General features: G+C 39.5%; 3 non-coding genes across 3 annotated transcripts; 2 read left to right on the top strand and 1 right to left on the bottom strand.

Moving 5' to 3' along the window:
- Positions 1–11,538: 11,538 nt before the first annotated feature.
- Positions 11,539–11,646, bottom strand: LOC148548610 (small nucleolar RNA R71). The gene has a single exon (XR_015898984.1). It is a non-coding gene; the product is annotated as a small nucleolar RNA R71 (small nucleolar RNA).
- An 8,235-nt stretch (positions 11,647–19,881) lies between these two features.
- LOC148548609 (small nucleolar RNA R71) lies at positions 19,882–19,989 on the top strand. Its single transcript, XR_015897765.1, has one exon. It is a non-coding gene; the product is annotated as a small nucleolar RNA R71 (small nucleolar RNA).
- An 18,464-nt stretch (positions 19,990–38,453) lies between these two features.
- LOC148548608 (small nucleolar RNA R71) lies at positions 38,454–38,561 on the top strand. Its single transcript, XR_015898129.1, has one exon. It is a non-coding gene; the product is annotated as a small nucleolar RNA R71 (small nucleolar RNA).
- The last annotated feature ends 33,528 nt before the right edge of the window (positions 38,562–72,089 follow it).

Raw genomic sequence — 72,089 nt, 5'->3', positions numbered from 1 at the left:
TTATTCTTTGAGGAACAGCAGAGCTCCACACCTTAATCTATGATGTGTAGAAACTCTACTGTTGAAAAATACATAAGTGAAAGGTTCAGGCATGGCCGAATGGCTAGGCCCCATGATCTAAGAACTAAACGTCCAAAAGATGTAAATACAATAGTAACTAGGGTTTACAGAAATAAGTAAATGATGCAGAAATCCACTTCCGAGGCCCACTTGGTGTGTGCTTGGGCAGATCATTGAGCTTTACATGTGTAGAGGCTTCTTTTGGAGTTGAACGCCAGTTTGTAGCCTGTTTCTGGCGTTGAACTCCACTTTGCAACCTGTTTCTGGCGTTTGACTCCAGAATGCAGCATGGAACTGACGTTGAACGCCAGTTTACGTCATCAATCCTTATTTAAAGTATGAACTATTATATATTTTTGGAAAGCTCTGGATGTCTACTTTCCAACGCAATTAGGAGCGCGCCATTTGGAATTTTGTAGCTCAAGAAAATCCACTTTGAATGCAGGGAGGTCAGAATCTAACAGCATCTGCAGTCCTTCTTCAACCTCTGAATCTGATTTTTGCTCAAGTCCCTCAATTACAGCCAGAAATTACCTGAAATCACAGAAAAACACAAAAACTCATAGTAAAGTCCAGAAATGTGAATTTTAATTAAAAACTAATAAAAATATACTAAAAACTAACCAAATCATACTGAAAACTATGTAAAAACAATGCCAAAAAGCGTATAAATTATCCGCTCATCACAACACCAAACTTAAATTGTTGCTTGTCCCCAAGCAAATGAAAATCAAATAGGATAAAAAGAAGAGAATATACTATAAATTCTAAAATATCAATGAAACTTAGCTCCAATTAGATGAGCGGGACTTGTAGCTTTTTTGCCACTTAAATAGTTTTGGCATCTCACTGTATCCATTGAAGTTCAGAATGATTGGCATCTATAGGAACTCAGAGTTCAGATAGTGTTATTGATTCTCCAAGTTCAGTATGTTGATTCTTGAACACAGCTACTTTGTGAGTCTTAGTCGTGACCCTAAGCACTTTGTTTTGCAGTATTACCACCGGATACATAAATGCCACAAACACATAATTGGGTGAACCTTTTCAGATTGTAACTCAACTTTGCTAAAGTCCCCAATTAGAGGTGTCCAGGGTTCTTAAGCACACTCTTCTTTTTCTTTGGACCTTGACTTTAACCCTCAGTCTCGAGTTTTCACTTGACACCTTCACGCCACAAGCACATGGTTAGGGACAGCTTGGTTTAGCCGCTTAGGCCAGGATTTTATTCCTTTAGGCCCTCCTATCCACTGATGCTCAAAGCCTTGGGATCCTTTTTATTACCCTTGCCTTTTGGTTTTAAGAGCTTTTGGCTTTTTCTGCTTGCTTTTTCTTTTTCTTTCTTTTTTTTTGTATTTTTTTCGCAAGCTTTCTGTATTCACTGCTTTTTATTGCTTCAAGAATCAATTTTTTTTATTTTTCAGATTAACAAATAACATTTCTCCTTATCATCCTTCTTTCAAGAGCCAACAAATTTAACATTCGTAAACAACAACTTCAAAAGACATATGCACTGTTCAAGCATTCATTCAGAAAACAAAAAGTATTGTCAACACATCAAGATAATTAAACTAGTTTCAAGGATGAATTCGAAACCATGTACTTCTTGTTCTTTTGTAATTAAAACATTTTTCATTTAAAAGAGGTGATGGATTCATAGGACATTCATAACTTTAAGGCATAAATATTTAAATACTAATGATCATGAAGACACAAACATAAAGCATAATAAACGAAAAATAGTAAAATAAATAGACAAGGAGATTAAGGAATGAGTCCATCTTAGTGAGGGTGGCGTCTTCCTCTTCTTGAAGAACCAATGGTGCTTTTGAGCTCCTCTATGTCTCTTTCTTGTCTTTGTTGTTCCTCCCTCATAGCTCTTTGATCTTCTCTAATTTCATGGAGGATGATGGAATGCTCTTGGTGCTCCATCCTTAGTTGTCCCATGTTGGAACTTAATTCACCTAAGGAAGTGTTGATTTGTTCCCAATAGTTTTGTGGAGGAAAGTGCATCCCTTGAGGCATCTCAGGGATTTCATGGTGAGGAATCTCCTCATGCTCATGTTGAGGTCCATGCTCTCTTGTTTGCTCCATCCTTTTCTTAGTGATGGGCTTGTCCTCTTCAATGAGGATGTCTCCCTCTATGTCAATCCCAGTCGAATTGCAGAGGTGGCAAATGAGGTGAGGAAAGGCTAACCTTGCCAAGTTGGATGACTTGTCAGCCACCTTGTAGAGTTCTTGAGGTATAATCTCATGAACTTCCACTTCCTCCCCAATCATGATGCTATGGATCATGATGGCCCGGTCTATAGTAACTTCAGACCGGTTGCTAGTAGGAATGATTGAGCGTTGAATGAACTCCAACCATCCTCTAGCTACTGGTTTGAGGTCAAGTCTTCTTAGTTGAACCGGCTTACATTTTGAGTCAATTTTTCATTGAGCTCCTTCTACACATATGTCCATGAGGACTTGGTCTAACCTTTGATCAAAGTTGACTCTTCTAGTGTAGGGGCGTGCGTTCTCTTCCATCGTTGGTAGGTTGAACGCCAACCTTACATTTTCCGGACTGAAATCTAAGTATTTCCCTCGAACCATGGTGAGCAAATTCTTTGGGTTCGGGTTCACACTTTGATCATGGTTTCTAGTGACCCATGCGTTTGCATAGAACTCTTGAACCATTAAGATCCCGACTTGTTGAATGGGTTTGGTGAGGACTTCCCAACCTCTTCTTTGGATCTCAAGTCGGATCTCCGGATACTCATTCTTTTTGAGTTTGAAAGGAACCTCAGGGATCACTTTCTTCTTGGCCACAACTTCATAGAAGTGGTCTTGATGGACCTTAGAGATGAATCTCTCCATCTCCCATGACTCAGAGGTGGAAGTAATTGCCTTCCCTGTCCTCTTTCTAGAGGTTTTTCTGGCCTTTGGTGCCATGAATGGTTATGGAAAAATAAAAAGCAATGCTTTTTACCACACCAAACTTAAAATGTTTGCTCATCCCCGAGCAAAAGAAGAGAGAAAGAAGTAGAAGAAGAAGAGGAATGGAGGAGAGGGAGAGAGAGTTGGTTTCGGCCAAGGAGTGAAGAGAAGGTTGTGTTGTGTGAAAATAAAGAGGGAATGAGGGGTTTATATAGGAGTGGGGAGGGGTTAGGGTTCGGCCATTTAGGGTTGGGTTTGGGAGGGAAATTGTTTTGAATTTAAAGGTAGGTGGGGTTTTTAGGGAAGAGAGAATGGATGTGAGTGGTGAAGAGGTGGTGGGATAGAGTGATTGAGTTGATTGGTGAGGGGTATTTGGGGAAGAGTGATATGAAAAGGTGTGAAGAGGAGAGAAGAAAGGTAAGTAGGGATCCTGTGGGGTCCGCAGATCCTGAGGGAATCCTGTGGGGTCCACAGATCCTGAGGTGTTTGAGGATTTCTCATCCCTTCACCTTTGAGGCGTGTAAAACGCCCTATGTATGCAATCCTGGTGTTTAACCCCAGATTGCAGCATGTTTTTGGCGTTAAACGCCACTTCCATGCTTGATTTGGGCGTTCAACGCCAGTCTGCAGCATGTTTCTGGCGTTGAACGCCAGTATGGTGCATGTTTCTGGCGTTAAATGCCAGTCTAATGCTTGTGTCTGGTGTTTAATGCCAGCTTTCCTCTGGGTGTAATCCTGGCGTTTAAACACCAGACTGCTGCTTGTTTCTAGCGTTAAACGCCAGCCAGATGCTCCTTACTTGTGTTTAAATGCCAGTGAGCCCTTCCTCCACGGTGTTCTGTTTTCAATGCTATTTTTCATTCTGTTTTTGATTTTTCAGTAGTTTTTGTGACTCCACATGATCATCAACCTAATAAAACATGAAATAGCAAAGAGAAAATAAAATAAAAATGATTAAATAACATTGGGTTGCCTCCCAACAAGTGCTTCTTTAATGTCAATAGCTTGACAGTGAGCTCTCATGGAGCCTCACAGATAATCAGAGCAAGGTTGGGACCTCCCAACACCAAACTTAGAGTTTGGTTGTGGGGGCTCAACACCAAACTTAGAGCTTGGTTGTGGCCTCCCAACACCAAACTTAGAGTTTGACTGTGGGGGCTTTGGTTGACTCTGCAGTGAGAGAAGCTTTTCATGCTTCTTCTCCATGGTTATAGAAGGAGATCCTTGAGTTTTAAACACAAGGTTAACCTCATTTAGTTGAAGGATCAATTCTCCTCTGTCTACATCAATCACAGCTCTTGCTGTGGCTAGGAAGGGTCTTCCAAGGACGATGGATTCATTCTCCTCCTTCCCAGTATCCAGGATTATGAAATCAGCAGGGATGTAAAGGTCTTCAACCTTTACTAACATGTCCTCTACTAGTCCATAAGCCTGCTTTCTTGAGTTGTCTGCCATTTCTAGTGAGATTCTGGTAGCTTGTACCTCAAAGATTCCCAATTTCTCCATTACAGAGAGGGGCATGAGGTTTATCCCTGACCCAAGTTCACATAGAGCCTTCTCAAAGGTCATGGTGCCTATGGTACAAGGTATTAAGAACTTTCTAGGATCCTGTTTCTTCCAAGGCAATGTCAGTTGATCCAGATAACGTAGTTCATTGGTGAGCAAGGGAGGTTCTTCTTCCCAAGTCTCATCACCAAATAATTTGGCATTCAGCTTCATGATTGCACCAAGGTACTTGGTAACTTGCTCTTCAGTAACATCTTCATTCTCTTCAGAGGAAGAATACTCATTAGAGCTCATGAATGGCCAAAGGAGGTTCAATGGAATCTCTATGGTCTATAGAAGAGTCTCAGATTCCTTTGGTTCCTCAGAGAAAAACTACTTATTGATCATTGGACATCCCAGGAGGTCTTCCTCACTGGGATTCACGTCCTCCTCCTCTCTTGTGGGTTCGGCCATGATGGTCAATTCAATGGCCTTGCACTCTCCTTTTGGATTTTCTTCTGTATTGCTTGGGAGAGTACTAGGAGGGATTTCAGTGACCCTTTTACTTAGCTGGCCCACTTGTGCCTCCAAATTTCTAATGGAGGACCTTGTTTCATTCATGAAACTTAAAGTGGCCTTAGATAGAGCAGAGACTATATTTGCTAAGCTAGATGGCTTCTGCTCAAAATTCTCTGTCTGTTGCTGAGTGGATGATGGAAAAGGCTTGCTATTGTTAAACCTATTTCTTCCACCATTATTAAAGCCTTGTTGAGGCTTTTGTTGATCCTTCCATGAGAGATTTGGGTGATTTCTCCATGAGGGATTATAGGTGTTTCTATATGGTTCACCCATGTAATTCACCTATGCTATTGCAGGGTTTTCAATATCATAAGCTTCTTCTTCAGAAGATGCCTCTTGAGTACTGTTGGATGCAGCTTGCATTCCATTCAGACTCTGAGAAATCATATTGACTTGCTGAGTCAATATTTTATTCTGAGCCAATATAGCATTTAGAGTGTCAATTTCAAGGACTCCCTGCTTCATAGGCGTCCCATTATTCACAGGATTCCTTTCAGAAGTGTACATGAACTGGTTATTAGCAACCATGTCAATGAGTTCTTGAGCTTCTGTAGGCGTTTTCTTTAGGTGAATGGATCCACCTGCAGAGTGGTCCAGTGACATCTTTGATAACTCAGACAAACCATCATAGAATATATCCAGAATGGTCCATTCTGAAAGCATGTCAGAACAACACTTTTTGGTCAGTTGCTTGTACCTCTCCCAAGCTTCATAGAGGGATTCTCCTTCTTTCTGTCTGAAGGTTTGAACATCCACTCTAAGCTTACTAAGCTTTTGAGGAGGGAAGAACTTGGCTAAGAAAGCCGTGACCAGCTTATCCTAGGAGTTCAGGCTATCCTTAGGTTGAGAGTCCAACCATACTCTAGCTCTGTCTCTTACAGCAAATGGGAAAAGCATAAGCCTGTAGACCTCGGGATCAACCCCATTGGTCTTAACAGTATCATAGATCTGCAAGAATTCAGTTAAGAACTGAAAAGAATTTTCAGATGGAAGTCCATGAAACTTGTAGTTCTGCTGCATCAGAGAAACTAATTGAGGTTTCAGCTCAAAGTTGTTTTCTCCAATGGCAGGAATTGAGATGCTTCTTCAATGTAAATTGGAATTAGGTGCAGTGAAGTCACCAAGCATCCTCCTTGCATTATTATTGTTAGGTGCGTCTGCCATCTCCTTTTCTTGTTCGAAAATTTCAATAAGGTTGTCTCTGGATTGTTGTATTTTAGCTTCTCTTAGTTTTCTCTTCAGAGTCCTTTCAGGTTCTGGATCAGCTTCAACAAGAATGCCCTTTTCCTTGTCCCTGCTCATATGAAAGAAAAGAGTACAAGAAAAGAAGAAGAATCCTCTATGTTACAGTAAAGAGGTTCCTTATTGTTAGTAGAAGAAGAAAAGAATGTAGTGTAAAGAAGAGAAGAGAAAAAAAACTCAAACACAGAGAGGGAGGTGGTGTTCGAATTTTTGGGTGAAAGAGAAGTGTTAGTAGATGAATAAATAAATAGAAGGAGATGAGAGGTGAGAGAATTCGAAAAATAAAAATTTAAAATTTAAAGTTAAATTTTGAAAATAGGAATAAATAAAAAAAAAATTAAAATTAAACTTAGAATTCGAAAATTAAAAATTGAAATTAAATTAAAATTAAAACAATTAAGTTAATTAAAAAGGAGTTTAAAAAAGGAGAGAGGGAATTTTCGAAAATAAGAGAGAGAGAGAGGATTAGTTATGTAGTTTTGAAAAAGATATGATTGAAACAAAAAGATAAGATTGATTGAAAAAGTTTTGAAATTTGTTTTTGAAAAAGATATGATTGAAATTTAAAAAGATATGATTGAAACAAAAAGATAAGATTTGAAAATCAATTTTAAAAAGATAAGAAGTTAGAAAAGATTTTGAAATTGAATTTGAAAAAGATATGATTGAAATTTTAATTTGAAAAAGATTTGAAAAGAAAATTAAAAAGATTTGATTTTGAAAACTAAAGTTGATTACTTGACTAACAAGAAACTAAAAAGATATGATTCTAGAGTCTAAAGATTGAATCTTTCTTAATAAGCAAGTAACAACTTGAAATTTTTCAATCAATCATATTAAATGTTAGTAAAGATTTTGAAAATTAAGAAATAAAATAAGAAAAAGATTTTTTTAAAATCAAATTTAAAAAGTTTTCGAAAATATGAAGGTAAAATGAAAAAGATTTGATTTTTGAAAAAGATTTGAAAAGATAAGATTTTTAAATTGAAAATTTGATTTGATTCATAAGAAACAATTAAATTTAAAAATTTGAAAAGATAAGATTTTTAAATTGAAAATTTGATTTGATTCATAAGAAACAATTAAATTTAAAAACTTTTTGACTAAATCAAATCATATTTTCGAAAATTTTGAGTAAAATAAGGAAAAGATATATATATATATATATATATATATATTGATTTTTGAATTTTTAATGAAGAAAGAGAAAAACATGAAAAAGACTCATAGCATAAAAATTATGAATCAAACCACACAATGCATGCAAGAATACTATGAATGTCAAGATGAACACCAAGAACACTTTGAAGATCAAGATGAACATCAAGACTTATTTTTGAAAATTTTTAATGAAGGAAAAACATGAAAGACACCAAACTTAGAGATTTTCAATAATTAGACACTAACAAGTTAAAAATGCATATGAAAAACAAGAAAAGACACAAAACAAGAAAATATGAAGATCAAACAAGAAGACTGGCCAGGAACAACTTGAAGATCATGAAGAACATATGATGAATTTTCGAAAATTCTTTGAGAAAAAGGAAACACATGCAGAAATCCACTTCCGGGGCCCACTTGGTGTGTGCTTGGGCTGAGCATTAAGCTTTACATGTGTAGAGGCTTCTTTTGGAGTTGAACGCCAGTTTGTAGCCTGTTTCTGGCGTTGAACTCCACTTTGCAACCTGTTTCTGGCGTTTGACTCCAAAATGCAGCATGGAACTGGCGTTGAACACCAGTTTACGTCGTCAATATTTATTCAAAGTATGGACTATTATATATTGCGGGAAAGCCCTGGATGTCTACTTTCCAACACAATTGGGAGCGTGCCATTTGGAGTTCTGTAACTCAAGAAAATCCACTTTGAGTGCAGGGAGGTCAGAATCCAACAGCATCTGCAGTCCTTCTTCAACCTCTGAATCTGATTTTTGCTCAAGTCCCTCAATTTCAGCCAGAAATTACCTGAAATCATAGAAAAACACAAAAACTCATAGTAAAGTCCAGAAATGTGAATTTTAATTAAAACTAATAAAAATATACTAAAAACTAACCAAATCATACTGAAAACTATGTAAAAACAATGCCAAAAAGCGTATATATTATCCGCTCATCACAACACCAAACTTAAATTGTTGCCTGTCCCCAAGCAACTGAAAATCAAATAGGATAAAAAGAAGAGAATATACTATAAATTCCAAAATATCAATGAAACTTAGCTCCAATCAGATGAGCTGGACTTGTAGTTTTTTTGCCTCTTGAATAGTTTTGGCATCTCACTCTATCCATTGAAGTTCAGAATGATTGGCATCTATAGGAACTCAGAGTTCAGATAGTGTTATTGATTCTCCTAGTTCAGTATGTTGATTCTTGAACACAGCTACTTTATGAGTCTTGGCCGTGGCCCTAAGCACTTTGTTTTCCAGTATTACCACCGGATACATAAATGCCACAGACACATAATTGGGTGAACCTTTTCAGATTGTGACTCAGCTTTGCTAAAGTCCCCAATTAGAGGTGTCCAGGGTTCTTAAGCACACTCTTCTTTTCCTTTGGACCTTGACTTTAACCGCTCAGTCTCAAGTTTTCACTTGACACCTTCACGCCACAAGCACATGGTTAGGGACAGCTTGGTTTAGCCGCTTAGGCCAGGATTTTATTCCTTTAGGCCCTCATATCCACTGATGCTCAAAGCCTTGGGATCCTTTTTATTACCCTTGCCTTTTGGTTTTAAGGGCTATTGGCTTTTTGCTCTTGCCTTTTGGTTTTAAGAGCTTTTGGCTTTTTCTGCTTGCTTTTTCTTTTTTTTCGATTTTTTTTTGTATTTTTTTCGCAAGCTTTCTGTATTCACTGCTTTTTCTTGCTTCAAGAATCAATTTTTTGATTTTTCAGATTATCAAATAACATTTCTCCTTATCATCATTCTTTCAAGAGCAAACATATTTAACATTCTTAAACAACAACTTCAAAAGACATATGCACTGTTCAGGCATTCATTCAGAAAACAAAAAGTATTGTCACCACATCAAGATAATTAAACTATGAAAGTGGATCAAGCATTGGTAACGGCGCCAAAAACTTGGTGTGCAAAATCGTGATCTTTACTTCCATTGGTAACGACGCTAAAAACTTCATACGCACGTTCATATTCTTAATTTTTGTTTCACAACTTCGTACAACTAACCAGCAAGTGCACTGGGTTGTCCTAGTAATAAACCTTACGTGAGTAAGGGTCGAATCCCACGGAGATTGTTGGTATGAAGCAAGCTATGGTCATCTTGTAAATCTCAGTCAGGCGGATTAAATTGTTTTAAGAAATTATAGTGGATGAAAATAAATAAAATATAAAATAGGATAGTGGTACTTATGTAATTCATTGGTGAAAATTTCAGACAAGCGTGTAGAGATGCTTTCGTCCCTCTGAACCTCTGCTTTCCTGCTGTCTTCATCCAATCAATCCTATTCCTTTCCATGGCAAGCTATATATTGGGCATCACCGTTGTCAGTGGCTATATCCCGTCCTCTCTGTGAAAATGGTCCGATGCGCTGTCGCTGCATGGCTAATCATCTAAAGGTTGTGTAATTTTTCCGGGCATCATCTAAAATACGGCTAGCATAATAAATGACATGCAGAAGCTTGTCATGCCTCTGCCCCAGTACTGTACCAATGGCATGGTCACTGGCATCACACATTAGTTCAAATGGTAATGTCCAGTCTGGTGCAGAAATAACTGGTGCTGTGACCAGCTTAGCTTTCAGAGTTTCAAACGCCTGCAGACACTCTGTGTCAAACACAAATGGCGTGTCAGCAGCTAGCAGATTGCTCAGAGGTTTTGCGATTTTTGAAAAATCCTTTATAAACCTCCTATAGAATCCTGCATGCCCCAGAAAGCTTCTGATTGCCTTAACATTGGCAGGTGGTGGTAATTTTTAAATTACCTCTACCTTAGCTTGATCCACCTCTATTCCCTTGTTCGAAATCTTGTGCCCAAGGACAATCCCTTCAGTCACCATAAAGTGACATTTTTCCCAGTTTAAAACCAGGTTAGTCTCTTGGCATCTTTTCAGAACCAGTGTCAGGTGATCAAGACAGGAGCTGAATGATTCTCCATATACTGAGAAGTCATCCATGAAGACTTCCAAAAATTTTTCCACCTTATCAGAGAAAATAGAGAGCATGTATCTCTGAAAGGTTGCAGGTGCATTACACAGCCCAAATGGCATCCTTCTGTAGGCAAATACTCTAGATGGACATGTGAATGCTGTTTTCTCTTGATCATAGGCATCCAAAAAGCAGTAATAATCATGACCTGCTAGTCTTTCTAGCATCTGGTCTATGAATGGTAAAGGAAAATGATCCTTTCTGGTGGCTGTATTGAGCCTTCTATAGTCAATATACATGCGCAACCCTGTAACTGTTCTTGTAGGAACCAGTTCATTTTTTTCATTATGAACCACTGTCATGCCTCCCTTTTTGGGGACAACTTGGACAGGGCTCACCCATGGGCTATCGAAATTTAACTTTAAATTTTAAATTTTTATTTTTCAAATTCTCTCACCTCTCATCTCCTTCTATTTATTTATTCATCTACTAACACTTCTCTTTCACCCAAAAATTCGAACACCACCTCCCTCTCTGTGTTTGAGTTTTTTTTCTCTTCTCTTCTTTAAATTACATTCTTTTCTTCTTCTACTAACAATAAGGAACCTCTTTACTGTAACATAGAGGATTCCTCTTCTTTTTTTGTTCTCTTTTCTTTCATATAAGCAGGGACAAAGAAAAGGGCATTCTTGTTGAAGCTAATCCAGAACCTGAAAGGACTCTGAAGAGAAAACTAAGAGAAGCTAAAATACAACAATCCAGAGACAACCTTACTGAAATTTTCAAACAAGAAAAGGAGATGGCAGACGTACCTAACAACAATAATGCAAGGAGGATGCTTGGTGACTTCACTGCACCTAATTCCAATTTACATGGAAGAAGCATCTCAATTCCTGCCATTGGAGCAAACAACATTGAGCTGAAACTTCAATTAGTTTCTCTGATGCAGCAGAACTGCAAGTTTCATGGACTTCCATCTGAAGATCCTTTTCAGTTCTTAACTGAATTCTTGCATATCTGTGATACTGTTAAGACCAATGGGGTTGATCCCGAGGTCTACAGGCTTATGCTTTTCCCGTTTACTGTAAGAGACAGAGCTAGACTATGGTTGGACTCTCAACCTAAGGATAGCCTGAACTCCTCAAAAGCTTAGTAAGCTTAGAGTGGATGTTCCAACCTTCAGACAGAAAGAAGGAGAATCCCTCTATGAAGCTTGGGAGAGGTACAAGCAACTAACTAAAAAGTGTCCTTCTGACATGCTTTCAGAATGGACCATTCTGGATATATTCTATGATGGTCTGTCTGAGTTATCAAAGATGTCACTGGACCACTCTACAGGTGGATCCATTCACCTAAAGAAAATGCCTGCAGAAGCTCAAGAACTCATGGACATGGTTGCTAATAACCAGTTCATGTACACTTCTGAAAGGAATCCTGTGAATAATGGGACGCCTATGAAGCAGGGAGTCCTTGAAATTAACACTCTGAATGCTATATTGGCTCAGAATAAAATATTAACTCAGTAATTCAATATGATTTCTCAGAGTCTAAAAGGAATGCAAGCTGCATCCAACAGTACTCAAGAGGCATCTTCTGAAGAAGAAGCTTATGATATTGAGAACCCTGCAATAACAGAGGTGAATTACATGGGTGAACCATATGGAAACACCTATAATCCCTCATGGAGAAATCACCCAAACCTCTCATGGAAGGATCAACAAAAGCCTCAACAAGGCTTTAATAATGGTGGAAGAAATAGGTTTAACAATAGCAAGCCTTTTCCATCATCCACTCAGCAACAGACAGAGAATTCTGAGCAGTAGCCATCTAGCTTAGCAAATATAGTCTCTGATCTATCTAAGGCCACTTTAAGTTTCATGAATTAAACAAGGTCCTCCATTAGAAATTTGGAGGCACAAGTAGGCCAGCTAAGTAAAAGGGTCACTGAAATCCCTCCTAGTACTCTCCCAAGCAATACAGAAGAGAATCCAAAGAGAGAGTGCAAGGCCATTAAAATAACAATCATGGCCGAACCTACAGGGGAGGAAGAGGACGTGAATCCCAGTGAGGAAGACCTCTTGGGACGTCCAGTGATCAACAAGGAGTTTCCCTTTGAGGAACCAAAGGACTCTGAACCTCCCTTGCTCACCAATGAACTACGTGATCTAGATCAACTGACATTGCCTCAGAAGAAATAGGATCCTGGAAAGTTCTTAATACCTTGTACCATAGGCACCATGACCTTTAAGAAGGCTCTATGTGACCTTGGATTAGGGATAAACCTCATGCCCCTCTCTGTAATGGAAAAACTGGGAATCTTTGAGATACAAGCTGCCAGAATATCACTAGAGATGGCAGACAACTCAAGAAAGCAGGCTTTTGGACAAGTAGAGTACATGTTAGTAAAGGTTCAATACCTTTACATCCCTGCTAATTTCATAATCCAGGATACTTGGAAGGAGGAGGATGAATCCATCATCCTTGGAAGACCCTTCCTAGCCACAGTAAGAGTTGTGATTGATGTAGACAGAGGAGAATTGATCCTTCAACTAAATGAGGATAACCTTGTGTTTAAAACTCAAGGATCTCCTTCTGTAACCATGGAGAGGAAGCATGAAAAGCTTCTCTCACTGCAGAGTCAACCAAAGCCCCCACAGTCAAACTCTAAGTTTGGTGTTGGGAGGCCACAACCAAGCTCTAAGTTTGGTGTTGAACCCCCACTACCAAACTCTAAGTTTGGAGTTGAGAGGTCCCAACCTTGCTCTGATTATCTGTGAGGCTCCATGAGAGATCAATGTCAAGCTATTGACATTAAAGAAGCGCTTGTTGGGAGGCAACCCAATGTTATTTAATCATTTTTATTTTATTTTCTCTTTGCTATTTCATGTTTTATTAGGTTGATTGGTGCGCAGAAATTGTGATTACACTTTGATTATGTAAAATTTATCGCTCTTTCTTTCCCTGGTAATGGCACCAAAAACATGATGCCAATACCATGGTTCACAACTTCGCACAACTAACCAGCAAATGCACTGGGTCATCCAAGTAATACCTTACGTGAGTAAGGGTCGAATCCCACGGAGATTGTTGGTATGAAGCAAGCTATGGTCACCTTGTAAATCTCAGTCAGGCGGATATAAAATAGTGATGGGGTTTTCGAAAATAATTAATAAAATAGGGATAGAAATACTTATGTAAATCATTGGTGAGAATTTCAGATAAGCGAATAGAGATGCTTTTGTTCCTCTGAACCTTTGCTTTCCTGCTATCTTCATCCAATCAGTCTTACTCCTTTCCATGGCTGGCTTTATGTAATGCGTCACCATTGTCAATGGCTACTTTCGGTCTTCTCTCGGGAAAATGATCCAAATGCCCTGTCACGACATGGCTAATCGTCTGGAGGCATCACCCTTATCAATGGTTACATCCTATCCTCTCAGTGAAAGTGGTTAACGCACCCTGTCACGGCACGGCTATTCATCTGTCGGTTCTCGATCATGCTGGAATAGGATTTACTATCCTTTTGTGTCTGTCACTACGCCCAGCAATCACGAGTTTGAAGCTCGTCACAGTCATTCAATCATTGAATCCTACTCGGAACACCACAGACAAGGTTTAGACTTTCCGAATTCTCTTGAATGCCGCCATCATTCTAGCTTACACCATGAAGATTCCGATTAAGAGATCTAAGAGATACTCATTCAATCTAATGTAGAACAGAAGTGGTTGTCAGGAACGCGTTCATAGGGAATGATGATGATTGTCACATTCATCACATTCAGGTTGAAGTGCGAATGAATATCTTAGAAGCGAAATAAGATGAATTGAATAGAAAACAGTAGTATTTTGCATTAATCTTTGAGGAACAGCAGAGCTCTACACCTTAATCTATGGAGTGTAGAAACTCTACCGTTGAAAATACATAAGTGATAATGGAGTTCATTGGTCTCGGCCCCAGAGGGGAACTGGAGTAACCAGGACTGTGAATACAATGATAAAAAGTTCTATTTATAATAAACTAGTCACTAGGGTTTACAAGAGTAAGTAATTGATGCATAAATCCACTTCCGGGGCCCACTTGGTGTGTGCTTGGGCTGAGCTTGAGTGTTGCACGTGTAGAGGTCCTTCTTGGAGTTGAACGCCAGCTTTTGTGCCAGTTTGGGCATTGAACTCCACTTTGCAGCTTGTTTCTGGCGCTGGACGCCAGAATTGGGCAGAGAGCTGGCGTTGAACGCCAGTTTGCGTCGTCTAAAATTGGGCAAAGTATGGACTATTATACATTGCTGGAAAGCACTGGATGTCTACTTTCCAACGAAATTGGAAGAGCGCCATTTCGAGTTCTGTAGCTCCAGAAAATCCACTTTGAGTGCAGGGAGGTCAGAATCCAACAGCATCAGTAGTCCTTCTTCAACCTCTGAATATGATTTTTGCTCAAGTCCCTTAATTTCAGCCAGAAAATACCTGAAATCACAGAAAAACACACAAACTCATAGTAAAGTCCAGAAATGTGAATTTAACCCCTAAAAGTAACTAGATCCTACTAAAAATAGACTAGAAACAATGCCAAAAAGCGTATAAATTATCCGCTCATCACAACACCAAACTTAAATTGTTGCTTGTCCCCAAGCAACTGAAAATCAAATAGGATAAAAAGAAGAGATAATAATATATATTTCAAACTATCAATGAAACATAGCTTCAATCAGATGAGCGGGACTTGTAGCTTTTTGCCTCTTGAATAGTTTTGGCATCTCACTTTATCCATTGAAATTCAGAATGATTGGCATCTATAGGAACTCAGAGTTCAGATAGTGTTATTGATTCTCCTAGTTCAGTATGATGATTCTTGAACACAGCTATTTTATGAGTCTTGGCCGTGGCCCTAAGCACTTTGTTTTCCAGTATTACCACCGGATACATAAATGCCACAGACACATAATTGGGTGAACCTTTTTAGATTGTGACTCAGCTTTGCTAAAGTCCCCAATTAGAGGTGTCCAGGGTTCTTAAGCACACTCTTTTTTGCTTTGGACCTTGACTTTAACCGCTCAGTCTCAAGTTTTCACTTGACACCTACACGCCACAAGCACATGGTTAGGGACAGCTTGGTTTAGCCGCTTAAACCAGGATTTTATTCCCTTAGGCCCTCGTATCCACTGTTGCTCAAAGCCTTGGAATCCCTTTTTTATTTGCCCTTGCCTTTTGGTTTTAAGGGTTATTGGCTTTTTGCTCTTGCCTCTTGGTTTTAAGAGCTTTTGGCTTTTTCTGCTTGCTTTTTCTTTCTATATTTTTTTTTCGCCTATTTTTTTTCTGCAAGCTTTGTTCTTTGCTGCTTTTTCTTGCTTCAAGAATAATTTTTATGATTTTTTAGATTATCAAATAACATGTCTCCTAGTCATCATTCTTTCAAGAGCCAACATATTTAACATTCATGAACAACAGCTTCAAAAGGCATATGCACTGTTCAAGCATACATTCAGAAAACAAGAAGCATTGTCACCACATCAATATAATTAAGCTAAGTTCAAGGATAAATTCAGAACTCATGTACTTCTTGTTCTTTTGAATTAAAACATTTTTCATTTAAGAGAGGTGATGGATTCACAGGACATTCATAACTTTAAGACAAAGTTACTAACTACTAATGATCATGTAATGAAGACACAAACATAGATAAGCACATAACATAGAAAACGAAAAACAGAAGAAATAAGAACAAGGAATGAATCCACCTTAGTGATGGTGGCGTTTCCTTCTTGAGGAACCAATGATGTCCTTGAGCTCTTCTATGTCTCTTCCTTGTCTTTGTTGCTCCTCCCTCATTGCTTTTTGATCTTCTCTAATTTCATGAAGGATGATGGAGTGCTCTTGATGTTCCACCCTTAGTTGTCCCATGTTGGAACTCAATTCTCCGAGGGAGGTGTTGATTTGCTCCCAATAGTTTTGTGGAGGAAAATGCATTTGAGGCATCTCCAGGATCTCATGGTGATGAGCTTCATACGCCTCTTGAGCTCCATGAATGGGCTCTCTTGCTTGCTCCATCTTTTTCTTAGTGATGGGCTTGTCCTCTTTAATGAGGATATCTCCCTCTATGTCAACCCCAGCCGAATTGCATAGGTGGCAAATGAGGTGAGGAAAGGCTAACCTTGCCATAGTAGAGGACTTGTCAGCCACCTTGTAGAGTTCTTGAGGTATAATCTCATGAACTTCCACCTCTTCTCCAATCATGATGCTATGGATCATGATGGCCCGGTCTATAGTAACTTCAGACCGGTTGCTAGTGGGAATGATTGAGCATTGAATGAACTCCAACCATCCTCTAGCTACAGGCTTCAGGTTCAGTCTTCTTAGTTGAACCGGTTTGCCTTTTGAGTCAATTTTCCATTGAGCTCCTTCTACACATATGTCCATAAGGACTTGGTCTAACCTTTGATCAAAGTTGACTCTCCTTGTGTAGGGGCGTGCGTTCTCTTCCATGTTTGGCAAGTTGAACGCCAACCTCACATTTTCCGGACTAAAATCTAAGTATTTCCCCCGAAGCATTGTAACATAGTTCTTTGGATCCGGGTTCTTACTTTGATCATGGTTCTTGGTGATCCATGCATTAGCATAGAACTCTTGAACCATTAGGATGCTGACTTGTTGGATGGGATTTGTTAGAACTTCCCAACCTCTTCTTTGAATTTCATGTCGGATCTCCGGATACTCATTTCTTTTGAGTTTGAAAGGGACCTCAGGGATCACCTTCTTCTTGGCCACAACATCATAGAAGTGGTCTTGATGGGCTTTGGAGATGAACCTTTCCATCTCCCATGACTCGGAGGTGGAAGCTTTTGTCTTCCCTTTTCCTTTTCTAGAGGATTCTCCGGTCTTAGGTGCCATCAATGGTAATGGAAAAACAAAAAGCTTATACTTTTACCACACCAAACTTAAAATTTTGCTCGCCCTCGAGCAAGAGAAGAAAGAATAGATGAAGAAGAAGAAGAAATGGAGGAGAGGAAGAAGGGGTTGTGTTTCGGCCAAGAAGAGAAGAGAGGGTTGTGTTGTGTGAAAATGAGGAAGAATGGAGGGCTATATATAGGGAAGGGAGGGGGGTGAAGGTTCGGCCATTTAGGGTGGGTTTGGGTGGGAAATTGATTTTGAATTTTGAAGGTAGGTGGAGTTTATGAGGTAGGTTTATGGGGAAGAGAGATTGAGGTGATTGGTGAAGGGTTTTGGGGAAGAGTGTTTATGGGATTTTGTGAAAGAGGGGTGAGAAGAAGTGAGTGGAGGTAGGTGGGGATCCTGTGGGGTCCACAGATCCTGAGGTGTTCAAGGATTAACAACCTTGCACCAAATTAGGCATGTAAAATGCCCTTGCACACAACTCTGGACATTCAGCGCCAGGTTGGTGCCCATTTTGGGCGTTCAACGCCCATTTACTGGCCATTTATGGCGTTGAACGCCAGAACCATGCTTGTTCTGGGCGTTCAACGCCAGCTCCTCTCTAGGGTGCAATTCTGGCATTCAGCGCCCAGATGATGCCCATTTTGGGCGTTCAGCGCCCAGATACTGCCCATTTTGGGCGTTCAGCGCCAGAACCATGCTCAGTTCTGGCGTTGAATGTCAGGCAGATGCTTCCTCCAGGATGTGATTTTTCTTCTGCTATTTTTGATTTCGTTTTCAATTTTTATATTTATTTTGTGACTCCACATGATCATGAACCTATAAAGACATATAACCAAGAAAAATATAGTTAGATAAAAATTGGGTTGCCTCCCAACAAGCGCTTCTTTAATGTCAATAGCTTGACAGTGGGCTCTCAAGGAGCCTCACAGATGTGCAGAGCTTTGTTGCGACCTCCCAACACCAAACTTAGAGTTTGGATATGGGGGTTTGACACCAAACTTAGAGTTTGGTTGTGGCCTCCCAACACCAAACTTAGAGTTTGACTGTGGGGGCTTTGGTTGACTCTGCTTTGAGAGAAGCTTTTTCTACTTCCTCTCCAAGGATGCAGAGAGAGATCCTTGAGTTGTAAACACAAGGTTGTCCTTATTTAATTGAAGGATCAATTCTCCTCTGTCCACATCAATCACAGCTCTTGTTGTGGCTAGGAAAGGTCTTCCTAGGATGATGGATTCATCATCTTCCTTTCCAGTATCCAGGACTATGAAATTAGCAGGGATGTAAAGGCCTTCAACCTTTACTAACATGTCCTCTACTTGTCCATAAGCCTGTTTTCTGGAATTATCTGCCATCTCTAATGAGATTTTAGCAGCTTGCACCCCATAGATTCCCAGTTTCTCTATTACAGAGAGGGGCATGAGGTTTATCCCTGAACCAAGGTCACACAGAGCCTTAAAGCTCATGGTTCCTATAGTACAAGGTATTATGAACTTTCTAGGATCCTGTCTCTTCTGAGGCAATGTCAGTTGATCCAGATCACTTAGTTCATTGATGAACAAGAGAGGTTCATCTTCCCAAGTATCAATGCCAAATAATTTGGCATTTAGCTTCATGATTGCACCAAGAAACTTGGCAGTTTGCTCTTCAGTAACGTCCTCATTCTCTTCAGAAGAGGAATACTCATCAGAGCTCATGAAGGGCATAAGGAGGTTCAATAGAATCTCTATGGTCTCTAGATGAGCCTCAGAGTCCTTTGGTTCCTCAGAGGGAAGCTCCTTATTGATCACTGGACGTCCCAGGAGGTCTTCCTCCTTGGGATTCACGTCCTCCTCTCCCTCATTGGGTTCGGCCATTTTGGTTATGTCAATGGCCTTGCACTCTCCTTTTGGATTCTCTTCTGTATTGCTTGGGAGAGTACTAGGAGGGATTTCAGTGATCCTTTTACTCAGCTGGCCCACTTGTGCATCCAAATTTCTAATGGAAGACCTTGTTTCATTCATGAAACTCACGGTGGCCTTAGATAGATCAGAGACTAAGTTTGCTAAGCTAGATGGATTCTGCTCAGAATTCTCTGTCTGTTGCTGAGTGGATGATGGAAAAGGCTTGCTATTGCTAAACCTGTTTCTTCCACCATTATTAAAGCCTTGTTGAGGCTTTTGATCCTTCCATGAGAAATTTGGATGATTTCTCCATGATGAATTATAGGTGTTTCCATAAGGTTCACCCATGTAATTTACCTCTGCTATTGCAGTGTTTTCAGGATCATAAGCTTCTTCTTCAGAGGATGCCTCTTGAGTATTGTTGGATGCAGCTTGCATTCCATTCAGACTCTGAGAGATCATATTGACTTGCTGAGTCAATATTTTGTTCTGAGCCAATATGGCATTCAGAGTATCAACTTCAAGAACTCCCTTCTTCATAGGCGTCCCATTACTCACAGGATTCCTCTCAGAAGTGTACATGAACTGGTTATTAGCAACCATGTCAATGAGTTCTTGAGCTTCTGCAGGCGTTTTCTTTAGGTGAATGGATCCACCTGCAGAAGTGTCCAATGACATCTTTGATAGCTCAGATAAACCATCATAGAATATATCCAGGATGGTCCATTCTGAAAGCATGTCAGTAGGACACTTTTTGGTCAGTCCTTTGTATCTCTCCTAGGCTTCATAGAGGGATTCACCTTCTTTCTGTCTGAAGGTCTGAACGTCCACTCTAAGCTTACTAAGCTTTTGAGGAGGAAAGAACTTGGCTAAGAAAGCCGTGACCAGCTTATCCCAAGAGTTCAGGCTATCTCTGGGTTGAGAGTCCAACCACACTCTAGCTCTGTCTCTTACAGCAAAAGGGAAAATCATGAGCCTGTAGACTTCAGGATCAACTCCATTAGTCTTAACAGTATCACAGATCTGCAAGAATTCAGTTAAGAACTGAAAAGGATCTTCAGATGGAAGTCCATGAAACTTGCAGTTCTGCTGCATCAGAGAAACTAATTGAGGTTTCAGCTCAAAGTTGTTTGCTCCAATGGCAGGAATGGAGATGCTTCTTCCATGTAAATTGGAATTAGGTGTAGTAAAGTCACCAAGCATCCTCCTTGCATTATTGTTGTTGGGTTCGGCTGCCATCTCCTTTACTTGTTCAAAATTTTCAATAAGGTTATCTCTGGATTGTTGTAATTTAGCTTCTCTTAGTTTCCTCTTCAGAGTCCTTTCAGGTTCTGGATCAGCTTCAACAAGAATGCCTTTTTCCTTGTTCCTACTCATAAGAAAGAGAAGAGAACAAGAAAAGAAGAGGAATCCTCTATGTCGTAGTAGAGAGGTTCCTTATTGTTAGTAGAAGAAGAGAAGAAGAAAAATTCGAACACAAATAGAATAGGGGGTTCGAATTTGGTGAGTGATGTGAGGAAGAGATGTTAGTAGATGAATAAATAAATAGAATAAGATGAGAGAGAAGGAGAATTTTCGAAAATTATTTTTGAAAAAGAGTTAGTGATTTTCGAAAATAGTTTTTGAAAAATGTTAGTAGTTTTCGAAAATTAAAATCAAAAATTAAAATAATTAGTTATTTAAAAAGAAATTTTGAAAAAGAGGGAAGATATTTTCGAAAATTAGAGAGAGAGAGTTAGTTAGGTAGTTTTGAAAAAGATAAGAAACAAACAAAAAGTTAGTTAGTTAGTTGAAACAAATTTTGAAAATCAATTTTGAAAAGATAAGAAGATAGGAAGTTAGAAAAGATATTTTGAAATCAAATTTTTGAAAAATCTAAGGTAAGAAGATATTTTTGAAAAGATATGAATGAAATTAGTTTTTGAAAAAGATTTGATTTTTGAAATCTCAATTAATGACTTGATTCACAAGAAATCACAAGATATGATTCTAGAACTTAAAGTTTGAATCTTTCTTAACAAGCAAGTAACAAACTTGAAATTTTTGAATCAAAACATTAATTGATTATGTTATTTTCGAAAATTTGATATAAAAATAAGAAAAAGATTTTTGAAAAATATTTTTGGAATTTTCGAAAATAACTAAGAATTTTGAAAGAGATTTTGAAAATGATGAGATTTTTAAATTGAAAATTTGATTTGACTCATGAAAACAACTAGATTTTAAAATTTTTTTGAAAAAGTCAAATCTAATTTTCGAAATTTTAAGAGAGAAAAAGGGAAAGATATTTTTTTGATTTTTGAATTTTTATGATGAGAGAGAAAAACATGAAAATTATGCAATGCATGAGAATTTTAGATCAAAACATGTGATGCATGCAAGAATGCTATGAATGTCAAGATGAACACCAAGAACACTATGAAGATCATGATGAACATCAAGAACACGTTTTTGAAAAAATTTTTAATGCAAAGAAAACATGCAGGACACCAAACTTAGAATTCTTTAATGCTTAGACACTAAGAATCCAAGAATGCATATGAAAAACAAGAAAAGACACAAAACATGCAAATGCAAAGATTAAACAAGAAGACTTACCAAGAACAACTTGAAGATCATGAAGAACACTATGAATGCATGATTTTTTCGAAAAATGCAAGATGCACATGCAATTGACACCAAACTTATAACATGACACATGACTCAAACAAGAAACACAAAAAATATTTTTGATTTTTATGATTTTCAAATTTTTTTGTATTTTTTTTTTGAAAATTCTTTGAAAAAGAAAAATAAGGATTCCAAAATTTTTAATATAAATTCCAGGAATCTTATGTTCTTAATCTAAAGCTCCAATCAAAGGGTCAGGCATGGCTTAATAGCCAGCCAAGCTTTAGCATGTAACAGGTAGATCATGAATCAGCAGTAGGTGGATTAGCACCAACTAGCTTGCTCTTGATAACAAATTGGAAGCCTCAGTCCAAATGAATTTAGACATGGCTTTACAGCCAGCCAGGCTTCACATGCTTCATGAAACACTAGAATTCATTCTTAAAAATTCTGAAGAAAAATATATTTTTGAAAATATTTTTATTTTTTTTTCGAAAACAAAGGAGAACATTTTGAAAGATTTTTGAAAATTTTTTGAAAAGAAAACAAAAAGAAAATTACCTAATCTGAGCAACAAGATGAACCGTCAGTTGTCCAAACTCGAACAATCCCCGGCAACGGCGCCAAAAACTTGGTGCGCAGAAATTGTGATTACACTTTGATTATGTAAAATTTATCGCTCTTTCTTTCCCTGGTAATGGCGCCAAAAACATGATGCCAATACCATGGTTCACAACTTCGCACAACTAACCAGCAAGTGCACTGGGTCATCCAAGTAATACCTTACGTGAGTAAGGGTCGAATCCCACGGAGATTGTTGGTATGAAGCAAGCTATGGTCACCTTGTAAATCTCAGTCAGGCGGATATAAAATAGTGATGGGGTTTTCGAAAATAATTAATAAAATAGGGATAGAAATAATTATGTAAATCATTGGTGAGAATTTCAAATAAGCGAATAGAGATGCTTTTGTTCCTCTGAACCTTTGCTTTCCTGCTATCTTCATCCAATCAGTCTTACTCCTTTCCATGGCTGGCTTTATGTAATACGGCACGGCTAATCGTCTGGAGGCGTCACCCTTGTCAATGGTTACATCCTATCCTCTCAGTGAAAGTGGTCAACGCACCCTGTCACGGCACGGCTATTCATCTGTCGGTTCTCGATCATGCTGGAATAGGATTTACTATCCTTTTGCGTCTGTCACTACGCCCAGCAATCGCAAGTTTGAAGCTCGTCACAGTCATTCAATCATTGAATCCTACTCGGAATACCACAGACATGGTTTAGACTTTCCGGATTCTCTTGAATGCCGCCATCATTCTAGCATACACCACGAAGATTCCGATTTTGAGATCTAAGAGATACTCATTCAATCTAATGTAGAACGGACGTGGTTGTCAGGCACGTGTTCATAGGGAATAATGATGATTGTCACGTTCATCAAATTCAGGTTGAAGTGCGAATGATTATCTTAGAAGCGAAATAAGATGAATTGAATAGAAAACAGTAGTATTTTGCATTAATCTTTGAGGAACAGCAGAGCTCTACACCTTAATCTATGGAGTGTAGAAATTCTTCCATTGAAAATACATAAGTGATAATGGAGTTCATTGGTCTCGGCCCCAGAGGGGAACCGGAGTAACCAAGACTGTGAATACAATGATAAAAAGTTCTATTTATAATAAACTAGTCACTAGGGTTTACAGGAGTAAGTAATTGATGCATAAATCCACTTCCGGGGCCCACTTGGTGTGTGCTTGGGCTGAGCTTGAGTGTTGCACGTGTAGAGGTCCTTCTTGGAGTTGAACGCCAGCTTTTGTGCCAGTTTGGGCGTTGAACTCCACTTTGCAGCTTGTTTCTGGCGCTGGACGCCAGAATTGGGCAGAGAGCTGGCATTGAACGCCAGTTTGCGTCCTCTAAAATTGGGAAAAGTATGAACTATTATACATTGCTGGAAAGCCCTGGATGTCTACTTTCCAACGCAATTGGAAGCGCGCCATTTCAAGTTCTGTAGCTCCAGAAAATCCACTTTGAGTGCAGGGAGGTCAGAATCCAACAGCATCAGCAGTCCTTCTTCAAGTCCCTCAATTTCAGCCAGAAAATACCTGAAATCATAGAAAAACACACAAACTCATAGTAAAGTCCAGAAATGTGAATTTAACATAAAAACTAATGAAAACATCCCTAAAAGTAACTAGATCCTACTAAAAACATACTAAAAACAATGCCAAAAAGCGTATAAATTATCCGCTCATCATAGATGATCATGTGGAGTCACAAAAACTACTAAAAAATCAAAAATAGAATGAAAAATAGCATTAAAAACAGAACACCCTGGAGGAAGGTCTTACTGGCGTTTAAACGCCCGTAAGGAGCATTTGGCTGGCGTTTAACGCCAGAATAGAGCATGAAACTGGCGTTAAACGCCAGAAACAAGTAGCAGTCTGGCGTTTAAACGCCAGGATTGCACCCAGAGGAAAGTTGGTGTTAAACGCCAGACACAAGCATCAGACTGGTGTTTAACGCCAGAAACATGCACCATACTGGCATTCAATGCCAGAAACATGCTGCAGACTGGCGTTGAACGCCCAAAATAAGCATGGAAGTGGCGTTTAACACCAGAAACATGCTGCAATCTGGCATTAAACGCCAGGATTGCATATATAGTGCGTTTTACATGCCTCAAAGGTGAAGGGATGAGAAATCATTAAACACCTCAGGATCTGTGGACCCCACAGGATTCCCTCAGGATCTGTGGACCCCACAGGATCCCCACTTACCTTTCTTCTCTCCTCTTCACACATTTTCGTATCACTCTTCCCCAAATACCCCTCACCAATCAACTCAATCACTCTTTTCCATCACCTCTTCACCACTCACATCCATCCTCTCTTCCCCAAAAACCCCACCTACCTTTAAATTTAAAATAATTTCCCTCCCAAACCCAACTCTAAATGGCCGAACACTAACCCCTCCCCACTCCTATATAAACCCCTCATCCCCTCTTCACTTTCACACTACACAACCCTCTCTTCACCCCTTGGCCAAAACCAACTCTCTCTCCCTCTCCTCCATTCCTCTTCTTCTTCTACTTCTTTCTCTCTTCTTTTGCTCGAGGACGAGCAAACATTTTAAGTTTGGTGTGGTAAAAAGCATTGCTTTTTGTTTTTTCATAACCATTCATGGCACTAAAGGCCAGAGAAACCTCTAGAAAGAGGAAAGGGAAGGCAATCGCTTCCACCTCTGAGTCATGGGAGATGGAGAGATTCATCTCTAAGGTCCATCAAGACCACTTCGATGAAGTTATGGCCAAGAAGAAAGTGATCCCTGAGGTTCCTTTCAAACTCAAAAAGAATGAGTATCCGGAGATCCGACTTGAGATCCAAAGAAGAGGTTAGGAAGTCCTCACCAACCCCATTCAACAAGTCGGGATCTTAATGGTTCAAGAGTTCTATGCAAACGCATGGGTCACTAGAAACCATGATCAAAGTGTGAACCCGAACCCAAAGAATTGGCTCACCATGGTTTGGGGAAAATACTTAGATTTCAGTCCAAAAAATGTAAAGTTGGTGTTTAACCTACCAATGATGGAAGAGAACGCACGCCTTTACACTAGAAGAGTCAACTTTGATCAAAGGTTGGACCAAGTCCTCATGGACATATGTGTGGAAGGAGCTCAATGGAAAATTGACTCAAAAGGTAAGCCGGTTCAACTAAGAAGGCTTGACCTCAAACCAGTAGCTAGAGGATGGTTGGAGTTCATTCAACGCTCAATCATTCCTACTAGCAACCGGTCTGAAGTTACTATAGACCGGACCATCATGATCCATAGCATTATGATTGGGGAGGAAGTGGAAGTTCATGAGATTATACCTCAAGAACTCTACAAGGTGGCTGACAAGTCATCCAACTTGGCAAGGTTAGCCTTTCCTCACCTTATTTGCCACCTCTGTAATTCGGCTGGGATTGACATAGAAGGAGACATCCTCATTGAAGAGGACAAGCCCATCACTAAGAAAAGGATGGAGCAAACAAGAGAGCATGGACCTCAACATGAGCATAAGGAGATTCCTCACCATGAAATCCCTGAGATGCCTCAAGGGATGCACTTTCCTCCACAAAACTATTGGGAACAAATCAACACTTCCCTAGGTAAATTAAGTTCCAACATGGGACAACTAAGGATGGAGCACCAAGAGCATTCCATCATCCTCCATGAAATTAGAGAAGATCAAAGAGCTATGAGGGAGGAACAACAAAGACAAGGAAGAGACATAGAGGAGCTCAAAAGCACCATTGGTTCTTCAAGAAGAGGAAGACGCCACCCTCACTAAGATGGACTCATTCCTTAATCTCCTTATCTATTTATTTTACTGTTTTTCGTTTATTATGCTTTATGTTTGTGTCTTCATGATCATTAGTATTGAAATGTTTATGCCTTAAAGTTATGAATGCCCTATGAATCCATCACCTCTCTTAAATGAAAAATGTTTTAATTACAAAAGAACAAGAAGTACATGGTGATGTGTGGAAAACGATCCAACACGAAACTCACCGGTAGGTGTACCGGGTCACATCAAGTAATAATAACTCACATGAGTGAGGTCGATCCCACAGGGATTGAAGGATTGAGCAATTTTAGTTTAGTGGTTGATTTAGTCAAGTGAATCAAGTATTGGTTGAGTGGTTTGTGCTTGGCAGAAACTAAATTGCTTGAAATGTAAAGGGAGAGGGGTAAATTGCAGGAAATTAAAGAGCCAAGAAAGTAAATAAGCTGAATCTTAAAGAACAAGTAATGTAAATTGCAGAAACTTAGATTGCAAGAAAGGTAAATGGCTGAATCTTAAAGTGCAAGAAATGTAAATTGCTTGAATTATAAAAGGAATTGGGAATTGGGATTGTAGAATTTAAACGAGAACAAGTGAATTGCAATTTAAATAGAAGAGTAGAAGGTGAATTGAAGTAAAGTAGATCTAAACATAAAAGTAGAAATGCTTGAGAAATTAAAACAGAAAATGACTTGTGCTTAAATTGCAGCAAATTAAAAGAAGTTGAAGATCTAAGGAGTGGAAGAGACTAGAAAACAAGTCTAGATCTCAAATCCTTCCTTGATCCAACAAGAGCAATTGAAAAAGAAATAAAGAAAAGTAAATTATAGAATTAAAGAGAAGATGAAGCAGTAAAGTAAATAGAAATGGAAATTCAATTATGCAGAGAAAGTAAACAAGAGATCTCAAGGTGAGATTGAAACAGAAGTTCTTCAATTCTTCACCCAAGATCAAAAGCAAGAAATTAAAAGAGTTCTCAAGCAAGAACAAGGAAGAAGAGAGATCAATTCTCCTTCCTAATTCTCTAAGATCTAAATTCAAAAGTAAAAGCTCCAAATGAAAATGAAAATTAAAAGGAAAAATTTAATGTAAAGTCTAGAGGTCCTAATTACATCAAAGTAACTCCTATTTATACACTTTCTATTCTTGGATATTGGAATTTGGATGGGCTTTTAATTTGGTGAAAATTTGAATTTAATTGGATTTTTGATTGATTTTTCAGCCCATGAAGAATTTGCTTCTAGGGGGATGCTCAGCTCAAGTGGGGAGCTGAGCATTGATGCTTAGTGTGAGGACCCTTTGTAGCGTGCAATTGTTGGGGGAAGCATCAGGGGAATGCTCGCTGAGCATTGGTGCCTTGGTGAAAAATTGTTGCGCGCTGCCCTCCCTGGACCGTGTCAAGATGCGCGCTCCACTCCCCCTGGCCCGTGTCAAAGTGCTTGTGAGATGCACCAAGGGTAGCGCTCAGCTCTCCAAGTGAGCTGAGCCTTGGTGCTCACAAGGAAGGGTCCTTGGTTCGAAACTTGATGAGTGCATGCGCTGGAGCTTTTCCTTGGTTTTCTTGTGGTGCCTTGCTCCTTGCTTCCTCTAGGTGCTTAGTTCGAATCCTGGATGATGCATTTGGCCATTTTTGGCTTATTTCCTCTTGTGATTAGCGCTCCCCCAACCCCCTTTGGTCATGGGTTCAAATCTTGGAGAATGCACTTGTCAAACAATTTCCTTGAATTTATTTGGATGCATGCCCGATAATGCTCACTTGGTGAGCTGAGCTTGGTCTTTCCTTTCCTTGTTTCTTGGCCTCATATTGTGCTCAGCTCACAAAGTGAGCAGAGCATTGTGCCTTGGTTCCTTGAGAGAAAATGTAGCGCTCCCTTGGTGAGCATGGTGCTCTTGGAGTGAGCTTCATGGTTTTCCTTCATTGTTGTGCCACACTTCTTCTTCCTTGGGCCACGCTTCTTAGGCCACGCTTTCTTCTTTTCTTCTTTTCTTCACCTACAATTAATCAAAACAACCAATCAAAGTATCACCAAATTCACAAGGTTTATAAATCATAAAAAATCAATGAAATTTAGCCTAAACCTCATGACTTAGCATCAATTAAATGGTGGTTGTTTGATTCAAAGAAGTCATGCATTTCCATTCCAAATTACTTACTTAGAATGCAAGAAAATGTATAAAACCTAATAAAAACAAAGAAAAAGGCTACTGAAACTAGGCTAAGATGACTTGTCATCACAACACCAAACTTAAAACTTGCTTGTCCCCAAGTAAGAAAAGAATTATGTTCAAATGTTCTTTCAATCAGGATGGATTGAAGAATAACTTGTAATTTCCTGTGAGTGAAGTGATTAAGTGACAGTGGGGTGAAATCTAAATTATATGCTCATGCAAGGGCTCCAGTGCTTACTAGTCCCTACATCTTGGAAGTCTTAGGTCTTAGAACTTTTATCCAAATGATATCATGGAGATCTCTCTATAGGTAATCACCTTGAAGCATCTTATGATTTGTGTTTTGGCTTTGACTCTAAGTGTCATGTCTCAAAGCGGCTCTTTAGATAAGCTTTCAATCAATACTCCTAAACCAGTTGGTTTTAAGGTATTAGGTGTTGAAGCACCCCTTAGGATTTACTTGCTCAAGCCTCTCTCTTTGACACAATTCGACCACAAGCATTTACTAGGATAATAACTCTTTGAGTTCTTGTTTCTTTTTTCTTTTCTGCCTAGTAATTGATGCTCAAAGCCTTGGGCCATTTTCTCTTTGTTTTTATATCTTCTTTATTTTCTTTTGTCTGCTGCTTCTTGGATCAATAATTGTTTGAGAATCTCCACAATATTTCTTTGAACTCTATGTCCTGCCTATGAGCTCCCATGCAAGTTTTCATAAGCATGCAACCTCAATACATAATTATACAACTAGAACCACGACTTCTCCTAATCTTTTGCTTGCCTCAAAATGGTTTAATTCCTCAATCCTTTTTTTCAAAGAACTGTCATGTGGTGCCCCTTCTTTTTTTTTTTGAAATCTTGAGTGCATGCAAGTTTGAAAAGTGTAGTGTTGTGAAAACATCTTAATTATTGAATTACAGAAAAACTATACTATGCAGACAGACAGGGGTATTATATCACTTTCAATCATAGCAATGTCTGATGCAAAATGATCACTTAACAATATAACCTTTTGGAGTTTACTTGCTTTCTTCCTTCTCATCATCATCATTGCTGGTTTTAGCATCCCTCTTTCATTTCTTTGGGTGATGATGCTTAATCCTTCCAAAAGCTTGTATGACATTCTGCAATGATTTTGAAAGTTGCTTGTTCCCAAGCACTTGAAAAATGGTCAGCGTGCATGAATTATTTGTGGGCTTTTGAACTTACTTTGGTGTGAGAACACCAAACTTAGTACCTTGCCAATGGTTCTCATGCATCAAATTAACCATGTGTGAAACTCTTTTTCTTTTTTTAAAAGCAATAAAACTAAAAACTAAGAAACAGCAAAATAGTTAATTAGTTTATCTAAATGCTTGAAACTAGCATTATGCAGAAGGTGAGAATATGTTTTATGATGGGATTTTGGTGGAACACCAAACTTAGAATCCTTCATTCTCCCTTAAATTGTTTTGATGTGCAACACCAAACTTAGCTTCTTGCAATATAGATAAAACTAATTAACCTTTTTATTGAAATAGCTATGAAAAGAAAGTTACCTCAGGTTGGCTTGCCTCCCAACAAGCGCTTCTTTATTGTCATTAGCTTGACATCCTCCATTCTGTTAATCATGGGAGTTGAAAATTCTGTTGCCTTTGGTTCCTCCTCTCACTATGGGCTTCCTTTCCTCTGTTTCTTCTTGTGGAATTTTTCTGTGATGCTTTTCTTGGATGATTGATTCCTTTCCCGTAGCCTTCTCACTTTCCTCCATGACTGCTTTCCCTTTTTTCAACCTAACAGCTTTTTCGCTGTTCTTTGGGTCGTCTTCAGTGGCCCTGAGAGACATATTTACCATCCGCTCGCTTGTTTCTGAAAGGTGCTTAGCCAGTTGTTCCATTTGCCTCTCAATTTTTCTGAGTGAGGCTTCTTGGTTTTTGCTTATCATTTCTTGATTTTTCCTTGCTTCTTCCTGCTCTATTATTGCCATCTCTTGAGATTTCATGAATCTCTCCATCATCATTTCTAGAACATAGATTCTTTGAAAGTTTAGAATTGGTCATGGTTGTGTCAACTGTGATGGTTGATGAGAGTCGTTTTGGGTGAGTTGTGAGGTAGGATGGGGTTGGAAGTGTGTGCATTGGGGTGGTGCGTGATGGTTGTTGTTGTGAGGGTAGTTTTTATGTTGGTTTTTGAAGTTGGGGTTGTTGCAGTTGAAGTCCCTTGGTCTTTGATTTTGGTGTTCGACCCCCCTCCAATTGGAATGAGTTGTCCAGGGTGGGCTGTACACATCATTCTGAGATTTATGTTAGAACATGCTAGAGGAACTGTTTGGAGATTGTGATTGCCCATAACTTTGTTGCTCATGGTTAATTGCTCCAAAACCTTGTTCAGGTTGATTCCAACCGTATGAGTTTTGAGTTAGGTTGTATGCATGTACTACAGCAGTTCGCAGCTCATTGATTTTTCTGACCATCATATCTAGGTGTTGTAGAGTCTGCTGATGCATCTGCTTGTTTTGGTTCATGACTGCACGGACACCTTCAATTTTCTTCTCTTGTGTGAATGGTTACACTTCTGCCTCTGGTTTAACAATTCCCTGAGGTGGTTTCAACTTGGCCAGGAGTTCACTCATTAGTTCTTCCCATCCGATGATGCTTCCTTGTGGGAAAGCTTCGAACCATTGAGCAACGTCGTTCATGGTGATGAGTGGGTGCTTCAAGTTATGGGTTGCATTATCATCTAAGGTGGGGACATTACTCCCATGATTACTGGAATTCGTTGAGTTCCCCTCCATGATCTGCACAATCACAAACGCTCCAAATGAAGATAGAGTATATTCATACCGAGATGTGGTTAAAAGATTAGTTGACACAATGCATCAAATAGTTGACAGGCTTGAAAAATCAATAGAAGAAAATTGCTTCCCTCGTATATTCAGCAGGCAATATCATAAGATTCACACAAAACCAGAGAAACCAGAAGAACTCCACTCTATTTCTAAAGTAGGGTTTTAGTTAGCTTAAGCAAAAATTCACACAGTTAGTGTGTTAGTCAAAAATTAAAGAAACAGAAAAGAAAAAGTGGTTGATCTAGATCTTCACTTCACTTAATCATTGTCAATCTAATTCAATCCCCGGCAACGGCGCCAAAAACTTGATGTGTGAAAAACAATCCAACAAAAAACTCACCGACAAGTGTACCGGGTCGCATCAAGTAATAATAACTCACATGAGTGAGGTCGATCCCACAGGGATTGAAAGATTGAGCAATTTTAGTTTAGTGGTTGACTTAGTCAAGCGAATCAAGTATTGGTTGAGTGGTTTGTGCTTGGCAGAAACTAAATTGCTTGAAATGTAAAGGGAGAGGGGTAAATTGCAGGAAATTAAAGAGCCAAGAAAGTAAATAAGCTGAATCTTAAAGAACAAGTAATGTAAATTGCAGAAACTTAGATTGCAAGAAAGGTAAATGGCTGAATCTTAAAGTGCAAGAAATGTAAATTGCTTGAATTATAAAAGGAATTGGGAATTGGGATTGCAGAATTTAAACGAGAACAAGTGAATTGCAATTTAAACAGAAGAGTAGTAGGTGAATTGAAGTAAAGTAGATCTAAACAGAAAAGTAGAAATGCTTGAGAAATTAAAACAGAAAATGACTTGTGCTTAAATTGCAGCAAATTAAAAGAAGTTGAAGATCTCAGGAGTGGAAGAGACTAGGAAACAAGTCTAGATCTCAAATCCTTCCTTGATCCAACAAGAGCAATTGCAAAAGAAATAAAGAAAAGTAAATTGCAGAATTCAAGAGAAGATGAAGCAGTAAAGTAAATAGAAATGGAAATTCAATTATGCAGAGAAAGTAAACAAGAGATCTCAAGGTGAGATTGAAACAGAAGTTCTTCAATTCTTCACCCAAGATCAAAAGCAAGAAATTAAAAGAGTGCTCAAGCAAGAACAAGGAAGAAGAGAGATCAATTCTCCTTCCTAATTCTCTAAGATCTAAATTCAAAAGTAAAAGCTCCAAATGAAAATAAAAATTAAAAGGAAAAATTTAAAGTAAAGTCTAGAGGTGCTAATTACATCAAACTAACTCCTATTTATACACTTTCTATTCTTGGATATTGGAATTTGGATGGGCTTTTAATTTGGTGAAGATTTGAATTTAATTGGATTTTTGATTGATTTTTTAGCCCATGAAGAATTTGCGTCCAGGGGGATGCTCAGCTCAAGTGGGGAGCTGAGCATTGATGCTTAGTGTGAGGACCCTTTGTAGCGTGCAATTGTTGGGGGAAGCATCAGGGGAATGCTCAGCTCACAAACATTGGTGCCTTGGTGAAAAATTGTTGCGCGCTTTCCTCCCTGGACCATGTCAAGATGCGCGCTCCACTCCCCCTGGCCCGTGTCAAAGTGCTTGTGAGATGCACCAAGGGTAGCGCTCAGCTCTCCAAGTGATCTGAGCCTTGGTGCTCATAAGGAGAGGTCCTTGGTTCAAAACTTGATGAGTGCATACGCTGGAGCTTTTCCTTGGTTTTCTTGTGGTGCCTTGCTCCTTGCTTCCTCTAGGTACTGAGTTCGAATCCTGGATGATGCATTTGGCCATTTTTGGCTTATTTCCTCTTGTGATTAGCGCTCCCCCAACCCCCTTTGGTCATGGGTTCAAATCTTGGAGAATGCACTTGTCAAACAATTTCCTTGAATTTATTTGGATGCATGCCTGATAATGCTCACTTGGTGAGCTGAGCTTGGTCTTTCCTTTCCTTGTTCTTGGCCTTATATTGTGCTCAGCTCACAAAGTGAGCAAAGCATTGTGCCTTGGTTCCTTGAGAGAAAATGTAGCGCTCCCTTGGTGAGCATGGTGCTCTTGGAGTGAGCTTCATGGTTTTCCTTCATTGTTGCGCCACACTTCTTCTTCCTTGGGCCATGCTTCTTAGGCCACGCTTTCTTCTTTTCTTCTTTTCTTCACCTACAATTAATCAAAACAACCAATCAAAGTATCACCAAATTCACAAGGTTTATAAATCATAAAAAATCAATGAAATTTAGCCTAAAGCTCATGATTTAGCATCAATTAAATGGTGGTTGTTTGATTCAAAGAAGTCATGCATTTCCATTCTAAATTACTTACTTAGAATGCAAGAAAGTGTATAAAACCTAATAAAAACAAAGAAAAAGGCTAGTGAAACTAGCCTAAGATGACTTGTCATCACATGGTTTCGAATTCATCCTTGAAACTAGTTTATTTATCTTGATGTGGTGACAATACTTTTTGTTTTCTGAATGAATGCTTGATTCTTGAAGCAAGAAAAAGCAGTGAATACAGAAAGCTTGCCAAAAAAAAAAAATACAAAAAAATAGAAAGAAAAAGAAAAAGCAAGCAGAAAAAGCCAAAAGCTCTTAAAACCAAAAGGCAATAGCAAAAAGCCAATAGCCCTTAAAACCAAAAGGCAAGGGTAATAAAAACGATCCCAAGGGTTTGAGCATCAATGGATAGGAGGGCCTAAAGGAATAAAATCCTGGCCTAAGCGGCTAAACCAAGCTGTCCCTAACCATGTGCTTGTGGCGTGAAGGTGTCAAGTGAAAACTTGAGACTGAGCTGTTAAAGTCAAGGTCCAAAGCAAAAGAAGAGTGTGCTTAAGAACCCTGGACACCTCTAATTGGGGACTTTAGCAAAGCTGAGTCACAATCTGAAAAGGTTCACCCAATTATATGTTTGTGGCATTTATGTATCCGGTGGTAATACTGGAAAACAAAGTGCTTAGGGCCACGGCCAAGACTCATAAAGTAGCTGTGTTCAAGAATCAACATACTAAACTAGGAGAATTAATAACACTATCTGAACTCTGAGTTCCTATAGATGCCAATCATTCTGAACTTCAATGGATAGAGTGAGATGCCAAAACTATTCAAGAGGCAAAAAAGCAATAAGTCCCGCTCATCTGATTGGAGCTAAGTTTCATTGATATTTTGGAATTTATAGTATATTCTCTTCTTTTTATCCTATTTGATTTTCAGTTGCTTGGGGACAAGCAACAATTTAAGTTTGGTGTTGTGATGAGCGGATAATTTATACGCTTTTTGACATTGTTTTTACATAGTTTTCAGTATGATTTGGTTAGTTTTTAGTATATTTTTATTAGTTTTTAATTAAAATTCACATTTCTGGACTTTACTATGAGTTTGTGTGTTTTTCTGTGATTTCAGGTAATTTCTGGCTGAAATTGAGGGACTTGAGCAAAAATCAGATTCAGAGGTTGAAGAAGGACTGCAGATGCTGTTGGATTCTGACCTCCCTGCACTCAAAGTGGACTTTCTGGAGCTACAGAACTCCAAATGGTGCACTCTCAATTGCGTTGAAAAGTAGACATCCAGGGCTTTTCAGTAATATATAATAGTCCATACTTTGAATAAGGATTGACGACGCAAACTGGCATTCAACGCCAGTTCCATGCTGCACTCTGGAGTCAAACGCCAGAAACAGGTTGCAAAGTGGAGTTCAACACCAGAAATAGGATACAAATTGGCGTTCAACTCCAAAAGAAGCCTCTACACATGTAAAGCTCAATGCTCAGCCCAAGCACACACCAAGTGGGCCCCGAAAATGGATTTCTGCATCATTTACTTATTTCTGTAAACCCAAGTAACTAGTTTAGTATAAATAGGACTTGTTACTATTGTATTTACATCTTTTGGATGTTTAGTTCTTAGATCATGGGGGCTGGCCATTCGGCCATGCCTGAACCTTTCACTTATGTATTTTTCAACAATAGAGTTTCTACACACCATAGATTAAGGTGTGGAGCTCTGCTGTTCCTCATGAATTAATACAAAGTACTATTGTTTTTCTATTCAATTCAAGCTTATTCCGATTCTAAAATATTCATTCGCACCTCAATATGAATTAATTCAAAGTACTACTATTTTTCTATTCAATTCAACTTATTCTGCTTCTAAGATATTCATTCGTACTTCAATATGATGGATGTGATGATCGTGACAGTCATCATCATTCTCAACTTATGAATGCGTGCCTGACAACCACTTTCGTTCTACCTTAAATTGAATGGATATCTCTTGGATATCTAATACAGGGGACCGAGTCCGAGCTATTAGAGTCTTCGTGGTATAAGTTAGAACCCATGGATGGCCATTCTTGAGATCCAGAAAGTCTAAACCTTGTCTGTGGTATTCCGAGTAGGATCTGGGAAGTGATGGTTGTGACGAGCTTCAAACTCGCGAGTGCTGGGCGTAGTGACAGATGCAAAAGGATAGTAAATCCTATTCCAGTATGATCGAGAACCGACAGATGATTAGCCATGCAGTGACAGCGCATTGGACCATTTTCACAGGAGGATGGGATGTAGCCATTGACAACGGTGATGCCCTACATAAAGCTTGCCATGAAAAGGAGTAGGATTGATTGGATGAAAACAGCAGGAAAGCAGAAATTAGAGGAATAAAAGCATCTCTATACGCTTATCTGAAATTCTCACCAATGAATTACATAAGTATCTCTATCCTAGTTATATTCTATTTGTCTTTTATTTATCACTTTATAAAACTATTTGAATCCGCCTGACTGAGATTTACAAGGTGACCATAGCTTGCTTCAAGCCGACAATCTCCGTGGGATCGACCCTTACTCACGTAAGGTTTATTACTTGGACGACCCAGTGCACTTGCTCGTTAGTTGTACGAAGTTGTGAAACAGATATATGATCATGAACGTGCGTATTGAATTTTTAGCGCCGTTACCAAGGAATGAATGATCACGATTTCGCACACCAAGTTTTTGAATGCTTTTTACCACACCAAACTTAAAATGTTTGCTCGTCCCCGAGCAAAAGAAAATAGAAAGAAGTAGAAGAAGAAGAGGAATGGAGGAGAGGGAGAGAGAGTTGGGGAAGAGAGGATGGATGTGAGTGGTGAAGAGGTGATGTGAAAGAATGATTGAGTTGATTGGTGAGGGTTATTTGGGGAAGAGTGATATAAAAAGGTGTGAAGAGGAGAGAAGAAAGGTAAGTGGGGATCCTGTGGAGTCCACAGATCCTGAGGTGCTTGAGGATTTCTCATCCCCTCACCTTTGAGGCGTGTAAAACGCCCTATATATGCAATCCTGGCGTTCAACGCCAGATTGCAGCATGTTTCTGACGTTAAACGCCATTTCCATGCTTGTTTTGGGCGTTCAACGCCAGTCTGCAGCATGTTTCTGGCGTTGAACGCCAGTATGGTGCATGTTTCTGGCGTTAAACGCCAGTCTGATGCTTGTGTCTAGCGTTTAACACCAGCTTTCCTCTGGGTGCAATCCTGGCGTTTAAACGCCAGACTGCTGCTTGTTTCTGGTGTTTAACGCCAGTTTCGTGCTCTGTTCTGGAGTTAAACGCCAGCCAAATGCTCCTTACTGGCGTTTAAATGCCAGTAAGCCCTTCCTCCAGAGTGTTCTATTTTCAATGCTATTTTTCATTCTGTTTTTGATTTTTCAGTAGTTTTTGTGACTCCACATGATCATCAACCTAATAAAACATGAAATAGTAAAGAGAAAATAAAATAAAAATGATTAAATAACATTAGGTTGCCTCCCAACAAGCATTTCTTTAATGTCAATAGCTTGACAGTGAGCTCTCATGGAGCCTCACAGATAATCAGAGCAAGGTTTGGGCCTCCCAACACCAAACTTAGAGTTTGACTGTGGGGGCTTTGGTTGACTTTGTAGTGAAAGAAGCTTTTCATGCTTCCTCTCCATGGTTACAGAAGGAGATCATTGAGTTTTAAACACAAGGTTATCCTCATTTAGTTGAAGGATCAATTCTCCTCTGTGGCTAGGAAGGTTCTTCTAAGGATGATGGATTCATCCTCTTCCTTCCCAGTATCCAGGATTATGAAATCAGCAGGGATGTAAAGGTCTTCAACCTTTACTAACATGTCTTCTACTAGTCCATAAGCCTGCTTTCTTGAGTTGTCTGCCATCTCTAGTGAGATTCTGGCAGCTTGTACCTCAAAGATTCCCAGTTTCTCCATTACAGAGAGGGGCATGAGGTTTATCCCTGACCCAAGGTCACATAGAACCTTCTCAAAGGTCATGGTGCCTACGGTACAATGTATTAAGAACTTTCCAGGATCCTGTTTCTTCTGAGGCAATGTCAGTTGATCCAGATCACGTAGTTCATTGGTGAGCAAGGGAGGTTCTTCTTCGCAAGTCTCATTACCAAATAATTTGGCATTCAGCTTCATGATTGCACCAAGGTACTTGGCAACTTGCTCTTCAGTAACATCTTCATTCTCTTCAGAGGAAGAATACTCATCAGAGCTCAAGAATGGCCTAAGGAGGTTCAACAGAATCTCTATGGTCTCTAGATGAGTCTCAGATTCCTTTGGTTCCTCAGAGGGAAACTCCTTATTGATCATTGGACGTCCCAGGAGGTCTTCCTCACTGGGATTCACGTCCTCCTCCTCTCTTGTGGGTTCGGCCATGATGGTCAATTCAATGGCCTTGCACTCTCCTTTTGAATTTTCTTCTGTATTGCTTGGGAGAGTACTAGGAGGGATTTCAGTGACCCTTTTACTCAGCTGGCCCACTTGTGCCCCTAAATTTCTAATGGAGGAGCTTGTTTCATTCATGAAACTTAAAGTGGCCTTAGATAGATCAGAAACTATATTTGCTAAGCTAGATGGCTTCTGCTCAGAATTCTCTGTCTGTTGGTGAGTGGATGATGAAAAGGTTTGCTATTGTTAAACCTATTTCTTCCACCATTATTAAAGCCTTGTTAAGGCTTTCGTTGATCCTTCCATGAGAGATTTGGGTGATTTCTCCATGAGGCATTATAGGTGTTTCCATATGGTTCACCCATGTAATTCACCTCTGCTATTGCAGGGTTCTCAGGATCATAAGCTTCTTCTTCAGAAGATGCCTCTTGAGTACTGTTGGATGCAGCTTGCATTCCATTCAGACTCTAAGAAATCATATTGAATTGCTGAGTTAATATTTTATTCTGAGCCAATATAGCATTCAGAGTGTCAATTTCAAGGACTCCCTGCTTCATAGGCGTCCCATTATTCACAGGATTCCTTTCAGAAGTGTACATGAACTGGTTATTAGCAACCATGTCAATGAGTTCTTGAGCTTCTGCAGGCATTTTCTTTAGGTGAATGGATCCACCTGCAGAGTGGTCCAGTGACATCTTTGATAACTCAGACAGACCATCATAGAATATATCCAGAATGGTCCATTCTGAAAGCATGTCAGAAGGACACTTTTTGGTCCGTTGCTTGTACCTCTCCCAAGCTTCATAGAGGGATTCTCCTTCTTTCTGTCTGAAGGTTTGAACATCCACTCTAAGCTTACTAAGCTTTTGAGGAGGGAAGAACTTGGCTAAGAAAGTCGTGACCAGCTTATCCCAGGAGTTCAGGCTATCTTTAGGTTGAGAGTCCAACCATACTCTAGCTTTGTCTCTTACAGTAAACGAGAAAATTATAAGCTTGTAGACCTCGGGATCAACCCCATTGGTCTTAACAGTTTCACAGATCTGCAAGATTTCAGTTAAGAACTGAAAAGGATCTTCAGATGGAAGTCCATGAAACTTGCAGTTCTGCTGCATCAGAGAAACTAATTGAGGTTTCAGCTCAAAGTTGTTTGCTCCAATGGCAGGAATTGAGATGCTTCTTTCATGTAAATTGGAATTAGGTGCAGTGAAGTCACCAAGCATCCTCCTTGCATTATTGTTGTTAGGTGCGTCTGCCATCTCCTTTTCTTGTTTAAAAATTTTAGTAAGGTTGTCTTTGGATTGTTGTATTTTAGCTTCTCTTAGTTTTCTCTTTAGAGTCCTTTCAAGTTCTGGATCAGCTTCAACAAGAATGCCCTTTTCCTTGTCCCTGCTCATATGAAAGAAAAGAGAACAAGAAAAGAAGAGGAATCCTCTATATTACAGTAAAGAGGTTCCTTATTGTTAGTAGAAGAAGAAAAGAATGTAATGTGAAGAAGAGAAGAGAAAAAAAAACTCGAACACAGAGAGGGAGGTGGTGTTCGAATTTTTGGGTGAAAGAGAAGTGTTAGTAGATGAATAAATAAATAGAAGGAGATGAGAGGTGAGAGAATTCGAAAAATAAAAATTTAAAATTTAAAGTTAAATTTCGAAAATAGAAATAAATAAAAAAAAAATTTTAAAATTAAACATAGAATTTGAAAATTAAAAATTGAAATCAAATTAAAATTAAAACAGTTAAGTTAATTAAAAAGGAGTTTTAAAAAAGGAGAGAGGGAATTTTCAAAAATAAGAGAGAGATGATTAGTTTTGTAGTTTTGAAAAAGATATGATTGAAACAAAAAGATAAGATTGATTGAAAAAGTTTTGAAATTTGTTTTTGAAAAAGATATGATTGAAATTTAAAAAGATATGATTGAAACAAAAAGATAAGATTTGAAAATCAATTTTAAAAAGATAAGAAGTTAGAAAAGATTTTGAAATTGAATTTGAAATAGATATGATTGAAATTTTAATTTGAAAAAGATTTGAAAAGAAAATTAAAAACATTTGATTTTGAAAACTAAAGTTGATTACTTGACTAACAAGAAACTAAAAAGATACGATTCTAGAGTTTAAAGATTGAATATTTCTTAATAAGCAAGTAACAGCTTGAAATTTTTCAATCAATCATATTAAATGTTAGTAAAGATTTTGAAAATTATGAAATAAAATAAGAAAAAAGATTTTTTTAAAATCAAATTTAAAAAGTTTTCGAAAATATGAAGGTAAAATGAAAAAGATTTGATTTTTGAAAAAGATTTTGAAAAGATAAGATTTTTAAATTGAAAATTTGATTTGATTCATAAGAAACTATTAAATTTAAAAACTTTTTGACTAAATCAAATCATATTTTCGAAAATTTTGAGTAAAATAAGGAAAATATATATATATATATATATATATATATATATATATATATATATATAATTTGATTTGATTCATAAGAAACAATTAAATTTAAAAACTTTTTGACTAAATCAAATCATATTTTCGAAAATTTTGAGTAAAATAAGGAAAAGATATATATATATATTTTGAATTTTTAATGAAGAAAGAGAAAAACATGAAAAAGACTCATAGCATAAAAATTATGAATCAAAACACACAATGCATGCAAGAACACTATGAATGTCAAGATGAACACCAAGAACACTTTGAAGATCAAGATGAACATCAAGACTTATTTTTGAAAATTTTTAATGAAAGAAAAACATGCAAGACACCAAACTTAGAGATTTTCAATAATTAGACACTAACAAGTTAAAAATGCATATGAAAAACAAGAAAAGACACAAAACAAGAAAATATGAAGACCAAACAGGAAGACTGGCCAGGAACAACTTGAAGATCATGAAGAACATATGATGAATTTTCAAAAATTCTTTGAGAAAAAGGAAACACATGCAAGACACCAAACTTAAAAATTGACTCTAGACTCAAACTAGAAACATCAAAAATATTTTTGATTTTATGATTTTGTAAATTTTTTTTTGTATTTTTTGAAATTTAATTGGGAAAAATGAAAAAAGAAAATTTTTTTTTCGAAAATAAGGATAATAAAAACAAAAAGCTTAAAATTAAAATAAAGTTACCTAATCTGAGCAACAAGATGAACCGTCAGTTGTCCAAACTTGAACAATCCCCGGTAACGGCGCCAAAAACTTGGTGTGCAAAATCGTGATCATTCATTCCTTGGTAACGGTGCTAAAAACTCAATACGCACGTTCATGATCTTATATCTGTTTCACAACTTCGTACAACTAACCAGCAAGTGCACTGGGTCGTCCAAGTAATAAACCTTACGCGAGTAAGGGTCGATCCCACGGAGATTGTCGGCTTGAAGCAAGCTATGGTCACCTTGTAAATCTCAGTCAGGAGGATTCAAATAGTTTTATAAAGTGATAAATAAAAGACAAATAGAATATAACTAGGATAGAGATACTTATGTAATTCATTGGTGGGAATTTCAGATAAGCGTATAGAGATGCTTTCGTTCCTCTGATCTCTGCTTTCCTGCTGTCTTCATCCAATCAATCCTACTCCTTTCCATGGCAAGCTTTATGTAGGGCATCACCGTTGTCAATGGCTACCTCCCATCCTCCTGTGAAAATGGTCCAATGCGCTGTCATTGCATGGCTAATCATCTGTCGGTTCTCGATCATACTGGAATAGGATTTACTATCCTTTTGCATCTGTCACTACGCCCAGCACTCGCGAGTTTGAAGCTCGTCACAGCCATCCCTTCCTAGATCCTACTCGGAATACCATAGACAAGGTATAGACTTTCTGGATCACAAGAATGGCCATCCATGGGTTCTAACTTATACCATGAAGACTCTAATAGCTCGGACTCGGTCCCCTATATTAGATATCCAAGAGATATCCATTCAATCTAAGGTAGAACGGAAGTGGTTGTCAGGCACGCGTTCATAAGTTGAGAATGATGATGATTGTCACGATCATCACATCCATCATATTGAAGTACGAATGAATATCTTAGAAGTGGAATAAGTTGAATTGAATAGAAAAATAGTATTACTTTGCATTAAACTTTGAGGAACAGCAGAGCTCCACACCTTAATCTATGGTGTGTAGAAACTCTACTGTTGAAAAATACATAAGTGAAAGGTTCAGGCATGGCCGAATGGCTAGCCCCTATGATCTAAGAACTAAACGTCCAAAAGATGTAAATACAATAGTAACAAGTCCAATTTATACTAAACTAGTTACTAGCGTTTACAGAAATAAGTAAATGATGCAGAAATCCATTTCCGAGGCCCACTTGGTGTGTGCTTGGGCTGAGCATTGAGCTTTACATGTGTAGAGGCTTCTTTTGGAGTTGAACACTAGTTTGTAGCCTGTTTCTGGCGTTGAACTCCACTTTGCAACCTGTTTCTGGCTGAAATTGAGGGAGCTGAGCAAAAATCTGATTCAGGCTGAAAAAGGACTGCTGATGCTGTTGGATTCTGACCTCCCTGCACTCGGAATAGATTTTCTGGAGCTACAGGAATCCAATTGGCGCGCTCTCAATTGCGTTGGAAAGTAGACATCCAGGGCTTTCCAGCAATATATAATAGTTCATACCTTGCTCAAGGATAGACGACGTAAACTGGCGTTCAACGCCAGTTCCATATTGCAGTCTGGCGTCAAACGCCAGAAACAGGTTACAAATTGGAGTTGAACGCCAGAAACAGGTTACAACCTGGCGTTTAACTCCAGAAACAGCCCAGGCACATGAGAAGCTTAAGTCTCAGCCCCAGCACACACCAAGTGGGCCCCAAAAGTGGATTTTTGCACTATCTATCATAGTTTACTCATTTCCTGTAAACCTAGGTTACTAGTTTAGTATTTAAACAACTTTTAGAGATTTATTTTGTACCTCATGACATTTTAGATCTGAACTTTGTACTCTTTGATGGCATGAGTCTCTAAACTCCATTGTTGCGGGTGAGGAGCTCTGCTGTGTTTCGATAAATTAATGCAGCTATTTCTGTTTTCTATTCAAACACGCTTGTTTCTATCTAAGATGTTCATTCGCACTTTAATATGATGGATGTGATGATCCGTGACAGTCATCACCATTCTCAACCTATGAACACGTGCCTGACAAGCACCTCCGTTCTACCTTCGATTGAATGAATATCTCTTGGATTCCTTAATCAGAATCTTCGTGGTATAAGCTAGAATCCATTGGCAGCATTCTTGAGAATCCGAAAAGTCTAAACCTTGTCTGTGGTATTCTGAGTTGGATTCAGGGATTGAATGACTGTGAGGAGCTTCAAACTCGCGAGTGTTGGGCATAGTGACAGACGCAAAAGGATCAATGGATCCTATTATGACATGATCTAGAACCGACAGATGATTAGCCGTGCGGTGACAGTGCACCTGGACCTTTTTCACTGAGAGGACGAATGGTAGCCATTGACAACGGTGATCCACCAACACACAGCTTGCCATAGGAGGAACCTTGCGTGCGTGAAGAAGAAGATAGGGAGAAAGCAGAGATTCAGAAGACAAAGCATCTCCAAAACTCCAACATATTCTCCATTACTGCAGAACAAGTATTTATTTCATGCTCTTTTATTCTTTGCAATTCAAACTGATAACTATAATTGATATCCTGACTAAGAGTTACAAGATAACCATAGATTGCTTCAAGCCAACAATCTCCGTGGGATTCGACCCTTACTCACGTAAGGTATTACTTGGACGACCCAGTGCACTTGCTGGTTAGTGGTACGAGTTATGAAAAGTGTGATTTACAATTCATGCACCAAGACCTAAGTGGAATTGAACAGTCCAGAAGGACTCTGGGGTCATATGCTAACCCCACTACTGCTTCATATGGGAGCAGTATCTGTATTCCCTCCATTGGAGTCAGTAGCTTTGAGTTGAATCCTCAGCTCATTATCATGGTGTAGCAAAGTTGCCAGTATTCCGGTCATCTACAGGAAGAACCTACAGAGTTTCTGGCACAATTTTTACAAATTGCTGACACAGTACGTGATAAGGAAGTAGATTAGGATGTGTACAGATTATTACTGTTTCCATTTGCTGTAAAAGACCAAGCTAAGAGGTGGTTAAATAACCAACCTAAGGCTAGCATAAGGACATGGAAACAGCTGTCAGAAAAATTCCTGAATCAATACTTCCCTCCAAAACAGATGACACAGCTAAGGCTGGACATCCAAGGCTTTAAACAAGGAGATAATGAATATCTTTATGATGCCTGGGAGAGATACAAAGAGATGCTAAGAAAATGCCTCTCTGAAATGTTTTCAGAATGGGTGCAGTTAGACATCTTCTATTATGGGCATACAGAGAAAGCTCAAATTTCTCTAGATCACTCAGCTGGTGGATCTATACACATGAGAAAGACAATTGAAGAGGCTCAATATCTTATTGATACAGTTGCCAGAAATCAGCATCTGTACCTAAGCAGTGAATCTTCCGTGAAAGAAGAGGCTAAAACAGTAACTGCTGAACTCAGTCCTGTAGAACAAATTACTGAATTCAATCAGCAATTAGACTTTCTAACAAAATAGCTGGCCAAATTCAAGGAGATACTACAAGACACAAGAATGACTAATCTGAATATGAAAGTACAGTTGAAGCAAACAGAACAGCAGTTATCAAAACAAATAACGGAAGAGTGCCAAGCAATTCAATTAAGAAGTGGAAAAACATTAAATACCTCACTTCAAGGCAGCTGGAAAATAAGAAATGAACAACCTGCTATCCAAAATCCCACTGAGGACAGTAAGAGCCCAGAGAGGAATAACTCTGGCGTTCAAACGCCAGAAACAGGCAAGGATTTGGCGTCAAACGCCCAATGGAAGCTCAGTTCTGGCGTTCCAACGCCAGGAACAAGTAAGGAGTTGGTGTCCAACGCCACTCCAGCTTCTAACCCTGGCATTCAAATGCCAGTGAGGGATCAGACACACACAAGTGCTGATAACAACCCCTCTAAAAAGGCTTCTCCAGCCACCTTTGTAGGAAATAAACCTGCAGCAACTAAGGTTGAGGAATATAAAGCCAAGATACCTTATCCTCAAAAACTCCGCCAAGAGGAGCAGGATAAGCAATTTGCTTGCTTTGCAGATTATTTCAGGACTCTTGAAATAAAGATTCCGTTTGCAGAGGCACTTGAGCAAATACCTTCTTATGCCAAGTTCATGAAAGAGATCTTGAGTCATAAAAAGGATTGGAGAGAAACTGAAAGAGTTCTCCTCACTGAAGAATGCAGTGCAGTCATTCTGAAAAACTTTCCAGAAAAGCTTAAAGATCCCGGGAGTTTTTTGATACCATGCACATTAGAGGGTAATTGCACCAAGACAGCTTTATGTGATCTTGGGGCAAGCATCAACCTAATACCTGCATCCACTATCAGAAAGCTTGGTTTAACTGAAGAAGTTAAACCAACCCGGATATGTCTCCAACTTGCTGATGGCTCCATTAAATACCCATCAGGCGTGATTGAGAACATGATTGTCAGGGTTGGGCCATTCGCCTTTCCTACTGAATTTGTAGTGCTGGAAATGGAGGAGCACAAGAGTGCTACTCTCATTCTAGGAAGACCTTTCCTAGCAACTGGACGAACTCTTATTGATGTCCAAAAGGGGGAAGTAACCCTGAGAGTCAATGAGGATGAGTTTAAGTTGAATGCTGTCAAGGCCATGCAGCATCTAGACACACCAAAAGACTGCATGAAAGTTGATCTCATTGACTCTTTGGTAGAGGAGGTCAACATAACTGAGAGTCTCGAATCAGAGCTGGAAGACATCTTTAAAGATGTTTAGCCTGATTTGGAGGGTTCAGAGGAATTGAAAGAGTCTCTGAGACTTCCTCAGGAAGAGGAGAAACCTCCTAAACCCGAGCTCAAGCCTTTACCACCATCCCTGAAATATGCATTTCTGGGAGAAGGTGACACTTTTCTAGTGATCATAAGCTCTGCTTTAAATCCACTGGAAGAGAAAGCACTAATTAAAGTGCTAAGGACACACAAGACAGCTCTTGGGTGGTCCATAAGTGACCTTAAGGGCATAAGCCCAGCTAGATGCATGCACAAAATCCTATTAGAGGATGATGCTAAGCCAGTGGTTCAACCACAGAGGCGGCTAAATCCAGCCATGAAGGAAGTGGTGCAGAAAGAGGTCACCAAATTACTGGAGACTGGGATTATTTATCCTATTTCTCATAGCCCCTAGGTGAGCCCTGTTAAAGTTGTTCCCAAGAAGGGAGGCATGACAGTGGTTCATATTGCAAACTTTCAGAGGTGCATGCTCTCTATCTTCTCTGATATGGTAGAGAAATTTCTGGAAGTCTTCATGGATGACTTTTCAGTATTTGGAGACTCATTCAGCTCATGCCTTGACCATTTAGCACTTGTTCTAAAAAGATGCCAAAAGACCAACCTAGTTTTAAACTGGTAAAAATGTCACATTATGGTGACTGAAGGAATCGTCCTTGGGCATAAAATTTCAAACAAGGGAATAGAGGTGGATCAAGCTAAAGTGGAAGTAATTGAAAAATTACCACCACCTGCTAATGTTAAGGCAATCAGAAGCTTTCTGGGGCATGCAGGATTCTACAGGAGGTTTATAAAGGATTTTTCAAAAATTGCAAAACTCCTGAGCAATCTGCTAGCTGCTGACATGCCATTTGTGTTTGACACAGAGTGTCTACAGGCGTTTGAGACTCTGAAAGCTAAGCTGGTCACAGCACCAGTTATTTCTGCACCAGACTGGACTTTACCATTTGAACTAATTTATGATGCCAGTGACCACGCCATTGGTGCAGTACTGGGGCAAAGGCATGACAAGCTTCTGCATGTCATTTATTATGCTAGCCGCGTTTTAAATGATGCCCAGAAAAATTACACAACCACAGAAAAGGAATTGCTTGCAGTAGTTTATGCCATTGACAAGTTTAGATCATACTTAGTAGGATCAAAATTGATTGTGTACACTGACCATGCTGCTCTTAAATATCTACTCACAAAACAGGATTCAAAACCCAGGATCATAAGATGGGTGTTGCTTCTGCAAGAGTTTGATATAGAAATAAGAGACAGAAAAGGGACAGAGAACCGAGTGGCTGATCATCTGTCCCAGATAGAACCAGAAGAAAGGGAGTTTCCCCCTTCTATTGAGATCTCTGAGACCCTTCTGGATGAGCATTTGTTTGCCATTCAGGAAACACCATGGTTTGCAGACATTGCAAACTATAAAGATGCAAGGTTTATACCCAAGGAGTACAGCAGGCAACAAAAAAAAATTACTGATGCAAAGTACTACTTGTGGGATGAACCCTTTCTCTTTAAGAGATGTGCAGACGGAATAATCCGTAGGTGTGTGCCTATAGAAGAAGCACAGAGGATCTTATGGCATTTGGATCATAATATGGAGGCCGTTTCGGAGGTGAGCGAACGGCCACCAAGGTCCTCCAATGTGGCTTCTACTGGCCTACACTCTATAGGGATTCCCGAGAGTTTGTACGTAACTGTGAGAGTTGCCAAAGAGCTGGTAATCTGCCTCATGGTTAGGCCATGCCTCAACAAGGAATCTTGGAGATTGAGTTGTTTGATGTATGGGGAATTGACTTCATGGGACCTTTCCCACCATCATACTCAAACACTTATATTCTGGTGGCAGTCGACTATGTATCAAAATGGGTAGAGGTCATTGCCACACCCACCAATGATACTAAAACATTGCTGAAGTTCCTCCAGAAACATATCTTCAGCAGGTTTGGTGTTCCTAGAGTACTAATCAGTGATGGGGGCACTCACTTCTGCAACAAACAACTTTACTCTGCCATGGTCCGGTATGGGATTCGCCACAAGGTGGTGACTCCATATCATCCACAGACAAATGGGCAAGCTGAAGTTTCTAACAGAGAAATAAAAAGAATCCTGGAACGGACTGTAAGTACCCGTAGAAAGGATTGGGCAAGAAGCTTGGATGATGCTCTGTGGGCTTACAGAACAGCATTCAAGACTCCTATAGGGACCTCTCCATACTAGCTTGTATATGGTAAGGCCTATCATCTGCCCGTGGAACTGGAACATAAGGCCTACTGGGCAACCAGATTCCTAAACTTTGATGCCAAATTAGCTGGAGAAAAAAGATTCCTCCAGCTGAATGAGCTAGAGGAATTCAGATTCACTGCTTTCGAAAATGCCAAGCTTTACAAAGAGAAAGCAAAAAGATGGCATGACAGAAAGTTGTCATCTAGAGTCTTTGAACCAGGACAGAAAGTTCTTTTATTTAACTCTAAGCTCAGGCTATTCATCCTCTCAGTGAAAAGGCACGTGAGAAGCTTAAGTCTCAGCCCCAGCAAACACCAAGTGGGCCCCAGAAGTGGATTTCTGCACCAATTATCTTAGTTTATTCATTTTCTGTAAACCTATGTTACTAGTTTAGTATTTAAACAACTTTTAGAGATTTATTTTGCACCTCATGACATTTTAGATCTGAACTTTGTACTCTTTGACGGCATGAGTCTCTAAACTCCATTGTTGGGGGTGAGGAGCTCTGTTGTGTCTCGATGAATTAATGCAATTATTTCTGTTTTCCATTCAACCACACTTGTTTCTATCTAAGATGTTCATTCGCACTTCAATATGATGAATGTGATGATCCGTGACACTCATCACCATTCTCAATCTATGAACGCATGCCTGTCAACCACTCCCGTTCTACCTTCGATTGAATGAATATCTCTTGGATTCCTTAATCAGAATCTTCGTGGTATAAGCTAGAATCCATTGGCAGCATTCTTGAGAATCCGGAAAGTCTAAACCTTGTCTGTGGTATTCCGAGTAGGATTCAGGGATTGAATGACTGTGACGAGCTTCAAACTCACAAAGGTTGGGCGTAGTGACAGATGCAAAAGGATCAATGGATCCTATTCCAGCAGGAGTGAGAACCGACAGATGATTAGCCATGCGGTGACAGCGCACCTGGACCCTTTTCACTGAGAGGACGGATGGTAGCCATCGACAACGGTGATCCACCAACACACAGCTTGCCATAGGAGGAACCTTGCGTGCGTGAAGAAGAAGACAGGGGGAAAGCAGAGATTCAGAAGACAAAGCATCTCCAAAACTCCAACATATTCTCCATTACTGCATAACAAGTAGTTATTTCATGCTCTCTTATTTTTCGCAAATCAAACTGATAATCATAATTGATTTCCTGACTAAGATTTACAAGATAACCATAGATTGCTTTAAGCCAACAATGTCCGAGGGATCGACCCTTACTCACGTAAGGTATTACTTGGACGATCTAGTGCACTTGCTGGTTAGTTGTGAGGAGTTGTGAAAAGTGTGAATCACAATTTCGTGCACCAAGTTCAACTCCAATTTGTAACCTGTTTCTGGCGTTTGACGCCAGACTGCAACATGGAACTGGCGTTGAATGCCAGTTTACGTCATCTATCCTGGATGTCTACTTTCCAACGCAATTGATAGCGCGCCATTTGGACTCCTGTAGCTCCAGAAAATCCATTTCGAGTGCAGGGAGGTCAGAATCCAACAGCATCTGTAATCCTTTTTCAGCCTGAATCAGATTTTTGCTCAGCTCCCTCAATTTCAGCCAGAAAATACCTGAAATTATAGAAAAACACACAAACTCATAGTAAAGTCCAGAAATATGATTTTTATTTTAAAACTAATAAAAATACAATAAAAACTAACTAAATCATACTAAAAACATACTAAAAACAATTCCAAAAAGCGTATAAATTATCCGCTCATCACAACACCAAACTTAAATTGTTGCTTGTCCCCAAGCAACTGAAAATCAAATAGGATAAAAAGAAGAGAATATACAATGAATTCCAAAAACATCTGTGAAGATCGGTATTAATTAGATGAGCGGGGCTATTAGCTTTTTGCTTCTGAACAGTTTTGGCATCTCACTTCATCCTTTGAAGTTCAGAATGATTGGCATCTATAGGAACTTAGAATTCAGATAGTGTTATTGACTATCCTAGTTCAGTATGTTGATTCTTGAACACAGCTACTTTATGAGTCTTGGTCGTGGGCCTAAGCACTTTGTTTTCCAGTATTACCACTGGATACATAACTGCCACAGACACGTGACTGGATGAACCTTTTCAGATTGTGACTCAGCTTTGCTAGAGTCCCCAATTAGAGGTGTCCAGTATTCTTAAGCACACTCTTCTTTTTGCTTTGGATCTCGACTTTAACCGCTCAGTCTCAAGTTTTCACTTGACACCTTCACGCCACAAGCACATGGTTAGGGACAACTTGGTTTAGCCGCTTAGGCCAGGATTTTAATCCTTTAGGCCCTCCTATCAACTGATGCTCAAAGCCTTGGATCCTTTTTATTACCCTTGCCTTTTGGTTTTAAGGGCTATTGGCTTTTTCTGCTTGCTTTTTCTTTTTTTCTTTTTCTTTTTCTTTCATTTTTGCTATTTTTTTTCTCCAAGCTTTTGTATTCACTGCTTTTTCTTGCTTCAAGAATTATTTTTATGATTTTTCAGATTATCAAATAACATTTCTCCTTTTTCATCATTCTTCAAGATCCAACAATTTTAACATTCATGAATCAACAATATCAAAAATATGCACTGTTCAAGCAGTCATTCAGAAAGACAGAAGTATTGCCACCACATCAACATAATTAAACTGTTTAAAATTCGAAATTCATGCACTTCTTTTTCTTTTTCAATTAAAAACATTTTTCATTTAAGAAAGGTGATGGATTCATATTCATAACTTTAAGGCATAGACACTTAGACACTAATGATCACGTAACAAGACACAAACATAAACATCAAGCATAGTAAATGAGAAACAGAAAAATAAGAACAAGGAGATTAAGGAATGAGTCCACCTTAGTGAGGGTGGCGTCTTCCTCTTCTTGAAGAACCAATGGTGCTCTTGAGCTCCTCTATGTCTCTTCCTTGTCTTTGTTGCTCCTCCCTCATAGCTCTTTGATCTTCTCTAGTTTCATGGAGGATGATGGAGTGCTCTTGGTGCTCCACCCTTAGTTGTCCCATGTTGGAACTTAATTCTCCTTGGGAAGTGTTGATTTGCTCCCAATAATTTTGTGGAGGAAAGTGCATCCCTTGAGGCATTAGTGGTTATAGAAAAACAAAAAAAAAAGCACTGCTTTTTTCACACCAAAATTAAAATGTTTGCTCGTCCTCGAGCAAAAGAAAGAAAGTAGTAGAAGAAGAAGAAAATAGATGAGATGGAGAGGTGTGAGTGGTTAGAATTTGAGTGGGTGGGTGTAGGTGGGTTGTATGATGGTTTTGGAGGAGTAATGGAGGTGATTGGTGGAGGTTAATTTGGGGAAGAGTGTTATGGAAAGGTGTAATAAGGAGAGAAGAAGAGGTGGAGATCCTGTGGGGTCCACAGATCCAGTGGGGTTAAGGACTTAACATCCCTGCTCTAATTAGGCGTGTAAAACGCCCTTGCTGTGCAATCCTGGCGTTTAACGCAAGACTGCTGCCTGTTTCTGGCGTTAAACACCCAAATATAGCTTTTTTCTGGCGTTTAACGCCAGGTAGATGCTTGCTTCTGGCGTTAAACGCCAGCTTGGTGCCTGTTTCTGGCGTTAAACGGCAGACATATGCTTGTTTATGGCATTTAAATGCCAGACTGTTCATCCTCCAGGGTGTGCTGTTTTTAATGCTATTTTTCATTCTGTTTTTTATTTTTCAGTTGTTTTTGTGACTTCACATGATCATCAACCTAAGGAAAACATAAAATAGCAATAGAAAATAAAGAGATATAGTTAAATAACATTGGGTTGCCTCCCAATAAGCGCTTCTTTATTGTCTTTAGCTGGACCTTGTTGAGCTTTTAATCTAGCCTCAGCCTTGAGCACTCTTGCTCAACATTGCCTTCAAGATAATACTTAATTTTCTGTTCATTAACAATGAACTTCTTATCAGAATCAATGTCTTGAAGCTCCACATATCATATGGTGACACACTTGTAATCACATATGGTCCCCTCCACCGGGATTTCAGTTTCCCAGGGAATAGCCTGAGCCTAGAGTTAAACAACAGAACTTTCTGTCCTGGTTCAAAGACTCTAGATGACAACTTTCTGTCATGCCATCATTTTGCTTTCTCTTTGTAAAGCTTGGCATTTTCGAAAGCAGTGAATCTGAATTCCTCTAGCTCATTCAGCTTGAGCAATCTTTTTTCTCCAGCTAATTTGGCATCAAAGTTTAGGAATCTGGTTGCCTAGTAGGCCTTATGTTCCAGTTCCAGTTCAAGACTACTATAGGGACCTCTCCATACCAGCTTGTGTAATGTAAGGCCTGTCATCTGCCCGTGGAACTGGAACATAAGGCCTACTGGGCAACCAGATTCCTAAACTTTGATGCCAAATTAGCTGGAGAAAAAAGATTGCTCCAGCTTAATGAGCTAGAGGAATTCTAATTCACTGCTTTCGAAAATGCCAAGCTTTACAAAGAGAAAGCAAAAAGATGGCATGACAGAAAGTTGTCATCTAGAGTCTTTGAACCAGGATAGAAAGTTCTGTTGTTTAACTCTAGGCTCAGGCTATTCCCCGGGAAACTGAAATCCCGGTGGAGGGGACCATATGTGATTACAAGTGTGTCACCATATGGCTCTGTGGAGCTTCAAGACATTGCATCTGATAAGAAGTTCATTGTTAATGGACAGAGAATCAAGTATTATCTTGAAGGCAATGTTGAGCAAGAGTGCTCAAGGCTGAGGCGAGATTAAAAGCTCAGCAAGGTCCAGCTAAAGACAATAAAGAAGCACTTATTGGGAGGCAACCCCTCTGTTATTTAACTATATCTCTTTATTTTCTATTGCTATTTTATGTTTTCCTTAGGTTGATGATCATGTGAAGTCACAAAAGCAACTAAAAAATCAAAAACAGAATAAAAAATAGCATTAAAAACACCCTGGAGGAGGAACAGTCTGGCGTTTAAACGCCAGAAACAAGCATCTGTCTGGCGTTTAACGCCAGAAATAGGCACCAAGCTGGCGTTTAACGCCAGAAGCAAGCATCTACCTGGCGTTAAACGCCAGAAACAAGCTACATTTGGGCGTTTAACGCCAGAAACAGGCAGCAGTCTTGCGTTAAACGCCAGGATTGCACAGCAAGGGCATTTTACACGCCTAATTGGAGCAGGGATGTTAAGTCCTTAACCCCACTGAATCTGTGGACCCCACAGGATCCCCACCTCTTCTTCTCTCCTTATTACACCTTTCCATAACACTTTTCCCCAAATTAACCTCCACCAATCACCTCTATTACTCCTCCAAAACCATCATACAACCCACCTACACCCACGCACTCAAATTCTAACCACTCACACCTCTCCATCTCATCTATTTTCTTCTTCTTCTACTACTTTCTTTCTTTTGCTCGAGGACGAGCAAACATTTTAAGTTTGGTATGGAAAAAGTAATGCTTTTTTTTTGTTTTTCCATAACCACTAATGCCTCAAGGGATGCACTTCCCTCCATAAAATTATTGGGAGCAAATCAACACTTCCCTAGGAGAATTAAGTTCCAACATGGGACAACTAAGGGTGGAGCACCAAGAGCACTCCATCATCTTCCATGAAACTAGAGAATATCAAGAGCTATGAGGGAGGAGCAGCAAAGACAAGGAAGAGACATAGAGGAGCTCAAGAGCACCATTGGTTCTTCAAGAAGAGGAAGATGCCACCCTCACTAAGGTGGACTCATTCCTTAATCTCTTCGTTCTTATTTTTCTGTTTTTCATTTACTGTGCTTTATGTTTATGTTTGTGTCTTGTTACATGACCATTAGTGTCTAAGTGTCTATGCCTTAAAGTTATGAATATGAATCCATCACCTTTCTTAAATGAAAAATGTTTTTAATTGAAAAAGAAAAAGAAGTGCATGAATTTCGAATTTTAAAATAGTTTAATTATTTTGATATGGTGGCAATACTTCTGTCTTTCTGAATGAATGCTTGAACAGTGCATAATTTTGATATTGTTGATTCATGAATGTTAAAATTGTTGGCTCTTGAAGAATGATGAAAAAGGAGAAATGTTATTTGATAATCTGAAAAATCATAAAAATGATTCTTAAAGCAAGAAAAAGCAGTGAATACAAAAGCTTGCAGAAAAAAAAATAGCGAAAATGAAAGAAAAAGAAAAAAAAAGAAAAAGCAAGCAGAAAAAGCCAATAGCCCTTAAAACCAAAAGGCAAGGGTAATAAAAAGGATCCAAGGCTTTGAGCATCAGTGGATAGGAGGGCCTAAAGGAATAAAATCCTGGCCTAAGCGGCTAAACCAAGCTGTCCCTAACCATGTGCTTGTGGCGTGAAGGTGTCAAGTGAAGAGTGTGCTTAAGAACCTTGGACACCTCTAATTGGGGACTCTAGCAAAGCTGAGTCACAATCTGAAAAGGTTCACCCAGTCATGTGTCTGTAGCATTTATGTATCCGGTGGTAATACTGGAAAACAAAGTGCTTAGGGTCGCGGCCAAGACTCATAAAGTAGCTGTGTTCAAGAATCAACATACTGAATTAGGAAAGTCAATAACACTATCTGAATTCTAAGTTCCTATAGATGCCAATCATTTTGAACTTCAAAGGATGAAGTGAGATGCCAAAACTGTTTAGAAGCCAAAAGCTAATAGCCCCGCTAATCTATTTAATACTGATCTTCACAGATGTTTTTGGAATTCATTGTATATTCTCTTCTTTTTATGCTATTTGATTTTTAGTTGCTTGGGGACAAGCAACAATTTAAGTTTGGTGTTGTGATGAGCGGATAATTTATACGCTTTTTGGCATTGTTTTTAGTATGTTTTTAGTATGATTTAGTTAGTTTTTATTATATTTTTATTAGTTTTTAAATAAAAATCATATTTCTGGACTTTACTATGAGTTTGTGTGTTTTTCTGTAATTTCAAGTGTTTTCTGGCTGAAATTGAGGGAGCTGAGCAAAAATCTGATTCAGGCTGAAAAAGGACTGCAGATGTTGTTGGATTCTGACCTCCCTGCACTCGAAATAGCTTTTCTGGAGCTACAGAAGTCCAAATGGCGCGCTATCAATTGCGTTAGAAAGTAGACATCCAGGGCTTTCCAGCAATATATAAAGGTCCATACTTTGCTCAAGGATAGACGACATAAACTGGCGTTTCAACGCCAGTTCCATGTTGCAGTCTGGCGTCAAATGCCAAAAACAGGTTACAAATTGGAGTGCAACTCCAGAAACAGCCTAGGCACATGAGAAGCTTAAGTCTCTACCCCAGCACACACCAAGTGGGCCCCAGAAGTGGATTTCTGCACCAATTATCTTAGTTTATTCATTTTCTGTAAACCTAGGTTACTAGTTTAGTTTTTAAACCACTTTTAGAGATTTATTTTGTACCTCATGACATTTTAGATCTGAAGTTTGTACTCTTTGATGACATGAGTCTCTAAACTCCATTGTTGGGGGTGAGGAGCTCTGCTGTGTCTCGATGAATTAATGCAATTATTTCTATTTTCCATTCAAACACGCTTATTTCTATCTAAGATGTTCATTCACACTTCAATATGATGAATGTGATGATCCGTGACACTCATCACCATTCTCAATCTATGAACTTGTGCCTGACAACCACTCCCGTTTTACCTTCGATTGAATGAATATCTCTTGGATTCCTTAATCAGAATCTTCGTGGTATAAGCTAGAATCCATTGGCAGTATTCTTGTGAATCCGGAAAGTCTAAACCTTGTCTGTGGTATTCCGAGTAGGATTCATGGATTGAATGACTGTGACGAGCTTCAAACTCACAAAGGTTGGGCGTAGTGACAGACGCAAAAGGATCAATGGATCCTATTCCAGCAGGAGTGAGAACCGACAGATGATTAGCCGTGCGGTGATAGCACACCTGGACCCTTTTCACTGAGAGGACGGATGGTAGCCATTGACAACGGTGATCCACCAACACACAGCTTGCCATAGGAGGAACCTTGCGTGCGTGAAGAAGAAGACAGCGGAAAGCAGAGATTCAGAAGACAAAACATCTCCAAAACTCTAACATATTCTCCATTATTGCATAACAAGTAGTTATTTCATGCTCTCTTATTTTTCGCAATTGAAACTGATAATCATAATTGATTTCCTGACTAAGATTTACAAGATAATGATAGATTGCTTCAAGCCAACAATCTCCGTAGAATCGACCCTAAAAACAATAGTACTTTGCATTAATTCATGAGGAACAGCAGAGCTCCACACCTTAATCTATGGTGTGTAGAAACTCTACCGTTGAAAATACATAAGAACAAGGTCTAGGCATGGCCGAGAGGCCAGCCCCCATGATCTAAGAACTAAACGTCCCCAGATGTCTAATACAATAGTAAAAAGTCCTATTTATGCTAAAACTAGTTACTAGGGTTACAGAGATAAGTAAATGATGCAGAAATCCACTTCCAGGGCCCACTTGGTGTGTGCTTGGGCTGCGCATGAAGCTTTCATGTGGAGAGGTCGTTCTTGGAGTTGAACACCAGTTTGTAACGTGTTTCTGGCGTTTAACTCCACTTTGCAACTTGTTTCTGGCGTTTAACTCCAGAATAGGGCAGAAAGCTGGCGTTGAATGCCAGTTTACGTCATCTAAACTCGGGCAAAATATGGATTATTATATATTTCTGGAAAGCTCTGGATGTCTATTTTCCAACACAATTGGGAGCGTGCCATTTAAAGTTCTGTAGCTCCAGAAAATCCACTTTGAGTGCAGGGAGGTCAGAATCCAACAACATCTGCAGTCCTTCTTCAACCTCTGAATCTGATCTTTGCTCAAGTCCCTCAATTTCAGCCAGAAAATACCTGAAATCACAGAAAAATACACAAAGTCATAGTAAAGTCCAGAAATGTGATTTTTAATTAAAAACTAATAAAACTATAATAAAAACTAACTAAATCATACTAAAAACATACTAAAAACAATGCCAAAAAGCGGATAAATTATCCGCTCATCACAACACCAAACTTAAGTTGTTGCTTGTCCCCAAGAAACTGAAAATCAAATAGGATAGAAAGAAGAGAATATACTATAAATTCCAAACTATCAATGAAACTTAGCTCCAATCAGATGAGCGGGACTAGTAGCTTTTTCCCTCTTGAATAGTTTTGGCATCTCACTTTATCCATTGAAGTTCAGAGTTCATATAGTGTTATTGATTCTCCTAGTTCAGTATGTTGATTCTTGAACACAGCTACTTTATGAGTCTTGGCCGGCCCTAAGCACTTTGTTTTCCAGTATTACCACCGGATACATAAATGCCACAAACACATAACTGGGTGAACCTTTTCAGATTGTGACTCAGCTTTGCTAAAGTCACCAATTAGAGGTATCCATGGTTCTTAACCACACTCTTCTTTTGCTTTGGACCTCGACTTTAACCGCTCAGTCTCAAGTTTTAACTTGACACCTTCACGCCATAAGCACATGGTTAGGGACAGCTTGGTTTAGCCGCTTAGGCCAGGATTTTATTCCTTTAGGCCCTCCTATCCACTGATGCTCAAAGCCTTAGATCCTTTTTACCCTTGCCTTTTGGTTTTAAGGGCTTTTGGCTTTTTTGCTCTTGTCTTTTGGTTTAAAGAGCTTTTGGCTTTTTCTGCTTGCTTTTTCTTTTTCTTTCTCATTTTTTTTCTTGCCATTTTTCTTTTCTTTTTTTTTCGCAAGCTTTTGTATTCACTGCTTTTTCTTGCTTCAAGAATCATCTTTATGATTTTTCAGATCATCAAATAACATTTTTCCTTTTTCCTTATTCTTCAAGAGCCAACATATTTAACATTCATAAACCACAATATCAAAAGACATATGCACTGTTCAAGCCTTCATTCAGAAAAAAAAAAGTATTGTCACTACATCAAAATAATTAAACTAGTTTCAAGGATGAATTCGAAACCATGTACTTCTTGTTCTTTTGTTTTTAGAACAGTTTTCATTTAAGAGAGGTGATGGATTCATAGGACATTCATAACTTTAAGACATAGACATTTAAACACTAATGATCATATAGTAAAGACACAAACATAAATAAAACATAAGGCTCAAAAACCGAAAAACAGGAAAATAAGAACAAGGAGATTAAGGAACGGGTCCACCTTAGTGAGGGTGGCGTCTTCTTCTTTTTGAAGAATCAATGGTGCTCTTGAGCTCCTCTATGTCTCTTCTTTGTCTTTGTTGCTCCTCCCTCATAGCTTTTTGATCTTCTTTAATCTCATGAAGGATGATGGAGTGCTCTTGGTATTCCACCCTTAGTTGTCCCATGTTGGAACTTAATTCTCCTAGGGAGGTGTTGATTTGCTCCCAAAAATTCTGTGGAGGAAAGTGCATCCCTTGAGGCATCTCAGGGATTTCATGATGAGGAATTTCCTCATGCGTCTCTTGAGATCCATGAATAGGCTCTCTTGTTTGCTCCATCCTCTTCTTAATGATGGGCTTGTCCTCATCATTGAGGATATCTCCCTCTATGTCAATCCCAGCCGAATTGCATAAATGGCAAATGAGGTGAGGAAAGGCTAACTTTGCCAAAGTGGAGGACTTGTCAGCCACCTTGTAGAGTTCTTGAGGTATAATCTCATGAATTTCCACCTCCTCTCCAATCATGATACTATAGATCATGATGGCCCGGTCTATAGTAACTTCAGACCGGTTACTAGTAGGAATGATTGAGCGTTGAATGAACTCTAGCCATCCCCTAGCCACTGGTTTGAGGTCATGCTTTCTTAATTGAACCGGCTTGCCTCTTGAGTCAATTTTCCATTGAGCTCCTTCCTCACATATGTCTATGAGGACTTGGTCCAACCTTTGATCAAAGTTGACCCTTCTTGTGTAGGGGCGTGCATTTTCTTCCATCATTGGCAAGTTGAACGCCAGCCTTACATTTTCCGGACTGAAATCTAAGTATTTCCCCCGAACCATGGTAAGCCAATGCTTTGGATTCGGGTTCACACTTTGATCATGGTTCCTAGTGATCTATGCGTTCGCATAGAACTCTTGAACCATTAGGATCCCGACTTGTTGAATGGGGTTGGTGAGGACTTTCCAACCTCTTCTTTAGATCTCAAGTCGGATCTCCGGATACTCATTCTTCTTGAGCTTGAAAGGAACCTCAGGGATCACTTTCTTCTTGGCCACAACTTCATAGAAGTGGTCTTGATAGACTTTTGAGATGAATCTTTCCATCTCCCATGACTTAGAGGTGGAGGCAATTGACTTCCTTTTCCTCTTTCTTGAGGATTCTCTGGCCCTAGGTTCCATCAATGGTTATGGAAAAACAAAAAATCTATGCTTTTACCACACCAAACTTAGAATGTTGCTCGTCCTTGAGCAAAAGAAGAAGAAGAAGAAGAGATGAAGGAGAGGGAGAGATGTGTGTGTTTTAGCCAAGGGGGAGAAGAGAGGGTAGTGTTGTGTGAAATTGAAGAAGGAATGAGGGGTTTATATAGTGGAGGGAGAGGGGTTAGGGTTCGGTCATTTAGGGTTGGTTTGGGTGGGAAAGTGATTTTGAATTTGGAGGTAGTGGGGTTTATGGGAAAGTGTGGTGGAGGTGATTGGTGAAAGGGTGTTTGGGGAAGAGGGTTATTGGATTGTGTGAAGAAGAGGGAGAAGGTGAGTTGAGGTAGGTGGGGATCCTGTGGGGTCTACAGATCTTGAGGTGATCCTATGGGGCCCACAGATCCTGAGGTGTCAAGGATTTCACATCCCTGCACCTTTTAGGCGTGTAAAACACCCTATGCATGCAATCCTGGCGTTTAACGCCACTTCCATGCTTGGTTCTGGCGTTAAACACCCAAATGTAACTTGTTTCTGGCGTTAAACACCAGCTCTATGCTTGTTTTTGGCGTTTAACGCTAGCCTTCCTCTGGGTGCAATCCTGGCGTTTAAACGCCAGATTGGTGCTTGTTTCTGGCGTTTAACGCCAGTTGAATGCTTTGTTCTGGCGTTAAACGCCAGTCTGGTGCTTGTTTCTGGCGTTAAACGCCCAGAATGGTGCCAGACTGGGCGTTTAACGCCCATTCTGCTACCCTTACTGGCGTTTAAACGCCAGTAAGCTCTTCTTCCAGGGTGTGCAGTTTTTCATTCTATTTTTCATTCTGTTTTTGATTTTTCAGTAGTTTTTGTGACTCCACATGATTATCAACCTAATAAAACATGAAATAAACATGAAAATAAAAATAATATAGATATAATTAAATATATTGGGTTGCCTCCCAACAAGCACTTCTTTAATGTCAATAGCTTGACAATGAGCTCTCATGGAGCCTCACAGATGTTCAGAGCATTGTTGAGACCTCCCAACACCAAACTTAGAGTTTGGATATGGGAGTTCAACACCAAACTTAGAGTTTGGTTGTGGCCTCCCAACACTAAACTTAGAGTTTGACTGTGGGGGCTTTGGTTGACTCTGCAGTGAGAGAAGCTTTTCATGCTTCCTCTCCATGGTTATAGAAGGAGAACCTTGAGTCTTGAACACAAGGTAGTCGTCATTCAGTTGAAGGACCAACTCTCCTCATTCCACATCAATCATAGCTTTTGCTGTGGCTAGGAAGGGTCTTCCAAGGATAATGGATTCATCCTCATCCTTCCCAGTGTCTAGGATTATGAAATCAGCAGGGATGTAGAGGCCTTCAACCTTTACTAACACGTCCTCTACTTGTCCATAAGCCATTTTCATAGATTTGTCTGCCATCTCTACTATTACAGGGTTAGTAAAGGACAAGTAAAGGACGTGTTAGTGAAGGTTGAAGGCCTTTACATCCCTGCTGATTTCATAATCCTAGACACTGGGAAGGATGAGGATGAATCCATCATCCTTGGAAGACCCTTCCTAGCCATAGCAAGAGCTGTGATTGATGTGGACAGAGGAGAATTGGTCCTCCAACTGAATGAGGACAACCTTGTATTTGAAACTCAAGGATCTCCTTCTGTAACCATGGAGAGGAAGCATGAAAAGCTTCTCTCACTGCAGAGTCAACCAAAGCCCCCACAGTCAAACTCTAAGTTTGGTGTTGGGAGGCCACAACCAAACTCTAAGTTTGGTGTTGAACCCCCACATTCAAACTCTAAGTTTGGTGTTAAGAGGTTCCAACCTTGCTCTGATTATCTGTGAGGCTCCGTGAGAGCTCACTGTCAAGCTATTGACATTAAAGAAGCACTTGTTGGGAGGCAACCTAATGTTATTTAATCATATCTATTTTATTTCTTTTTGTTATTTCGTGTTTTATTAGGTTGATGATCATGTGAAGTCACAAAAACTACTAAAAAATCAAAAACAAAATGAAAAACAGCATTAAAAATAGTACACCCTGGAGAAGAGCAGTCTGGCGTTTAAACACCAGAAACAATCATCTGTCTGGCGTTTAACGCCAGAAACAGGCACCAAGCTGGCATTTAACGCCAGAAACAAGCATCTGCCTGGTGTTAAACGCCAGAAACAGGCTACATTTGGACGTTTAACGCCAGAAACATGCAGCAGTCTGGCGTTAAACGCCAGGATTGCACAACAAGGGCGTTTTACACGCCTCATTGGAGCAGGGATGTTAAGTCCTTGACCCCACTTGATCTGTGGACCCCACAGGATCCCCAAATTTTTCTTCTCTTCTCTTCACACCTTTTCATAACTCTCTTCCCCAAATACCCTTCACCAATCACCTCAATCACCCTTTCCCATCACCTCTTCATGACTCACATCCATCCTCTCTTCCCCATAAACCCCACCTACCTTCAAAATTCAAACTAAGTTCCCTCCCAAACCCAACCCTAATGGCCGAACCCTACACCCCCCTCACTCCTATATAAACCCCTCACTCCTTCTTCATTTTCACAAAACATAACCCTCTCTTCTTCTCCTTGGCCGAATACATTTTCCTCTCCCATCTCTTCCATTTTCTTCTTCTTCTACTACTTTCTTTCTTCTTTTGCTCGGGGACAAGCACGCATTTTAATTTTGGTATGGTAAAAGCATAGCTTTTTATTTTTCCATAACCATTTATGGCACCTAAGGCCAGAGAAATCTCTAGAAAGAGGAAAGAGAAGGCAATTGCTTCCACCTCTGAGTCATGGGAGATGGAGAGATTCATCTCAAAGGTCCATCAAGACCACTTGTATGAAGTTGTGGTCAAGAAAAAAGTGATCCCTGAGGTTCCTTTCAAGCTCAAAATGAATGAGTATCCGGAGATCCGACTTGAGATCCAAAGAAGAGGTTGGGAAGCTCTCACCAACCTCATTCAACAAGTCGGGATCTTAATGGTTCAAGAGTTCTATGCAAAAGCATGGATCACTAGGAACCATGATCAAAGTGTGAACCCGAATCCAAAGCATTGGCTTACCATGGTTCGGGGGAAATACTTAGATTTCAGTCCGGAAAATGTAAGGCTGGCGTTAAACTTGCCAATGATGGAAGAGAACACACGCCCCTACACAAGAAGGGTCAACTTTGATTAAAGGTTGGACCAACTCCTCATAGACATATGTGAGGAAGGAGCTCAATGGAAAATTGACTCAAGAGGCAAGCCGGTTCAATTAAGAAGGCATGACCTCAAACCAGTGGCTAGGGGATGGCTAGAGTTCATTCAACGCTCAATCATTCCTACTAGTAACCGGTCTGAAGTTACTATAGACTGGGCCATCATGATCCATAGTATCATAATTGGAGAGGAGGTGGAAGTTCATGAGATTATACCTCAAGAACTTTACAAGGTGGCTGACAAGTGCTCCACTTGGGCAAGGTTAGCCTTTCCTCACCTCATATGCCACCTCTGCAATTCGGCTGGAATTGACATAGAGGGAGACATCCTCATTGAAGAGGATAAGCCCATCACTAAGAAAAGGATGGATCAAATAAGAGATCATGGACCTCAACCTGAGCATGAGAAAATTCCTCACCATGAAATCCCTGAGATGCCTCAGGGGATGCACTTTCCTCCACAAAACTATTGGGAGTAAATCAACACCTCCCTAGGAGAATTAAGTTCCAATATGGGATAACTAAGGGTGGAGCACCAAGAGCATTCCATCATCCTCCATGAAATTAGAGAAGATCAAAGAGCCATGAGGGAGGAGCAACAAATACAAGGAAGAGACATATAGGAGCTCAAAAGCACCATTGGTCCTTCAAGAAGAGGAAGACGCCACCCTCACTAAGGTGGACTCATTCCTTAATCTCCTTGTCTACTTATTTTCTGTTTTTGGTTTCCATGCTTCATGTTTAATTATGTTTGTGTCTTTACTATATGATCACTAGTGTCTAAGTGTCTATGTCTTAAAGCTATGAATGTCCTATGACTCCATCACCTCTCTTAAATGAAAACTGTTTTAAAAACAAAAGAACAAGAAGTACAGGGTTTCGAATTCATCCTTGAAACTAGTTTAATTATTTTGATGTGGTGACAATACTTTTTGTTTTCTTAATGAATGCTTGAACAGTGCATGTGTCTTTTGAATTTGATATTTATGAATGTTAAATATGTTGGCTGTTGAAGAATAAGGAAAAAGGAGAAATGTTATTTGATAATCTGAAAAATCATAAAAATGATTCTTGAAGCAAGAAAAAGTAGTGAATACAAAAGCTTGCAGAAAAAAAATATAGCGAAAAAAAAGAAAAAGAAAAAGCAAGCAGAAAAAGCCAAAAGCTCTTTAAACCAAAAGGCAAGAGCAAAAAGCCAATAGCCCTTAAAACCAAAAGGCAAGGGTAAATAAAAAGGATCCAAGGCTTTGAGCATCAGTGGATAGGAGGGCTTAAAGGAATAAAATCCTGGCCTAAGCGGCTAAACCAAGCTGTCCCTAACCATGTGCTTATGGCGTGAAGGTGTCAAGTAAAAGCTTGAGACTGAGCGGTTAAAGTCAAGGTCCAAAGCAGAAAAAAAAAAGAGTGTGCTTAAGAACCCTGGACACCTCTAATTGGGGACTTTAGCAAAGTTGAGTCACAATCTGAAAATGTTCACCCAATTATGTGTCCGTGGCATTTATGTATCCGGTGGTAATATTGGAAAACAAAGTGCTTAGGGCCACGGCCAAGACTCATAATGTAGCTGTGTTCAAGAATCAACATACTGAATTAGGAGAATCAATAACACTATCTGAACTCTGAGTTCCTATGGATGCCAATCATTTTGAACTTTAATGGATAAAGTGAGATGCAAAAACTATTCAAGAGGCAAAAAGCTACAAGTCCCGCTCATCTGATTGGAGCTAAGTTTCATTGATATTTTGGAATTCATAGTATATTCTCTTCTTTTTATCCTATTTGATTTTCAATTGCTTGGGGACAAGCAACAATTTAAGTTTGGTGTTGTTATGAGCGAATAATTTATACGCTCTTTGGCATTGTTTTTACATAGTTTTCAATATAATTTAGTTAGTTTTTAGTATATTTTTATTAGTTTTTAAATAAAAATCACATTTCTGGACTTTACTATGAGTTTGTGTGTTTTTCTGTGATTTCAGGTATTTTCTGCCTGAAATTGAGGGACTTGAGCAAAAATCAGATTCAGAGGATGAAGAAGGACTGCAGATGCTGCTAGATTCTGACCTCCCTGCACTCAAAGTGGATTTTCTGGAGCTACAGAACTCAAATGGCTCGCTCTCAATTGCGTTGGAAAGTAGACATCCAGGGCTTTCCAGCAATATATAATAGCCCATACTTTGCCCGAGTTTAGAAGACGCAAACTGGCATTCAACGCCAGTTCCATGCTGCATTCTAGAGTTAAACGCCAGAAACAGGTTGCAAAGTGGTGTTAAACGCCAGAAACAGGTTACAAACTGGTGTTCAACTCCAAGAGAAGCCTCTACACATGTAAAGCTCAATGCTCAGCCCAAGCACACACCATGTGGGCCCCAGAAGTAGATTTCTGCATCATTTACTCATTTATGTAAACCCTAGTAACTAGTTTAGCATAAATAGGACTTTTTACTATTGTTTTTACATCTTTTGGAACATCTTTAGTTTAATCTTTAGATCACATTTGGGGGCCGGCCTCTCGGCCATGCCTGGACCTTCATCACTTATGTATTTTCAACGGTAGAATTTCTACACACCATAGATTAAGGTGTGGAGCTCTGCTGTTCCTCATGAATTAATACAAAGTACTATTGTTTTTCTATTCAATTCAAGCTTATTCCGATTCTAAGATATTCATTCGCACCTCAATATGAATGTGATGATCGGGACAATCATCATCATTCCCAACTATGAACGCGTGCCTGACAACTACATCCGTTCTACCTTAGATTGAATGAGTATCTTTGGGATTCCTTAATCAGAATCTTCGTGGTATAAGTTAAAATCCATGGACGGCCATTCTTGAGATCCAAAAAGTCTAAACATTGTCTGTGGTATTTCGAGTAGGATCTGGGAAGGGATGGCTGCGACGAGCTTCAAACTCGTGAGTGCTTGGTGTAGTGACAGATGCAAAAGGATCAATAGATCCTATTCCAGTATGATCGAGAACCGACAGATGATTAGCCATGCAGTGACAGTGCATTGGACCATTTTCACTGAGAGGACAGGATGTAGCAATTGACAACGGTGATGCCTAACATACAGCTTGCCATAGAAAGGAGTATGAATGATTGGATGAAGACAACAGGAAAGCAGAGGTTCAGGAGGAATGAACGCATCTCTATACGCTTATCTGAAATTCTCACCAATGAATTACATAAGTATCACTATCTTTATTTTATATTTTACTTATCTTTTAATTATTAAATCTCTATAATCAATTGAATCTGCCTGATTGAGATTTACAAGGTGACCATAGCTTGCTTCAAGCCGACAATCTTCGTGGGATCGACCCTTACTAACGTAAGGTTTATTACTTGGACGACCCAGTGCACTTGCTGGTTAGTTGTGCGAAGTTGTGACAAAGAACTAAGATTATGAACGTGCGTATTGAGTTTTTACATAGTTTTTTTCACGCTTGGTTACAAGAAGGGCTAATATAAACATGGAAGTACAGTTGAGGCAAACAGAACAGCAGTTATCAAAACAAATAACAGAAGAATGCCAAGTAGTTCAATTAAGAAGTGGAAAAATATTAAATACCTCACTTCAAGGCAGCAGGAAGCCAAGAAATGAACAAACTGCTATTCACAATCCCTCTGAGGACAGTAAGAGCCCAGAGAAGAATAACTCTGGCGTTCAAACGCCAGAAACAAGCAATAATATGGCGTCAAACGCCCAATGGAAGCTCAGTTCTGGCGTTCAAACACCAGGAACAAGTAAGGTGTTGGCATCCAACGCCACTCCAGCTTCTGACTCTGGCAATCAAATGCCAGTGAGGGATCAGACACACACAAGTGCTCATAACAACCCCTCTAAAAAGGCTTCTCCAACTACCTCTGTAGGAAGTAAACCTGCAGGAAATAAGGTTGTGAAATACAAAGCCAAGATGCCTTATCCTCAAAAACTCCATAAAGAGGAGCAGGATAAGCAATTTGCTCGCTTTACAGACTATCTTCGGACTCTTGAAATAAAGATTCCGTTTGCAGAGGCACCTGAGCAAATACCTTCTTATGCCAAGTTCATGAAAGAGATCTTGAGTCATAAGAAGGATTGGAGAGAAACTGAAAGAGTTCTCCTCACTGAAGAATGTAGTGTAGTCATTCTAAAAAGCTTCCCAGAAAAGCTTAAGGATCCCGGGAGCTTTCTGATACCATGCACACTAGAGGGTAATTGCACCAAGACAGCTTTATGTGATCTTGGAGCAAGCATCAATCTAATACCTGCATCCACTATCAGAAAGCTTGGTTTAACTGAAGAAGTCAAACCAACCCGGATATGTCTCCAACTTGCTGATGGATCCATTAAATACACATCATTGACTTGTGGTGCTGGAAATGGAAGAGCACAAGAGTGCTACTCTCATTCTAGGAAGACCTTTCCTAGCAACTGGATGAACTCTCATTGATGTCCAAAAGAGGGAAGTAACCCTGAGGGTCAATGAGGATGAGTTCAAGTTAAATGCTGTCAAAGCCATGCAACATCCAGACACACCTAAAGACTGCATAAAAGTTGTTCTTATTGACTCTTTGGTAGAGGAGATCAACATGGCTGAGAGTCTCGAATCAGAGCTGGAAGACATCTTTAAAGATGTTCAGCCTGATTTGGAGGATTCAGAAGAATTGAAAGAACTTCTGAAACTTCCTCAGGAAGAGGAAACACCTCCTAAACTTGAGCTCAAGCTATTACCACCATCCCTGAAATATGCATTTCTGGGAGAAGGTGACACTTTTCCAGTGATCATAAGCTCTGCTTTAAATCCACTGGAAGAGGAAGCACTAATTCAAGTGCTAAGGACACACAAGACAGCTCTTGGGTGGTCCATAAATGACCTTAAGGGCATAAGCCCAGCTAGATGCATGCACAAAATCCTATTGGAGGATAATTCTAAGCCAGTGGTTCAACCACAGAGGCGGCTAAATCCAGCCACGAAGGAAGTGGTGCAGGAGGAGGTCACCAAGTTACTAGAGGCTGGGATTATTTATCCTATTTCTGATAGCCCCTGGGTGAGCCTTGTTCAAGTTGTCCCCAAAAAGGGAGGTATGACAGTGGTTCACAATGAAAAGAATGAACTGGTTCCTACAAGAACAGTTACAGGGTGGAGCATGTGTATTGACTACAGAAGGCTCAATACAGCCACTAGAAAGGATCATTTTCCTTTACCATTCATAGATCAGATGCTAGAGAGACTAGCAGGTCATGAATACTACTGCTTTTTGGATGGCTATTCAGGTTATAACCAAATTGCAGTAGATCCCCAGGACCAAGAGAAAACAGCATTCACATGTCCTTCTGGAGTGTTTGCTTACAGAAGGATGCCCTTTGGTCTGTTTAATGCACCTGCAATCTTTCAGAGGTGCATGCTCTCTATCTTCTCTGATATGGTAGAGAAATTTCTGGAAGTCTTCATGGATGACTTTTCAGTATTTGCAGACTCATTCAGCTCCTGCCTTAACCATTTAGCACTTGTTCTGAAAAGATGCCAAGAGACCAACCTAGTTTTAAACTGGGAAAAATCCAACTTTATGGTGACTGAAGGAATTGTCCTTGGGCATAAAATTTCAAACAAGGGAATAGAGGTGGATCAAGCTAAAGTGGAAGTAATTGAAAAATTACCACCACCTGCTAATGTTAAGGCAATCAGAAGCTTTCTGGGGCATGCAGGATTCTACAGGAGGTTTATAAAGGATTTTTCAAAAATTGCAAAACCCCTGAGCAATCTGCTAGCTGCTGACACGCTATTTGTGTTTGACACAGAGTGTCTGCAAGCGTTTGAGACTCTGAAAGCTAAACTGGTCACAGCACCAGTTATTTCTGCACCAGACTGGACATTACCATTTGAACTAATGTGTGATGCCAGTGATCACGCCATTAGTACAGTACTTGGGCAGAGGCATGACAAGCTTTTGCATGTCATTTATTATGCTAGCCGTGTTTTAAATAATGCCCAGAAAAATTACACAACAACAGAAAAAGAATTGCTTGCAGTAGTTTATGCCATTGACAAGTTTAGATCATACTTGGTAGGATCAAAAGTGATTATGTACACTGACCATGCAGCTCTTAAATATCTACTCACAAAGCAAGATTCAAAACCCAGGCTCAGAAGATGGGTGTTGCTTCTGCAAGAGTTTGATATAGAAATAAGAGACAGAAAAGGGACAGAGAACCAAGTGGCTGATCATCTGTCCCGAATAGAGCCAATAGAAGGGGCGCCCCCCTCTTTTGAGATCTCTGAAACCTTTCCGGATGAGCATTTATTCGCCATTCAGGAAACACCATGGTTTGCAGACGTTGCAAACTATAAAGCTGTAAGGTTCATACCCAAGGAGTACAGCAGGCAACAAAAGAAAAAATTAATTACTGATGCAAAGTACTACTTCTGGGATGAACCCTATCTCTTTAAGAGATGTGCAGACGGAATAATCCATAGGTGTGTACCTAGAGAGGAAGCACAGAAGATCTTATGGCATTGCCATGGATCACAATATGGAGGCCATTTCGGAGGTGAGCGAACAGCCACCAAGGTCCTCCAATGTAGCTTCTACTGGCCTACCCTCTATAGAGATTTCCGAGAGTTTGTACGTAACTGTGACAGTTGCCAGAGAGCTGGTAATCTGCCTCATGGTTACGCCATGCCTCAATAAGGGATTTTGGAGATTGAGTTGTTTGATGTATGGGGAATTGACTTCATGGGGCCTTTCCCACCATCATACTCAAACACTTATATTCTGGTGGCAGTCGATTATGTATCAAAATGGGTAGAGGCCATTGACATACCCACTAATGATACTAAGACAGTACTGAAGTTCCTCCAGAAACATATCTTCAGCAGGTTTGGTGTCCCTAGAGTACTAATCAGTGATGAGGGCACTCACTTCTGCAACAAACAGCTTTACTCTGCCATGGTCCGGTATGGGATTAGCCACAAGGTGGCCACTCCATATCATCCACAGACAAATGGGCAAGCTGAAGTCTCTAATAGAGAACTAAAAAGAATCTTGGAACGGACTGTCAGTACCCGTAGAAAGGATTGGGAAACAGGGTTGGATGATGCTCTGTGGGCTTACAGAACAGCATTCAAGACTCCTATAGAAACCTCTCCATACCAGCTTCTGTATGGTAAGGCCTGTCATCTGCCCGTGGAACTGGAACATAAGGCCTACTGGGCAACCAGATTCCTGAACTTTGATGCCAAGTTAGCCGAAAAAAAAAGATTACTCCAGCTAAATGAGCTAGAGGAATTTAGACTCACTGCTTTCGAAAATGCCAAGCTTTATAAGGAGAAATCAAAAAGATGGCATGACAGAAAGCTGTCATCAAGAGTCTTTGAACCAGGACAAAAGATTCTGCTGTTTAACTCTAGGCTCAGGCTATTCCCTGGGAAACTGAAATCCCAGTGGAGGGGACCATATGTAATTACAAGTGTATCACCATATGGTTTTGTGGAGCTTCAAGACATTGATTCTGATAAAAAGTTCATTATTAATGGACAGAGAATCAAACACTATCTTGAAGGAAATGTTGAGCAAGATTGCTCAAGGCTGAGGCTAGATTAAAAGCTCAGCAAGGTCCAGCTAAAGACAATAAAGAAGCGCTTGCTGGGAGGCAACCCAGCCATTGGGAAAACTTTTTCTGTTATTTTGCCCTATTCTTGATTTTATTTGTTTATATAAAGTTCATTGTTAATAAGGTAAAGAGTCAATTGCATAAGTTCACAGGGTTACAGAAGGATTCAGCACAAAAAACAGAGAGAAAGAGCTCACTGGCAAAAAAACGCCAGTAAGAGGCACAACTGGGCGTTAAACGCCCAAAAGGAGCATATACTGGGCGTTTAACGCCAGTAATGACAGCCATCTGGGCGTTAAACGCCAGAAAAAAGCAACTTCTGGGCGTTTAACGCCAGATTGACAGCATCCTGGGCGTTCAGAAAAATGCCCAGTGACATAGGGGTTTATGGCATTTAACGCCAGCTAGAAGCAACAGCTAGGCGTTAAACGCCCAGACCAAACACCAACTGGGCGTTAAACGCCCAAAACATGCAGCAGTTGGGCGTTTAACGCCAGGAATGTGGGGAGTAGGCAATTTCGTTTTCAATTCAAATTTTTTCCATTTTTTTTATGTTTCAATTCATAATTTCTTGCACAAACATGTCACAAACCCTAATTTCTAAAAACCCTAATTTCAAAAAAAAAATCAAATGTATCTTAATTCATAAGCCCTTTTTCAAATCCTTTTCAAAACAAAGCTATCTCTTTTCACCCAAAAATCTTTTCAAATCATCAATATCTTTTTCAAATCTTCACATCATCTTTTTCAAAATTCAGATTTATCTTTTTCAAATATTTTTTATATCTTTTCAATTTTAAAATCATATCTTTTTCCTATTATACTTATCTTTTACAAATCATATCTTCTATCATATCTCCTTCTAAATTTTTGAACCCATCCCCTTTTTCCCTTTAAATCTTCATTCAGCCTCCTCCTCTCCTCCACAAGTTGCGCTTGGCTCTCCCTCTTTCCCTCTCCTTTCTTTTCTTTTGCTTGAGAACAAGCAAACCTCTAAGTTTGGTGTGTTTATCCGTGATCACTAAGCCAATACCCACTAAGATCATGGCTCCCAAGGGAAAACAAACCGACTCAAGAGGCAAGAATGAGAATATTCCAAAACCACTTTGGAATCAAGGGAAGTTCATAACCAAAGAACATTCAGACCATTTTTACAAAATAATGAGTCTAAGATCGGTGATCCCGGAAGTTAAATTCGATCTGAAAGAAGATGAATATCCGGAGATCCAAGAGCAAATTCGAAACAGGAGCTGGGAAGTCCTAGCTAATCCTGAAACAAAGGTGGGAAGAAACATGGTTCAGGAATTCTATGCTAATCTATGGCAGACGGACACGCAGAGAATTGTTGGAACCGCATTCTATGATTATAGAACTCTGGTAAGAGGGAAGGTTGTTCACGCCCACCCTGACAAAATAAGGGAGATCTTTAAGCTACCTCAACTGCAAGATGACCCAGACTCCTTTAATAGGAGAATGATGAGATCAAACCTGGGATTGGAAAAAATCCTAGAGGACATATGCCTCCCTGGAACCAAGTGGACAACCAACACAAAGGGTGCCCCGAACCAACTCAAGAGAGGAGATCTCAAACCAGTTGCCAGAGGCTGGCTGGATTTCATTGGACGCTCTATATTGCCCACTAGCAACCGCTCTGAGGTCACCATCAGAAGAGCAGTGATGATTCATTGCATTATGCTAGAAAAAGAAGTGGAAGTTCATCAACTGATTGCTTGTGAGCTTTCCAAAATTGCAAACAAAAACTCCAAAGATGCTAAATTGGCTTACCAAAGCTTAGTCTCTCTGATATGTAAAGATGCTGGAATAAAAATGGGAGTAGATAAGTATATCTCAGTTGAGCAACCAATCACCAAAAAGTCTATGGAAGGACTACAAGTGCAGGACGACCCCATCAAGAGAAAAGCAGAGGAGCTCCTCTCGGAAATCCCTCAAATTGAATACTGGGAGCGCCTAGAAGCATCTGTCACCAAGTTGCAAGAAGTTGTGGATCAACTGAAGGAAGAACAGCAAAATCAAAACAGCATGCTGTACAAACTACTTAAAGAACAAGAAGAGCAGGGGCATGACATAAAGGAACTGAAGCGCTAGAAGCTGTCTCTTGAAGGGCCAAGCACCCCACAGACCAAAGAAGCATCTACCTCCCAAAATAAAGGTTGTTGAGTCCTAACTCTGAGATAACCTTTTATCTATATGAGTATTAGAGTTAGAGTCATTTATTTTTATGTCTTTAATTTCCTGTATTTTATTATTAAGTGTCTG

Source organism: Arachis ipaensis, chromosome B8, assembly GCF_059453495.1.
Source record: "Arachis ipaensis isolate K30076 ecotype BB chromosome B8, ASM5945349v1, whole genome shotgun sequence".
NCBI lineage: Eukaryota > Viridiplantae > Streptophyta > Magnoliopsida > Fabales > Fabaceae > Arachis > Arachis ipaensis.
The sequence above is the reverse complement of the archived record's forward strand: the minus strand, read 5'-3'. Positions and strand labels throughout refer to the sequence as shown.